Genomic DNA, 67025 nt, shown 5'->3' with positions numbered 1-67025 from the left:
TTCCACTCAAGGCACCGTCAGATCTGCTCTACGACTCTGGGGTGGTTGGGGAAAGAAGGTGAAGAGTGAATGAAAATTTAGTTAGGGTCGTATAGAGGAAGTCCTTAAAAGTAGGGAGCAGACAAATTTGCCTTCAGAATAACAATATAAATTTCTTCTGACTTAAAGCCCAGGAGGCAGAAATGTGGGGAGGTCAGAAAATGAAATGCTTTTCTTGCTCAGGAAACAGTGTGACATAATCATAGCTGATGTTCACATAGTGCTTTAGGGTTTGCAGAGCCTGTTACATATGTTATTTCGTTAGATCCTCACAATAACTGTAAGAGGTAGGTGTTATCATTATCCTCCTGTTCCAGCTGAGGAAAATGAAGTTAAACAACCTGTCCTGGATCCAACAGACACTGAGAGTCACTGATAGGATTTGAATTAAGGTTTTCCTAACTCCACGTTGTTGTTCAGTCATTATTCAATCATGTCTGACTTTTGGTGACCCCACTGGGGGTTTTCTTGCAAAGTTGCTTGCCATTTCCTTCTCCAGCTCACTTTACAGATGAGGAAACTGAGGCAAACAGGGTTAAGTGACTCGCCCAGGGTCATACAGCTACTAAGTGTCTGAGGCTGGATTTGAACTCAGGTTTTCCTGACTCCAGGCCCAGTGCTCTATCCACTGAGCCACCTACTCTTGCCATAGGAATAAGTTTTTGTCACTTTAACATAATTGATGTTGTAGTGAGAATAAATTTTATTGCCTTCATATGATAATTTGTCAATAGTGTAACTGATTCCATTTTGTTTTGAGCCTCCATTTTGTGATTAAGCTGTTCTGAGTTGTTGTTGTTTGTCCTTCATTCTCGAAGAGGACCATGACATCAGGAAGGTGATGCCATGACTTGCAGTGAATTGGATTTAAGTGAGGGAGGGCTATGCAAAGTCACCAGCCCCACTTTCTCCTCCAGAGCCATCTGGGTCCAGTGGCCAGATATCAATCAGGCATTGATTGGAGATGCCCCCCCTCCCACCATGGAATACCCAAGTTTATGATGGAAGTTGAAGATCCTACAAAGGGTAATAGAGAGGTGCATGATGGGTATAAGCAGGCCACAACACATTACAAATGAGGAATTATGCAGAGGTGGTTTGAAAGATGACAGAGAAATGTATGAGTAAAAAAAGAAGATAGTCTGGCTGTTTGAGTAAGTTATTTCTCAATAATAAGATAACTACCTACATGGCATAATGTAGTAACAACTTATGTGTATTCTTAAACAACTGATAAACATATGTGGGCCTGCTGATAAGACAAACCACCAAGGAAAAAGAATATTGTAAACGACTTTATCAATAATTTGGAAGTAAACTCTAAATCAAATTGTGTGTTGAACAACTTAGGAACACACGCATAGCTAAAAGTATAAAAAACCCACATAGAGCCTGAGCCATGAGCCTATTCCTAGGACAGGCCTAGGCCTGACTCCCGTGTCCCTTGACCCTGAGGTTTTCTGGTTTCTTTTAAGATCAGTGCTGATTGATCAACATAGATTTGTTAGGTGACCGAGGGGCACAACGGGCCTCTGACTAGGCAGGGAGTGAACCTTGTCAGAGACTGGTATGGAAGAAACTCGTCAGAACCTTTGAAGTGCATGTTTGTTCTTAGAGGAGGAGATCGTTTGTGGCCTTTGACTAATAAAGTTTGATTTTATGCACTGAGAAGTATCAGTCTAATTTGTAAGTCACACTCATTAGCATATAAATTGATAAACTGACTTCTGAATGATAAATCTAGTGCTATAGGAGGAGCTGTGGACCTGTAGGAGCACATGGATATACTACATTGAAACCAACCTGGGGAGTGGCAAGTTCCATATGGCTAGACAGAATATCTTTGGAGGCTCAGCTGATCATTGCAGAGAGCTGAGCAGGAAAGCTCCCAACAAGGCCTTAAAATAACACACATTTTTCCTTGACTTTCAAAACAACAGAAAATAAATTAATTTCAAAATATTCAAAACTGTCAGTTATTTGTTATTGTTGAGTCATTTCAGTCATGTCTGACTCTTCATGGGTCCATTTGGCAGCTGATATACATTTTGTTATTTATCTGAGCAAAGGCAGGTACTCTCTAATAACAATACCAACAACACTAATAGCTAGCATTTACATAGCACCTACTATGTGCCAGGCATTTTACAAATATTATCTCATTTGCTCCTTGCAACAATCCTGTGAGTATGTGCTGTTATTATCCCCATGTTACAGTTGAGGAAACTGGAGTAGACAGAGATTAAATGACTTCCTCTGGTCACATAGCTAAGAGGTGACTGAACCCAGATTTAAACTCACAATCTGTAGAACATAGCTCATATTCATGGGGCGCAGGGTAGTCTGGTTTAAATGGAAACTCAGGTCAATAATTCTAAGTATAACAAAAACTACTTGAGGCGTGCATGAAGAATTATGAAGGTATATAGAATAAGGAATCATGGAATTTCAGAGCTATACACTAGCTGTACAGTGTTATCTGCCATAATTAAAAAGAGTCTTGGAGATAAGGAATCCAACCTCTGATTTGTAGAAAAAGAAATGAGGATCAGAGGTAAAGCAGCATTCCCAAGGACTCATCTAGTTCATTTGGTTCCCAGTTCATGCTTCCTACTTTGGCAGAGGTTGGCTGCTAGTGGAAGTCACTTGATTTGCTGGGCCACAGTAGGTCTCTTAAGAAGCCTAGCTTCCCCTTAAGAAATTTGTTACTTCCTTTATCATCTGCCATCCATTCAGATACCCAGGCTCCCTTTTGACATGTTGTTTCTCTTGAGAGCCAGTCAACTAGTCTTTTCTCTGGGATGCCCCAGGTATCTTTTGCTTTCCCATTCCCATCCATTAATTCTTAACAATTAAGTTTAGTGGTTAACATCTGTATAACAACTTCCATCAGTCAATCAGCCCATCAGTAAATAATCATTTATTAAGTGCTTACTTCAGCATAAGTACAAAAATTAAGGGCAAGCTCCCTGCATCCTCCCTCTTTGAAAGTTCGGGGAAAGGAGCACTATTGAAATTCTCTCTTCTGCAACAAAGGTCATACAATACTAGGGTTTAGAATGTAAAATATTGACTAGTCCAGGGGTTTTTAACCTTTTTGTGTGTGCCATGGACCCCCTTCTTTAGAAGTCTGGTGAAGCCTATGAAATCCTTCTCAGAATAATGTTTTTAAGTGCATAAAATAACACACACACACACACACACACACTTGTTTATTTATGTTTGTCTTAAAGTCCACGGACCCACAGTTAAGAATCACTGATCTTGTCTACCCCCCTAATTTTATAGGTGATGAAAATTAGGCCCAGAAAGATGAATCAACTTGGCTCAATGTCACACAGCTCTGGGTGGGTATAAATGATACCATGAATATTTAAGACAGATTCTCTAATTTGAAATTCTGTTATCTAAATTCTTCCTATACCCCTCTCTTAGATTCTCCCATATAATTAGCAAACCCCTCATTTCTTGAAGCTGCATTTCAAATGATACGGACTTCAGGGAGCTGCCCAGGAAATGGCCACAGGTCCCTGGAAAAAGGAACAAAAAGTATCCTTGGTTAGGTAAAGGCACGGAATGCTACAAGTGAGTGGAAACTATACTACCTATATTTATACTGGGGTGGTGGTGCTAAGAATGACTTTTTACATTTTAAAATAATTATATTTAAATTTATTTAAATAAATGTATTTTTAATATGTAAAAGTCAATCTTAGCTCTCCGGCCATAAAAAACACAGGTCAAGGACAAGATTTGGTCCTAGGCTCTAGTGTAGGTCCTCAGGCTATAATTTTCAAACCCTTGTGCAAGAGGATCATAAAATCATAGATTTAGAGATGGAAGGAAGTTTAGAACTCAACTAGTTCTCCCCCCAGCCACTTTCTGGATGAGAAAACTGAGGCCCAAAGAGGTTAGGTCACTTGCCCAAGGTCATACAGTTCATAAATTACAAAACCAGGATTCAAACATGGATTCTTTGACTCCAAATCCCAATCTCCTTTCCACTATATCACATCACTTCTCAAATAGGGTTAATACTTGCTGCCTTCTCATCTTGGGCCCCGTCTCTGTCCTCTGCCATAATCCTCATCTAGGACTACACTAGTCAATCACCAGGTTATTACAATAGAGGGTGGTCCTACACTAGAGCCTGGGGTAGGGGCATATTTTTCTTCCCTCTTCGGTCCCCCAGAGAGGAGTATTCTCCACCTCTACCTGTGGCTTATGAGGTTTAAAACACTGGAAATCAAGCTCATCAAAGTGGATTCAGAAATATTAAAAATGTTTTAAAAATGGAAAAGAAAGTGAACTACAATTAAAGAGTTTCCAAATTATAAAAGCCTGGAGAGTAGTGGGGAAGAGGGAGGAAGAAGCAAAAATCCCGAAATCACATATAGGGATTTATTTGATGTAAATTAGCATTGGGGAAGAGTTGAGATTCAGGCTTGCTTTATTGGCTTTTCAATTTAGCCCGAACCTGTGAGAGGTGGTGCTTTGCTGTTGCTACTGCTGCTTCTCAGATTTAAACAGGTAATAATTTCTGTTTGTTTTAGCAAGTTTGTCAGATGGAGGCCCCATACCAGCCTTTTCTCATGATTGGTTCCTTCCAGTGAAATGATCATTGTGCTAATGTGGTTTGGGTTGGGAGAGAGTTATGTGAATTCATCCTAGAATAGACACAGTGTCAATTTAACTGAAGCTCTTAATTTGGATTTGAAAGGTTTCAGTCAACCTGAAATGCAAACATCTCCTCCAGTTTTTTTTCTAAATTTCTTTCTTCCTCTCCCTTCCTCCCCACCCCCCCCATTAAAGAGTAGCGCTGTTTTGATCTCTGCCTGGGGAAGGGAGATGCCTTGGTGGTTCTGTGTTTCCAAGCAACGTCGCCAATCCAAAACTAGGCTCTGAGACCATATAAGTAAGGTCACTGACCAGGACTGTCAATGGTCAGGGAAGGGAAATGGAAGGAAACATCACAGAGTGTTAAAATAGGTGGTAAAATAAAAGATCAGAGGTTGATCAATACATTTACAATCTTGTTGGTTTAAATCAATGTATTTTTAAAATGTTAAATTTGGGGGTGGGGTGGAGTTATGGTTACATGGGTCCTTGAAGTGTGTTTTGTAAACAGCCTGACCCTGTGGCCTCAGTGCTGCCCACTCTCACTCATGTAGATTCTGTTCAATCTCTGTAAATGTGTCTGGCCCCAGATGGTCCCCACTCCCATGTATTGTGTCTAGAACAAAGGACTGTATAAAGAGAGAACTAATGGAATTTTTATACACACACACACACACCATTATGTTGGTTTCCCTCCCAAATGGTCATACAGATTATTTGTGCCCAACCTGTGGTAGAACCCTCTGAGCTCATATTGGTATGATCAGACACAGCCGGATGTACTATATGTTGACCTTGACACTGTGATATCATTTTGATCTGCTTTGAGCATGAAGGACAAACAACAAATTGTGATTCACACACGTTCATATTTTTATATACAAATTCCATCAGGTGTCTAAATTATTTGAATCTCATAATTGATATTTAATATAATGTTATAATAATATAAATGATAGTTAATTAAATACTTTAGAAAAAAACTCTTCCCTTCTTTACTCCCTTCTGCCTTTAAATTTACATTTGTTTTTTTTTAAACTCATCTTGAAATGTGACTAATTTGTCGATTGGAGAATTGAATTTTCCCTAGAAGTGAAGGACTTTCTCCCTGTCAATCCCAGTTGAGGTGTCCGGGTTTCCTGAAGACTCTGTGCATCTTACCCTTTCTCAGAATTTTTAGAACCTACCGTGTACGTAGTCACAGGACCATTCTACCTCTCACTCTCTCACCTTAAACAAACACTCAGCAAAAGCCAAACTAGGGTCCTTACTGTGTAACGCGGTGAGAGGCCTTAACCTGTCGTCAGAAAGACTAGGGTTTGTTTCCCACTTCAGATATTTACTGGTAATGTATCCTTGGACAAACTCCCTAACCTCTGTGAACCCACACCAGAGGCCTGGCATGGAGAGAGCTCCCTGATTCTGACAGCTCAGCTCCCGTAAGCAGCAGAAGTTGCCAGCACACTGGCAGAGATGAAAAAGGATGCCCGTTGAACAAAGACTGTGCAGTTTCTTGGTGCTCTTCTCCCTGAATACGTGTCTGACTTTTTCAAACTTGGCTTTCCTTGGCTTTTTGTGTTTATCTCGGCCTGTATTCTAGGTTGCCTGCTCTGACTCAGTCTGGACTGTCTAATCTTCACTACTATTTATTGACCTCCTTTGCCCCGATGACTAAATAGCCCTCCGATTTTCCTTATATGACCCAAGCTTAGTGCTTCTGATCACTGTTTCCTACTGCCTGCCTCTGATGCCCATATTTCCTTCCCCCTCAAGTGTCCCACAGGAGCCAAGCCTAATTTTTGCCTGGACAATCCCTAAAATCTTATATTTATATAGCACTTTAAGGTTTGAGGCCCTTTCTTTGCAGCAATCCTATTATGTAAAAGGATAATCCAGATGTTACATGGGGAAATTGAGCCTTAGCAGAATTAAGTGATTTGCCCAAGGTCATACAGCTAATAAATTTCTGGGCTGGGATCTGAACCTAGATTTCCTGATAGGGGAAAAGTAGAAAGAGCCCTGAATTTGGAGTCACAGTATCGGGGTTTGAATCCCAGCTTAGTCAACTAACTACCTATACAACTTTGCATAGATCACTTAACTTTTGGGGGTCTCATTTTCCTTATCTGTAAGACTAGAGGATCAGCCTATGTGATCTTGAATGGTTCTCCTTGAACTAAACCCCACCACTCCAAAAGTGGAGGGTTCTATCTACAATATCACACTTTTGTCAGGTAGTATAATGGGTGGCACACTGGCCCCAGAGTCAAGGAAAATCTGAGTCAAATATTTCCTCAATTTACTGACTGTGTGACCCTAGACAAGTTATTTTATCTCTCTTAATTTCCTCATCACAAAATAATAATAGATTATCATTAAATTATTTATAGAAAAAATAAATAAAATGTTATCAAAATAATATAATGAGTACTTATCTCACAGGGTTGTTGTGAAAATCAAATATATGTAAAATATATTTATACAAATAATACATGTAAAGTGCTTTGCAAGCCTTGAAGAACCATATAAATAGCTATCATTATTATTAATATTAGCATTCTGTACATGTATTGATGGTATGTAATAGTAAGGGGAATATAGGAGAGCTATCTTTAATATTTAGGTCCTCATTCTATCAATTCTACCCCCTTCAACCTACCTCAAAAAAATTCCACAATCAGAATGGCTTTGCTTCTCTGGGCCAGCAGGCCTGAAAAGAATAATTTCCTTTTGGGTTGATATTTGTACATTGATGTTAATATTATCTCTACTTAAATAGGGTTTTCTATCCTTTTTTCAGATTTTTCCTGGTGTGGAAAGGGTGCCAACATCTTTGTGCAAGTGTGATCTACTCTGCTTTGGAAATTTTCTGACCACACTTTGCAGTTTTTGAAAGGAAAAAGTTTGATTGGCCAATGCCTCACACACCTATGAAAAACCTTTATAGTACTGTTATTTGACATTTATTCCAGGGCAGGGCTAACAAAGCTAAGCCCTTGATAGTTTAGATTACAGAATGGAATGAAAGAAGATATATAGTACAGCTAGCAGTTAACAAAAAGATTTATTTAATCATAGCAAAGGAAATATATTCCATAAGGATATTAAGAGAAACAACCACATAGTTCCTACGTCTCTGTATTGCCTGTGGTGATCTCCTGGTCAAGCACCAGGAGTGAGCTGGAACTCTCAATGGCTTATTGGAATTGGGTGACCAGGAAGAAACATCTGTGGTTTGGTCAGCTAGTTTCCTGAGCTAATTAAGTCTCAAGTCTGATTTCATCATCTTTTAAGGAAAAGAACTAGCCCAGACTGCATGGTGGAGGATTCTGGTAAATATTCTTCCTACTATAATATTCTTTCTCCATCCATTACCCAGAGAGAGCTGACTCATAGCTTGACGATGACTGGTACTTCTGGTGGAAGTCCTACCAACTCTTGCAAACAGGGCTACTCCTATTTACATTGTCTCGCTGGTGATTTATTTAAATACCTATTCCTCTTTAAGAGCATGATGGCTGAGAAGGAAGCCCTCTCAGATTATGAAAACAACAGATAGCAAAGAAAAAAATGCTAGGGAATATTTAACAAATAAGCAAAAGGATCGTCATATAAATCCATAGATATGTGTGTACCTATGCTTTTTAAATATAAACAACCTATCCTTATTTGAAATCTACAGAACTTTCTCTCTCTCTCTCTCTCTCTCTCTCTCCTCTCTCTCTCTCTCGCTCTCTTTCTCTCTCTCTCTGTCTCTCCTCTGTCTCTCCCTCCCTCTCTCTCTTGGCCTGTCTCTGTCTCTGCATCTCTCCTTCTCAGTCTGGCCCTCCTTTCTTCCCTCTCTCATACATACAGACACAATTTATTTATTTGTGCATTTATTTAGGATCAGAACTCACAGATAACTTAACAACCACTCATCTGGGCAATGGTTTACTCTGCTCCCCCCCCCAATATATTAGAGCCTCATCATTTTTTTTCTACTCGACAAGTAAATCTAACACATCATTTAACACAAGGCAGATCTCCTTGGCTCTCTATTTAGCTGTTAGGCCTTTTCTTTCTTCTAACATGATGTAGCGCTGTGCATTGTTCTCTAAATGATGGCAGGCAGACAGAAGCCATGTAGAAAGAATTCCTTTTTGGCCATTACTACAGTAAATATTTTCCTCCTTTGGACAGCAGATTGCGGAGAACTTGCCATCACAAAGAAATAACTGGCTTGCTTTGTCCCTAGAACTCAACCAAGTACTGGGAACCAGATTTTTGGATTCCTTCCATTAAAATGGAAAGAAGAAAACAAGGGCACTGTGCTAAGCACTTTACAGATATCTCATCTGATCCTCACAACAACCCTGGGAGTTAGCTGCTATTATTATCCCCATTTTACAGTTGATGAAACTGAGGCAGACAAAGGTTAAGTGGCTTGCCCAGGGTCACACAGCTGGTAGGTGCTGAGACCAAATTTGAACTCGGGTCTTTAGGACCTCTGCTTTGTCTATTGCCTCACCAACTAGGTTTAGTTTCAAAAGGAGCCCCAAAAGAACAAGTGACTGAAATTCACACTTCAAAATGGCCCATTCCACTTCAGCCTTCAGTTTAGTCACACTAAATAAGACTAAATAACTCATACTAAAATAAGAATAAGAGGGTGAAATTTCAATTCAATCAAAACATAAAAAAACACAATCATTTTGAATCAGGAAAGAGAAGCTGAAAACTACACATGTCCATCCTATAGCATCTTATTTTACAGGGAAATATGAGCCAATAGCCAGAGATAATCCCAGACCAGTTGCAGTTCATTAATAGTATGTTCCTTTGACCACATTTTCTCTGGAGAATCATTCCTTCAAGCTACAGTCCACAAACACTAATGAACACCAGTCCTGCACCCGGGGGATGCTGTTGGTCCCAAAGCATTGCCAATCCTCTCCTCCCTTTTCTCTTGCAAAACACAGCCATGGAGCAAGTGATTTCTCCCCCTGCCTTCCTTCTCTTGCAAATCTATTTGATGTTCCTTGAAAACAGAAAAAAAGTTCATCAACTACGTGAACAGAAAGTTCCCCACTCAATACAATCTAAGACTGCTTGTTCAGTTCTGTAAAGGTTCTTTGTATGATTCTACCCAGAAGTCTCAGCACTCAGTGCAACAGTTTCTGTACTTTAGCTCACAGCTGTCCCTAAATCTAGATTAAAAAAATAAAGCTGATTAGGTGTATAATATAAAACCTAATCAGATTTGGCACTTATAATCATATAAAGTTAGAGCAAGAAAGTATATATTATATATACACATATGTATGTGTATGCATATGCACATGGACATCATTTTAGTTTATCTCCCTCCCTTATTTCATTGCTAAAGAAACTGAGGCCCAGAGTGATTGTCGCTTGCCTAAGCTCACCTAGGTAGTCACTTGTAGAATAAGGACTGTAGGCCAAAGATCTCAATACCCAGCCCAACATTCTTCATACTCTACCACACTGTCTCTGAATCATAGTTTTCAACTCTTGACAATTGCATTTTGTTCATCCATTGGATTCTGTTGTGTTCCATTTTGATCATTAGGACATTGATAAACTGGGATGTATCTGGAGGATGGCAAGTGGGGGTTTTGAGGGACCTCAAATTCATGTCTGATGTGAATTGGTTGAAGGAAATGGGGATGTTTAGCTTGGAAAAAAACATTTAGGGGAAACATGTTAACTATCTTCAAATATTTGATGGATTGTCATATGGAAGAAAATTGTACTTATTCTTCTTGGCCCCAGAGGGTTGAATCAGGACTAATGGGTGAAATTTCAATTCAATCAATCAATGAAAAATCAGGCACCAAGAGCTTATTAAGCACTTGTTGCTAGGCGCTAGACTAGACACTGGCAATCCAAAGATAGTAGTAAAACGGTTCCTGACCCCACAAACTGAGGGAGATAATTTCTGCATAGATAGGTACGCACTAAATAGCACAAGGTAATTTTGAGGGGAAGTCACATTTAGGCTTGAGCTAAGGAAAAACTTCCCAATAATCAAAACTGCCCAAAAGTAAAATGAGTTGTCTGGGGAGGTCACAGCTTACTTGGCACTGGAGGTCTTCAAGCAAAAGGCAGACCATCATTTGTTGGGTATCTTTTAGAGAAGGTTCTTGTTTAGGTATGGATTGGATTGGATGAACTCTGAGGTCTTTTTCCAACTTTGACGTTTATGAATCTAATTTATTAATTATATGGGCCTCTCACACGTTCTGAATTGGGCATGACTTAGGCCAACCATCTGGCAACTTATGTTTGACATTAGAATGAAATGAGACATTCTTGAATGGGTCATTCAAAAGTTAATGAAAGAAGATTTACTTAACTTTCATAGAAGATGGATATTCAACAAGGATATGCATTGAGGACACCCTTAGTTTATTCAGCTGATAGAAACTCTCTCGCTTCTACGTTGTCCATTGTGGTCTACCAGCCAAATATCAGAGGCCCCCTGGAACTCCTTGTACTCAGGCAATGAGGAATTGGTATCAACAGCCTGTAATTTTTAGTCCCCAAGTCAATTTTTGAGGATGGTTCCAACACCTTTTAAGGAAAACCTAGCCTAACTTTCGTGAGATCAGGGTTCAGATATTGCTCCTACCACACCTATCTTCTTCCTCCAATCTGCTGTTTATGCTGGACCAATCCAATGCTCATTAGCACCTCACCAAAGAATCTTGGAAAAACACAAGGGCAGGGTTCCCAGACTGCTGAGTCTGACTTCCTTTGTTTCAGTGAGAAGACGAAAACTAGGTTGTCCATATGCATGAGATAAGGCAGCCACGAATGGGATATGATTTGAGGGGAGACATTTGTGTTCTAAAACATCTCCCTCATTGGTTTCCTGTCAGGAAACAGCATGCTGAAGTGGAAAGAATGCTGGATTTGTAGTGAGCTCACATGGATTCAAAGCTGATGTCTGCTCCTCTTATGCAACCTTGGGCAAGTCATTTAACATCTGTGGGCTACAGCTTCCACAGCTGAAGAATTATGGCATCAAACTAGAAGATCTCTACATTTCCCTTTGGATTTAAATCCCATGGCCTACACATCTGAATTCTCCTCCACCACAGTCACCTGGCAATAGGAAGCTTGGGAAAGTGGAAAGAACACTAGATTTAGAGTCAGAGGGCTTGGGTTTGAATTGAGGCTCTGGTGCTTCTTAGCTCTGTGGCCTTGGACACACAGCTGGACTTGTTTAAAGGGCCTTACTTTCCTTATTTGTCAAATAAACTTTAAATCCTGTGGTCCTACAAGTCTGTCCTTTGGGTGTGACAACAAAGGTAGAGCATGGCATTGTTTCTGAAAGACTCCCATAGAAATGAATATACCCTCTTGACCTGGGTCAAGTCTGAGTCAGGATGGCTCCATGTTTTGGCCAGTCTGGTGATTCAGGCGCATGATTGAAATGAAATAAGACACTTAGAGATCAGCTAACATTTAACATTTACTTAGCAAGTAGGGAAAGGATTTCAACACTTCTGAGGCATATAGCCATTCTGAGGGCCAGAGTGCACCATCAGAAGGGTGTGTTGCCTAGCATGTTTCTTGGAGCTTAATAAATCCTTGCTGATTAATTGATAGAATCATTGATATCACATGTTCTTCACCACTTTACTCTGTAAGGTAAATGTGAATATTTTTAGCACAACTTTAAAGATGAGGAAAGTTAGGGTCAACGAGTTTAAATGACTTGCCCATTGTTACACAGGTAGCAAGTAATGGGACCTGCTCTGGAACCCAGGTTTTCTGTTTCCAAGTCTTTTCATTCTACCAGTCTAGTGGTGACTATTGTCTATATGTGGACTACAAAGAATATCATACTAATTAATACCCAATTGCTTGAAATTCCCACAAGAAAATTCTTTTATGCATTGAGCAACCATTTTTTCCTGCATCCTCATTGTCCTCATTATCACCATCTATTTATTAAGGACTCACTGTGTAGGAATTTATAATTGATGCTTAGATGCAGAATATGTTGTTTGTCCTACATTTTCAAGAAGGACCAATGGCATCATGGATGATGTGTTGGCTTGAACGTGAATTGGATTTAAGTGAGTCAGAGTTGCTCAAAGTTGTCAGCCTCACTTTCTCTTCCAGAGTCATTGAAATCTAGTGGCAAGAAAAAAGTCAATATGACTGATGATGGCCCAGGATGCAGTGAATGACCCTTGTGTCTTTGATGCCTGACCAAGCTCTAAGGTCTCCACAGTCCCTGCTTCAGCTGCCTTCATGGCCATTGGAACAAATTGTTCTATCTGCCCATTCCACCAAGGAAAGTCCTCACATGCTTGGGGTAGACATCCCCATAACTGACCTATGGATTTGAGGCCTGTGGGTTACCCTCAACCTGGGTTAGCCTGTCTGCTGGGATGGTTTTACTGGGATATGGCCACTGAGCATGCTACAGCTTCTTGGAACCACAGGTGAGAGTTGAGTGAAAGGTGAACACCCAAGGTGGATGAGCAGTTCTGGGAAGGGCTCAGCAAGCCCTCACACCACAGGTGCTAGTCTTTCTTGGACACTCATACATTTCATGATGTAGAAGATAGTCAAAGAATAAATGATTGCCTACCCTCAGTGAAGGGATTTGCTAGGATGGACAATAGGTTTAGGTATTTCTGGCTGGACAGCACTGATTTTGACAGCCTAGCCTTAAGAGTGACTTAAAATTCTGTATGTCCATTTGCAACAAACATCTGTTTCAAATGAGTACAGGGCTAAGCTTAACCCACTGCTAAACTGACTCTGGCAGGGGAAAAAATCAGAAGGTCCTTGGAGAGTCCTTGCTAAAGAAATTCAAAACTCTGTAGCCAACATTGTAGTTGCTCTTTGCATAGAAGAGCCTTTTAGAAGTCTATAGCCAATATGGCAGTCGAGCAAAGAGCTACTGGGGAGAGGTTAAAACAGTTTCCTTATCACAATGTCTCTCTCTCTCTCTGTCTGTCTGTGTCTCTGTCTGTGTCTCTGTGTCTCTGTGTCTCTGTCTCTGTCTCTTTAGGAAAAGAAGACTATGAAATTTATCTCAGATAAAAGGTATGATAAATCCTAAAATAGGGTTTTGACCATTATGGGTGACAGCTGAACTGAAAGATTCAGGAGAGGACAGAGTGGTGCAGTGGAAAGAATGACAGTTTTGGAGGCAGAGATCTTGGGTTTGAATTCTACCTTCTTCCCTGTGTGGCCTGGGGCAAGTAGCTCAACCTTTCTGGACTTAAGTTTCCTCATCTGTAAAATGAATGGGTTGAATTAGAATAGCCTTTAAAGGTTGCTTCTTGCCCTAAACTTATGATCCTAATACTGAGAAGAGTCAAGAGGCGCAGAGTTCTGAAAATGTGAGCTGCCATGCTGGCTACAGACTTTAGCAGTTGACAATGATTCTCAGAAAAGGGTCAAACTTACTAGCTACTTGCTCCCTACTTTGCTTCAATTTGACTAAGAAAAATTGATCTTCCTAGCCTTTAACTGAAAGATGACAGAAAGCTTCACTACTATTGGCTGAGAAGACTAATATTAATAAAAGTTAACATTTATATAAAGCCCTAAGGTTTACAAAGTGTTATATATACATCACTTCCTTTGATCCTCACCAACCTTGTGAATCATTGAGATCACTGAGACACTCATAAACCAGTGCCGTTATAATCACCATTTTACAGATGGGGAAACTGAGGCTGAGAGGTGATGTGACTTTCCCAAGGTCACATAGCTTGTGTGAGGCAGGATTTGAACTCATTTCTTCCTAAAGATTAAAACAAGCTTCATAGCTTATTTGGCTAAGAATGCTGACTGAGGAGGGAGAGAGGTTCCATCTAGTCTGGAAAAAAAGGATGATTCACTGGGAGCTAGAGAATTGAGCTGCACATGGCTCTGAAGATAGCATCAGCAAGACAAGTATAGCTTAAGCACAGAAAGATAATGAAGGAGAAGGCTGAAAGTGTTCTAACAACTTCTTTTCTGAAGAGAAAAAGTTTATTAAGCACCACACCCTCCTCTCCCCAAAGAGCTGTAGAATTGGCTAGAATAATTATAAGTACAGCATAGCACCCCAAATGGACTTGTTTCAAGGCATCTGCATTCAATCAACCAGTTAACATTTATTAAGTGTCTACTATGTGCTAGGCACAGTGCTAAGTACTAGTGATGCAAAAAGAGACAAAAGATAGTCCTGTCCTCAAAGAGCTTACAATCTAATGTAAGAAGAGAAAACATGCAAAATATATTCAAAACAAGCCATATTCAGGATAAGTAGGGAATAATTAACAGAGGGGAGGTAGGTTTCTAGTAGGAAAAGATGAATTTTAGTCCTTAAGGAAACCAGGAAAAGTCCGTGGGTAGAGCTGAAGTGGGAGAGCATTCCAGCCATGAGAGACAGCCAGAGAAAATGCCCAGAACTGAGAGAATGAAGTGTCTTGCTCATGAATAACATGGGGGTCAGTGTCTCTGGATCAATGACTATATGGCAGGGAGTAAGGTTTAAGAAGACTGGAAAGGGAGGAGGGGGCTTAGGTAATAGGTAGCCACTAGAGTTTGTTGAGTAGGGGGCTGACATGATCACACTTTAGCTTTAAAATCACTTTAGTGGCTGAATGGAGGATGGATTGGAGAGAGAATAGACTTAAGGCAGGCAGAGCCCCACCCCAGCTCCCAGTAGGCTATTACAATAGTCCAGGTATGAGGTGATGAGGTCTTGCACTGGAATGATGGCAGTATCAGAAGAGAGAAGGACATGTATTTGAGAGCTATGGCAAAGGGGAAATCAACAGGTCTTGTTAATGTTTTGGATATGGAGGATGAGAGAGAGAGAGAGAGAGTGGGGGAATTCAGGATGATTCCCAGGTTGTGTTGCACTTGACAATAATAGGGCAAATAAGAGTCAAAGTGAACTACCTCTTGGAACAATGCCTGGTGAGAAGAAGCAGAGGATGGTGCCTAGCGGAGAACACCTGGAAGAAATCAGGTCCAGCAGAGAATAGAGTGAAGACATCAGAAGAAGACAACATAGGTAGCTTTGCCATATTAGAGTTGTGTGACCCGTCCAAGCCCACCTTGATTGCACAGATTCATACCTTTGCATAGGTGCTCTGACCACATGCTCTTCATATGTGGATGTCCTTCATATGATTCTCATGAATGCCCACTCTTCCCACCTCATGTGTGAGTATTTGGGGAGAGTAAATTCCAGATTTAGGGAGGGAGTACTCTATTATGACTTTACTAATACTGCTCATTATTTAATTAAAATGCCTTTCTTATAAATTGTACATGTCATCTGGCTAACTTGGTTTTCTGTATTTCAGTGTTTCCCTTGGTTCCTGGCTTTTGTCGTTTGCATTTAAAATAAAATGTTGGTTAAATTTTAAAATAAAATGTTTTTGTTTAAAAAAACTAATTAGTGGGGACTTAGAAATACTCTAGGCTAGCTATTTGGGGGCCCGGAGTGAAGTCTACGGGCTAAAAATCAGTATTTTCTGCTGCAGAGGTATCCACAAGAACAGAACTTCAGAAATTGTGATAAATCATGTCAGTCTTGGAGTGTCAGGAAAGCAATGGCTTCTTTCCCTAATCTCCCATGAGATTTCAAAAGTTTTTTTATTATTAATAATCAAAAGTTTTTTTATTATTAATATTTTTTTTTAATCTACAACAGAATGATTGGAATGTGTTGTGGAGACCAGAGACAACTCATGGGTGTGGTGCTCCAGAACAGAATCACTGACCTTGAGATCACTTATTTCAATCCTACACGTTGTCACTGACTAATCGCAGCTACTGGCAACAAAGATCTATTTGGTCTGAGCAGAAATCTTTCATGGCTGAAGGAATGGTAATTGGTGCCATGGTGAATTAGAGAGTCAGTAACAGAATCTTTTTGTAAAAATTGACCCCATAGAACAATTAGAGATTGCACAAAGATATTCTATGTGTTCCATAACAAGTCATTCCATGTTGTGTCAGTGAACCAGTTTCCTGAACAGTTGGGATATAAAAATGAATAAAATTCTACATCTGCCGGAAAATTTCAGATCATTACAGATAAATAGTTATCATTTTACATTCCCCACCCTTCTTGAAAAACCTTCCTTGAACCTTACCATCACCTCAAGCTATTGTCTTATATCTCTCTTCATTTTCTCAAACTCCTAGAAATAGAAATATCTATACTCAGTGCCTCCACTTCTTTTCTCACTCACTCCTCACCATGTGCAATTTGGCTTCATAACTTATCATTCAACTGAAATTGTACTCTTCAAGGGCAGCTTAGTGGCACAGTGGATATAGCACCAGCCCTGGATTTAGGAGGACCTGAGTTCAAATCCAGCCTCAGACACATAACACTTCCTAGCTGTGTGAGCCTGGGCAAGTCACTTAACCCCATTGCCTGGCCAAAAAAACCCCCAAAAACAAACAAAAAAAAAAAAAGGAAAGAAATTGTACTCTTCAAACTTACCAACATGTGAAAAAACCTGAGTTCAAATCTCATCTCAGACACTTACTGGCTATGTGACCTATTGACTTCTCTAAGGCTCAGTTTTCTCCTCTGTAAAATGAGGTTGGATTTTATAACCTCTAAGGTCCCTTCCAGTTCTAAATCTATGCTCCTATGATACCTTAATTGCCAAATGTAATGGTCTTTTCTCAATCTTCATCCTTCTTGACTTATCTGCTACATTTGACACTGTTAATCTTTCTTTCACTATTGATTTTTGTGACACTACTGTCTCCTGAATCTTATTCTACTTGTCTGATCCTTTGCTGGCTATCATAGATATCACAGCCCCTAATTGGGTGGCTAGGCAGCACAGTGGATAGAATGCCGGGCCTAAAATTAGGAAGACTCATCTTTGTGAGTTTATAGCTGGCCTCAGACACTTTCTAGCTGTGTGACCCTGGGCAAGTTGCTTACCTCAGTTTCCTCATCTGTAAAATGAGCTGGAGAAGAAAATGGCAAACTACTTCAGTATATTTGCCAAGAAAACCTGAAACTATTGAACAATTTCTCTCTCTCTCTCTCTCTCTCTCTCCTTTTCTTTCCTCCTTCCTGCATTCAGCAATCCAGCCAAAATGGCTTTCTGTCTGTTCCTCAATATAACATTCCATCACCAGGAAGCTTAGCCTGAAGAAAAGAAGACTTAATGGGATATGATACATGTCCTTAAGCATTGGAAGGACTGCCATTTGCAATAATTATTACATTTGTTCGGCTTGGCCCCAGAGGGCAAAAAGAGAACTAGTGGAAAAGAATTGCAAAGAGGCAAATTTACTTTTGATCAAAGGAAAAATTTCCTAACAATTGCAGTGATCCCAAAGTGGAATTAGGCAACTTCTGTAGGTAGTGGGCTCCCCCTCCCACTACCAAATAACAGGTAAAAGCTAGATGACTCAGACTTGGTCGGGAAAGTCAGAGAGAGGATTTTTTTTTTCTAGTTATGGGCTGCCTATATGGCCTCTTGCCTATCTCTAAGACTCTGTGATTGTATTGAAGAAAACAGTGATCAAGATGAGTTTGATGAATCTCCTAGCTACTGAATGGATCTAGAACAGAGGCTGAATCATTTTTCCTTCAATTTAAAAGTGAACTTTCTATGAGTTTAACAGAAAGTCTCATGAGCTCTTGGAAAACAGCAGATAATTAGACTGATAATCTTACCCACTGGAGCTATTTCTTCTACGAGATATCAATGAATTTACTAAAGCCATAGTTATTATTTCATGACCCTGATAGTTATAACTAACAAAATGATTTGTAATACTCTTTCCTTTTCCATAGAGTATTGCAGGTGAAAGTAAAGAGTCACCTGACCCAAAAAACTCTGCATTTTGCTGATGGCTTCCAGTAGGAAGATTTCGGGTACGTACAGAATTTTGGGCTTTTTGAACTTCCTTGAATCTTTTGATTTTCAAGTGCCCATAGTCCAAGTTGTTTGAGGGTTCTGGTTTCCAGGTACTTAACCTGGGATGATATTATATTTGATAATGAAGAATGATGTTAAAAGACAGCTTATTCTAAATGCACAAACACCTAATGATGCTGTGTCTTCCTAGACTGTACTCCATGGAAGGATGGAGATGAGGCCTTCCAGGATGCCACAGCTGGCAATCCTGTTTGGTGATTACACACAAGACTCTCGTACAGAACCTGGCACATGAAGGTGCTTGATACATGTTTGCTGATTGACTGATTTTTTGATGGACTGATTGATTCACCCTCTTTGCTCTTTACATCTGCCCTATGTATTCTGACTTTAGAACTTGAAAGACACTTCAAAAATATGTTATACAAACCTCTACTGATTGCTTACCAGCTCAGGGATGGGAGGGATAGAATTTGGAACTCAAACCTTTTAAAAAAGGTTAAAAATTGTTTTAACATGTGATTGGAGGGGGGAAATAAAATATACTAAATTTTAAAATGTTACACAATAGCAATGGCCTTATGCAACGTTCTTGCTCTCTGATTGGGGGTGAGGCTGAAGGTGGGGGAGAAATGTGGAGGGGAAAAAGGAAGGAAGCATTTGGATCACATAGACAGAAAAAGGTGACTCCCATCTATGTCCCTTCCCATGTTCCTTGCACAGGAAGCACAGCTGTGGGCAAGGGTTGGAGGCTGAAGACAAACCCATCAAGACTACAGAGCAATTGGAGAGGAGGCCAAACCTCCCAGGCCAGCTGTGAACCTGTCTGCTGTGGAAAGGAATGCTGAACCTCCTGAATGAAAGACACTAACAGATATACTTTTAAAGAAACGAACAAAACACCTATAGGAAAACAAACATAACTCTCATTCTAAAATTTATGACAACGAATATTTGGGTGAGACACTAGATAAAAGAGAAAGCCAAAAGTAAATTCTCTATGAGCTCTCATAGGGTGTCTTGGTTAACCAAAATATCAAGTAGGGTCTGGGTTTCTCTCTCTCTTTATCATGATGAGCTCCAGAGTAAGAGACACTGTCTAGGTATGTCACATAGAGACATTCACATTGCTTATCCTTGAAGCTGGGTGATTCTAAGAGAAAAACTTGGGACTAGATCTCCTTCTCTCCAAAGTAAGGAGAACTAGTTAAGTAGGAGCATGATGGGTAGCTGAAGATTTTGTTCTATTACCTCATATGAAATCTATCATATTAAATAAACACATCTGGCATGCATTTACCAACAGAGAAAAATGACACTAAGCCATCCAAATAAGCTTTTAAAAATTAAAAGCCAAGGAATCGAAATTCTGCTCACCCAAAGAAGTAACCAGGCTCTAGGGTTGGCCAGCCATCCAGGACACAAAGATTATATAACAGAGAGATAGGGGCAGCCAGAGGTCAATTCTTTTCTTCTCCTACTTGTTAGGAAATATAATAGGAAGCCACATGGTGAGACAGAAGACATGGGACACAGTCCTCAGAAAATTTCCCCTTGTCCCTAAGGGTCATTTTGGTTCTGACTGAGCCCTTGAGGCTATAAATCTAGACAGGGCTGGCATAGGTCTAGGAAGGAACCTGGTGGAGCTGATTTGATTCTGCAGTTGACTGTGAAATTATAGTCTACCTAAATGGTTTAGCTTTATCTGAAATCAGTTTTCCAGCCTCACCTCTAAGGATAGCTCACTTGAATTGCTTTGACTCAGTGGGGGGGGGGGAAGGTGTCTTCTGGAATAGAGATGGCAGGGGACCAAGAGAGACCCTGAACTATTCCTGGGTAGGTAGGTATATAGGTGAATAGTTGGAAGGTAAGTAACATTCTAAACTGGAAGAAGGACTAAATCAGCTTCTTATGGGATAGAAGATGAAGAAATTAGGATATTATTTCCTTGGGGAAACAGCAAGACTTACGGAAAAAAGCACTGAACTTGGAGACAGGAGACCATTCAAATTCCAAATCTAGCACTTACTAGTTGCGTTACCACGGGCAGGTCACTTAACCTTTCTTAACCTCAGTTTCTTTGCTATAAAATGGGGTTAATTATGCTTACTTACTGACCTCACAGGGTTGTTAAGAGGAATGTGATTTGTAAGAATTAGATACATGTTAAAGTGAGTTATTATTACTAGATGTTTCTTAAGGGACCATTGATACTTTTGTGGTACTGCTAGAGTAATTGTCTTGTGACAAGGTAGCATCATGGGACACTGGCTCTTAGGTGGTAGTTCTGACCAGGGTCCAAGGTATTAGGGTAGGAAATAGCTAATAAACATTTAAATTATTATTAAACATTAAAATGTATTATTAAACATAAACAATAGCTAATAAACCTGTGGCCTCAAGGCCACAGGTGGCCCTCTAGGTCCTCAAGTGTGGCCCTTTGATTGAATCCAGACCTCACAGAACAAATCTCTTTAATAAAAGGATTTGTTCTGTAAAACTTGGACTCAGTCAAAAGACCACACACAAGGACCTAGAAGGCCTCGAGGCCACAGGTTCCCCACACCTGCTAGCCCTTATCTCCCCTACCTGTGTGCCTTTATGGAGACAGCTAGGCATAGAGAGTCATCTCTGTGTAGTTTTAGGTACAATCTCTGTTTGAATTCATAAACTTCCCAAGGAAAAGAGCACTCACTTTAACTTCCTTTGTCCTCTCCTTCCAACCCAGGGCCAAGCACATTCAGAGTTAATAGAATAAATGGTATTACATGAACCAGTTAAAGAGAGTTTGAAGGCTTAGTATAAGGCTGTTTTTTCCTCTATGGTCCTATGCCTGAAATTCATTTAGCTTAATTAGCCTTAAGATGAATGGTGGTAACTGGTCTGTGACCATGTAGTCCAAACATCCATTCTTTGGTTAATTGAGAGCATATATTAGCATATCATTTCAGGCAGTTATGTCTTTTCCATAAAGATAAACCCCCCAAAATATGAACTAATTCCTAATTGCCCATATTAATAACATAGTGGAAAGAGTTAGGTTTGGCACCAGTGGAGTAGGATTTGAGGCCCAGTTCTGCTACCAACTAGCTGTATGACTTTGAGTTACTTAACCTGAGGCAAAGGTTCCTCATTTGTAAAATGAAGTTAATAATATTTGCACTATCTCTTCTATAGGTTTGTCAAGAACATCAGATGATGTAATGTGTTTAGGGAGTTTTGTAACTTATAAAGCTCAACATTGAGTGTGAGTTGTTCATAATATTATGTGTAGAAGAATAATAAAGTTGAGAGTAAATAAAGACATTTTAAAAACTAAGTACAACCAGGTGCCTTCTCAATGGTCTTTTACTATTATCAATCACTCTTTACTTAGTAGTTTTCCTCATAGAACTGAGTAGAAAGCAACCTTCAACTGAACCTTTCCTTAGGATGAAAAGCTTATGGGTAAATTAATTTGAACAACTCATTACTAAGCAAATTTAGTTGGTTGTATTATGTTCACTATCAAGTTTTTAATAAAACACTTAATTACTTAAAAACCTTAAGTGGACATGTGGATAGCTTCACATGTCCTGGCTTCAGGACAATTTAGTGTAAAAATTCCTGGTGAGTACTTTCCTTCTGCCTTAGCCTTCTTGCTCTTTTTAAAATTTTTTTTTCTTTTATTTTAGGCAATTGGGGTTAAGTGACTTGCCCAGGGTCACACAGCTAATAAGTTACAAAGTGTTTGATCTAAAGCCAGATTTGAACTCAAGTCCTCCTGACTTTAGGGCCAGTGTGCTATCCACTGCACCACCTACCTGCCCCCCTAGCCTTCTTACTCTTAAGATCTACCTCTCTCATGCTCCTCCATTTCTTTGTATTAGGGAGAAACCAGTCTTCTGGTTCAGAAGGTTTGGCTTAGCCCAGAAGAAAGAGATGATTCCTATCTTTTGTGTGTGGTGGCCCTTTTCTAAGCAAAAACTTTTTTTTCCTACTTGATTCCCTTCTTCTGCCTTCGAAGACAGGACTTGACGTTAACTTTCAATTTGTTAAGTTGACTCAGTAGCACTATATTGATTGATTTCTGAAGATTTCCTTGAAGTCTTTCAGCAGGGCTTTGGTCCCGTAGTACTTGTCTAAACGATTTCATTTGTCTTAAGCCTTATCCCCCCAACTATATTAACAGCTCTGGGACTCAGAAAACATTGCCCGTGTTTCTTTTGTACCCTCTCCACCCCACCAACTCTAGCATTAATTAATTAATTAATTAGTCCATTCATCAATTCAGCTCATGTATTGGGCACTTCTCCAGTGCAAGGTTTTCTGCTAGGGAAGACAAAGAAGGCACACAGTGCCTTTTTCTGTTGAGTTTATAGTAAAGGACGAAGTGTGGCTTAGTGAAAAGAGCATTAGATTTGAAGTCAAGAATCTGAAAGTTAAATGCTGGCTCTGACTTACAAGTTGTATGACCATGGTCAAGTCACCTAACCTCTCTGAAACTCAGTTTCCTCATGGGTAAAATGTTTTTTGAGAGGTAGTTGTTAAACACCAGTACACTCTTGCCTCTACATAACAATCTGGTTTATAACAGGTTATTAGTCTAAATTTCATCCCTAGGTTGGCAGGTCTTTTCCTAAAGCCCCATCTGTCCCTAGTCTCTGTTTTATCCCGGCCCTCCTCAGTTTATGCACTCCTAGCAGCTCACTACATTCCCTCCAACATTAATCATCCCAATTTCTTCTTTCTTGCCTTCCTGACTTCCCCTTCCCCAAGTCACAAAGTTGCAGGATGCCACCTGTAAATTACTCACTAAATTGGCATTCCCAAAGCCAACTTTGCCTTACTGTGAAGGGCTATCACCAGGAAGAGGGAGAAGACTTATCCTACTTGGCACCAGAGGCTGACCTGGGAGCAATGTGCTGGAAGGGGCAAAGAAACAAATGTAGGTTTGATGAAATAAAATGTTTTCAGCCAATTAGAGCTCTCCAAAAGTGGAACAGATTACCTTAAGAGATAGTCTGGCCTTTTTCCCTAAAAGCCTGTAAACAGAACTAGATGACCACTTGTTGGGTCTGATGTAGAGGGGATTCTCATTCTGTTATGGGATGCACTAAATGCCCTCTTACGTCCCTTCCAATTCAGTGGCGCAGTGGATAAAGCACCAGATCTAGAGTCAGGAAGATCTGAGTTCAAATGTGGTTTCAGCCACTAGCTCTGTGACTCTGAGCAACTCACTTAACCTATGTCTGCCTCAGTTTACTCATCTGTAAAGTGAAGATAATAATAGCATCTACCTTGCAGGGTTGTTGTCAGGACCAAATGAAATAATGATTGTGAAGTGCCTGGCACAGTGTAAGTGAAATATAAATTTATTATATTATTATTTTTGTATTTATTTTATTAATATTTATTACTAATCAATTATTTTAAATGCAAATGAGTAATTATTAAGTTGTTAATATCAATATTAATAAATATTATATATTTATAATATTATACATTGTATTATAGTAGCAATTAGACACTGTTACTACCTTTTACTTATAGAGAAGTAAGGAAAACAAAACAGTGAACAGTAAAAATAAAGGAAGAAGGTATTTCTTCACAAGAATACTATTAAAAAAGTTCCCTTGGGGCTTAAACTGAGGACTTCCCATTTACCAAGGACGATCTGTCTGCCTCCCTGGCATGAGTCCCTTTCAGTGCAAACATTCTTTGTTTCTGAAAGAGAAAGACCACTAGTTTCTCTTGAGGTGAGATACTACTGGGAGTGACAACATATTGGGACAGTATGAAAATTAATTTCTGAAGGATTCCGTCACTGTCTTCTTAAAAACCTACTGCACCCTTACTATCTTTGCCTACTTGAGGCTATTTGCACTCCCTAGCATATGTAACCAGGTTGCCATCTAGTGATTAAAGCTCATAGGTGGGGATGAAGTCTGAGGTCCTCGTAGTCAGCATCCTGTGCGTCTCTATTGCACTCCCTCTGGGACTCCCAGGACCAGAGCTTTCTCAAAACATAGAAGCTGTTCTTAGGCATTTCAGGAATGCCTGTATAGCCCACAGGGGCATATCTGGTAAATCTAGTGCTTTTGATTGGGAAGTAGGGATTTCTCCAAGATGGAAATAGAGGGGTTACAGTGAGGAAATCCATCTTGGGACAAGTGAATGGATCCAGAAGGAAGGTGAGCCAGTCAGAAGAGTAAGACAGAATCACCCATTAAATTCTTTTGGAAAGCAGAAATATAGGTTGTGGTTTAACAACTCTCACTTTCAATGAGCCAGTGGAGGAAAAAGGAGGAAGGAGAGACAGAATGAGGCATAGAAAAAAAAATGAAGAGTAAGAAAAAAAAAAAAAGGAAAGAGCAGAGGAGGGTAGAAGGGAAAAAAAGAAGGAATCGGGATCCAATACAATAAATAACAAAATATGTTGGCAAAGGACTGTGTAGAGCACATAGAATCAAAAGATATAACAAATCAAAATCCATTTCTTCCCTACCTAACATAAGACAGGTGATCCATTCATCTCTTGCTAATCCTCCTGTTTTGAAAGACCGTGTACTGTCATCATCTTTGTATTCCCAATCCCTAGAAAGTACCTTCTTCATAGTAGGGATTTAAATGTTTGTTGAATGAACAAATGAAATTAGAGGATAAATGTCTGATTATCATTGACTTGATATCTCCTGAATGTCTTCATCAGCTCAGTTACAAGTGCTTCTTCTCTTACACAAATCTTTGATCTCATGACCTGGATCTTTGTGGGCCTTCCTTCCTAGAAACCAGTTTTCTTTAACTGTCCCTTGGGAGCCTCACGCTCATATCCCACAGGACCAATTCAAAGCAACAACTTGGAGAGGTAGCGAAAGAGCAACGTATTTGGGACCCAGGGAAACTTAGAATCTTCATTCTTCCACTACCTGTGTGATCTTGGGCAAGCTAGTTAACTTGTGTAGGACTCAGTTTCCTCATCTGAAAAAATCAGGGAGTTGTATGAGGTAATCTCCAAGGTGCCTTCCAGTTTTAAAAATTAGGACTTTTGAGCATCAGAGCCCAAAATGTAATAGTAGGGCAAAAATGAACGGGAGGGTAGAAGGATATTGGTACACCCAGTGACAATAACCATGTAAGTGGTCTGCAAGAGAGACAGTCACAGTGTCAATTAACATTGATTAAGCATGCACCCATAGAATGTTTGGCACTACACTAACTGGTAGTCTGGTAGGGGAAATTCATCCCTAATCACCTGAAACACTTCCCCTCTACCCTTAAATCCCAACAGAAGCTCCAAGAAGACAAGCAGAGATGACAAAGGACTTCCCCTTTGGAAACTGTCAGCACTAGTCTGAAGCCATTTCTTCCATTCCTCTTTCTCTACCCAGATCCCTTTCAACCCCTGGAGAGCAAAACCCAGTGAGCACCCCACCCCCTACCCCAATACATGTTGAGTTGAAGTTAATTCTGTCTCTTCCCTGGGCTCTGACGCAAGGCAGAACTTACCACAGGCTCAAGGGACCAGTCTCCATTGTCTGCATCTCTAACCCCTTTACCAGCTTCCTTTCATGCCAAGGAGAAACAGGGAACCAAAATGTGGTAATATGATCCCCAATTAACATAAAATGAAAACAGCTCAGTCATGTTTTCCGTGGCCCTTTTCAATCGTAAATGAAAAGTGAGAAATGGGACGAAAAGATATAAATATACTCATAGAACTAAAAATAAGGCTATAGCACATGCATATACATGCATTTATCACAACCTCAGAATTTGTCTCTTAAAAAAAAAAGTTAGCTGGAGGGAGTATTCCAAGCTATTCTTTCCCCTAAAAAACACAAGCAGAGGAAGAGACTTCCTCTTTCATCTGTGGTGCTGAAAGGGTTAAGTTCTCAGCCATCCTTCTCTAAAGTGATTTATGATGATGAGTAGCGTTTCAAAACTCTCACTCCCAAAGAAGTCCCCCCCCCCCCCCGCCTTTCCCTATGGAGTCCTCCGTTAACGTGTTGAAGTGGGAAGGAGGCGGTGTTTTGCTGATCTGTTAAATTCTTAGTAAAGTTTCTGAGATTTCCAGTGGCTGCTGTTGTTTGACTTTGGTTTGGAGCAGAGCTGAGGTTATCCTGACATTTCTGGGACTGGATCCAGCCAAAGGAAAGAAGAAGGGGGAAAGGGAAAACGAGAAGAAGGAGAAGAGGAAAGGTAGGGAGGAATACACGGAGACATGAAGAACTGAATAAGGAAAAAAAACCCCACCCCTTTTTCCCTATCACATTGCTGTGTTTTTCTTCAGTCTGGAAAACGTATTGATCCTGGTACCTTGGCTCTCGGGAAACAAAGGGACTTAGCCAGATTGGGGGGGAAAGCATGATAAGAAGGACCATGGAACTTTAAAGAGAGACAGAAAGAAATTCTCCAAACATCTGGGACTCCACTCTTGCGGGATGTGATGTGTGCTGGAGTTTATGTGTGACTGCTACAAAAACCAAGCCAGAACTTAAAGGTAAATGGAGATACAAGGATTTAAAAGGACGGTTCCCTTCACTTCATTCTATTTGTCAAGAAGGTAAAAAAACAGAAAGAGAGAAAAAAAGAAAGTCAACTCAACTGGAAATAAGACAGTCTCTGGAGTCTGTGGTATTTTAAGTTCAAAACTGGAGCTGCTGCAAACCCGTTGGTGCTGTTCATCCGCTGAAAGGGAAAAGAGCTGGGAGGAGACTGATTTCTTCTAGGGAACTGTCCTGCGACTAAACTTCAGGGCTCCCCCCTCCCCGTCAAACCCTCTGCATTCCATCTCTATGAGCTAGAATGTAAGTGTGTAGTCTTTTTCACCCCTTAAAAATGTCTTTGTTGCTTATTCAAATAAATGAAACGTGCATGTTGTCACACTTCATGTGCTCAGCTTGCCGTCCAGAAAGCCAACTGAAAAGTCATTGCAAACATGATGACTGAGGACATGAGCTAGTTTTTTGTTTTGTTTTTGTTTTTATTTTTGTTTTTTTTTTTTTTTTGGTTTGCTGTGTTTCTGGAAGGCTCCTTATCCTACCCGAGTCACTGAACTGCAAAGACTTAAAAGCAAACATGTCCCATTCCCTTATCCCTTCCCCTCTCACTGCTTCCCACCCCCACTTAAAGGATAAAATGTATAGATCTGCCTGCAATTAAATTATTTTCTTGTTTTTCTTCTCTTTCTGTTTTATGTTCCTACCCCGTTGCTCCTCAAAGTGGATGACACAATGAACTGGATGATGGAACGGGGCTTCACCATGCTACTAGCAATGTGGCTAGTGTGCCCATCAGAACCCCACCCTCAAACAGTGGACAGAGGGAGCCATGGAGCTGGGAAAGTGCTGCTAGCTTCCCAGGTTAATGGTAGACCATTTCGATTCCTGAGGCACACAGGCAGGGCCCAGGGGAGAGTGAGATCCACACCGGATAATCCTGACCATCCCATCCTAGACAGGAGGAGAGTCGTGCCAGTATTGAGACTAGCCCGCCCAACTCCCCTGCCAACGCAGACGAGAGTGGGTAGCAGCCGAATGAGGCAGGAACAGAGACCGACAACCAAGAGCTCCCCAAGGGAGATGGTGAAAGACGAGGGATCCTCTGCTCGGGCAAAAATGGTGCGATTCCCACCGGGGTCCAGCTCTCCCAACATCTTGGCCAGCTTTGCAGGGAAAAACAGGGTATGGGTCATCTCTTCCCCTCATGCATCTGAGGGCTACTACCGCCTTATGATGAGTCTCCTAAAAGATGATGTGTACTGTGAGCTAGCAGAAAGACACATCCAGCAGATTGTGCTATTCCATGAGGCAGGGGAGGAAGGTGGCAAGGTGAGGAGAATCACCAATGAGGGCCAGATCTTGGAGCAGTCCCTCGACCCTACTCTCATCCCCAAATTGATGAGCTTCTTGAAACTGGAGAAGGGAAAGTTTGGCATGGTGCTGCTGAAGAAAACCCTGCAGGTGGAGGAACGCTACCCATACCCGGTGAGGCTAGAAGCAATGTATGAGATCATTGATCAGGGCCCCGTCCGAAGGATAGAGAAGATCCGGCAGAAGGGCTTCGTTCAGAAGTGTAAGGCAGCTGGTGTGGAGGGACAGGTGGTTGACGAAGGGAATAATGGTGGTGGTGGAGGGAGCAGACCAAAGGTGGGCAGTGAAAAGAAGAAAGAAGACCCACGGAGAGGACAAATCCAACCCACAAGGGAGAGCCGAGTGAAAACAGTAAAGAAATTAGTCACCACAACAGTAGCTCCTCCTCCGACTGCAAGGGCCACCATGCTTCCTCCATCTCCTCCAAGGACAGCAGCCTGGACCACCCCTCGAGTGGTGACAGTGGCAACCCGGCCTACCACCACGACTACCGCCTTTCCAACCACTCAGAGAACAGGGACTACCAGAGTTCATACCACCTCCTCTTCCCACAGGCAGCCTTCAGCAGCTGAGGTGACAACTCCCAAGGGGACCTGGGAATCAGAAGATTTGTACCCCACCTCAAGGAAGGAGCAGCACAAAGAGAGGCAACAGCCTACCAGGAGACCAAGCAAGACCACTGGCTACGAGAGCCACACAGCAGCAACCCCCACAACCCCAGACCACTATACAAGGGCCGGCATAAGCCGTTTCCGTGACAACCGTACAGACAGGAAGGAGTATGGCCCTCGGGATCCAAATGTGGTGCCAGGCCAGCACAAACCAGGGAAGGCAAAGCCACCTAAAAAAAAAGCGCAGGAAAAGATTCTAAGCAATGAATATGAGGACAAGTATGACCCCAGCCGGCCTACTGTCTCTCAGCTAGAAGTGGAGCTGGAGGCGGGGAACATCCCCCCGAAGAAAGGGAAGGAGACAAAAAAGCACGAGCGGCCGGACAAGCCTGAGAAGAAGAAAAAGGTGAAGAATGAGAAACCAGACAAGCCGCCGAAGAGCGAAAAGCAGACCAAGAAGGACAAGACAGAAAAAAAGAGTAAGCAGGAGAAAGAACGGAGTAAAAAGAAGAAGGGGAGCAAAACAGAGCACGATGGGCACCAGAAACCCACTTCAAAGCTTTTCACACAGAGTTCCAAGAAATCGTTGACTGACCTGCTGGAATTTTTGGAAGGGAAAAGGCGGCTCATTGTAAGTAAACTCCTCAACCTACTATTTAGAGGGGTTTTGGTTTGTTGTTTTTATGAAACAAAAATGTGAGGTAATAGATGGATGGATGGATTGGTGGGTGGATGGGTAGATGGGTGAATGGATGGAATGAAGAAATAAATGAAAAGGCATTTTTTTTTTTACAAAGACTTTTTATTTTTGGCTTTTTGGTGAGGCAATTGGGGTGAAGTGATTTGCCCAGGGTCACACAGCTAGTAAGTTTCAAGTGTTTGAGGCCAGATTTTGAAAAAGCATTTCTTAAGCACTTAGCATGTGCCAAGCGCTGTGCTAAGTGCTGGGTGTTCAAATACAAAGAAAAGACAGTCCTTGACCTCAAGAAGCTTATATTCTAGTAGGGAGAGACAATACATATAAGGAAATAGTATTTTGGCTTGGAAAGTTACAGGGATGGTGAGTGGAGCCCCAGAGAGGCTCCTTGTTAGGGTACAGCTGCTGGTAGGAAGTCTGGGGAGTGTAGTAAAACTATAGCAAGAAAATTTAGGCATTCAAAGTCTTTTTTTATTCTTTTTCTTTTTCTTTTTTTTGCTAAAACAGTTGTTTGGGTCAACAGAGTTGATCCTATAGCCCTATAGATGGAGTGTCCAAAAGTCTAGTGTCTTCTGTTCAGTTGTCCAATAACTCTCCCTTTCCTGCTTGACAGCCTTGTAATTCATATATATATCTCCCTCCCTATGATCTATCACACTGAAGTAGTAGGAGAGGAGGGGCTAAGGGCATTAGAAGGTGAGGGCAGGGGAAAGTGAATCTCAGGCAGTTGTGTTGACCAACAAACTTCAACTATTACATGAAAACCACTTTCTTTGTGATTGAGCAAGCATAGATAAATCTATCCTTCTAGTGGAGTGGCAGGAATAAAGAATATGGAATTTTTTTTAAAATCAGTTTAAAATGAATATCAAGACCAGTCTTGAAGGGGAAAAGAAATCACAAAAGAGAAGGGTATTTTTTTGGAGAGAGGTGGTAGGTGATGAAATTGAAGGGCAAGATTATGTGTGTATGAGCCTTAGTCCTTTTTTGGCATCAGATGGCAAAACTACCATCTATTCTTCCTCATGACTAACTCCCTGGGTCACTGGCCAGCTAGCAATGGGAACAGAGCAATGTAGGATAGAGAACAATGTGAGTTCCAGGATTTATAGTGGGATAATGAGCAATAACTGAGTTTAAGGACCAGATTCCAATTAATTCTGGCTTTACTGTTGAGACTAAAAAGAGGAGGGTCAGTGTGTATGGAATTTGATCTCTTAAGTCCATTTCCACACTTAAAGTCTGTCACCATTTAGATTCAGAATGGTATCTGTGTTGGTAGAGAGAAAAGCAGTGTTTGTGGTAGGGTGAAGATGCAAATTTGGAGGAATGTTCAGTTAGAACCTTAGCTCTTCCTCTGAATCACTGGGTGGTTCTGACCATTTCATTTTCCGGAGCTGTGAGCATTCCTCAGGCCCACATGGGTCATTCCTTTACAACCACAAGAGAATATGGTAGAAACTAGTTAAAAATGAACTATGTTTTGGAAAATCCCTAGTTCCATAAAAAACATAAGGCTAGTTCTTATAAATAATAATATTCCTCAGTATTCCTTCTCTCCCTTTTCATTACCCCCTTATCTCTACCTCAACTGCAAAGTCTCATGCTAATCTAGGTCAACCCTACTTAGGGAAACAAGTAATATATCTTGATAAGGGCACTTCTCTTCTCTGGGCCTCTGTTTACTCATCTGTAAAATGACTAGATAACTAGAGTTAGACTAGATTATTACCTCCTTTCTAGCTCTAGCATTCTAGGATATTAAGGTCATAAGATTTGGAGATGGAAGCAACTTTAGAGAACATCAAATCTAATCTCTTAACTTTACAAATGAGGAAACCAATTTTAGTTCAGGGAACTAAAATTACTGGCTCAAGGTCACATAGACAGTGAGTGGCATAGTTGCCCTTTAAATTCAGATCCCCTGACTCCAAATGCAATTCTTGTTTCACTACAAACACTGTCTGTTCACTACACAACACAGATAATACAGTGTCCTTCAGTAACAACAAACATCCCCCCAAATTTTAATACCCTTCTCAGGAACAATTGAATTTTAGAAGACTTATAGACTGTTAGAACTGGAGGGAAGGAACCCTAAGTGGTTTTATTCAGGCCCCAAGAAGTCAGGTCATGAAACTAGGGCAATCTTCATGAATTTCTAATCATGGGAATTCCATGTGTCTTCCACATTCCCCTAAAATTACACTGTTCTTTATGCATGACTTTTCATACCTATGGATTAAGTAGGAGACTGACTGACACCTCCTTCCCACCAGTTCATTTCTCTGGTCCCTTGGTAACCGTTATGTAAACTCTCCATATCTCTCAATCTGAGCTGGATTTGTACCAATGACCTGAATTTAGAGGCTCTGTCTCCCATTAGTCTTTGGCTGTTTTACCAATTAAGTTCAAATAGTGATTTGGAGCTTTAAACAAAGCAGAAATCGTGGTGATATTCATCTTAGGTGGGACAGTTCCCAAAATTCTCTTCCATCTTTCAGCTGTTTCACAGGACTCATGTCAGAATCCTAGAACCAAATCCAGAACTTTGGAAAATTTAGGTGGATAAGAGGGATAGGTCTTTTTTTTTTCCTTGCAAGTTCAGTTGTGTGTGTGTATGTATGTATGTATGTGTGTGTGTATACATACATACATATATATATATAGAGAGAGAGAGACAGAGAGAGAGAGAAAAGAAAGGGGGGAGGAGGGAAGGAGGAGAAAGAGAGAGGGGGGGGGGAGAGAGGGGGGGGGGGGGAGAGAGAGGGAGGGGAAGGGAGAGAGAGAGAGAGAGGGAGAGAGATTTAGTTTTCAGCCATAAGAAATTAATCATAGACTAAGGGACAGCCATCAGTAGAGGACAGGATATCACTGTCATTGTAGTATCATTTAGAAATTATAAGGTATGTTTTATTTGGAATGAAGATTATCTGGGGGAAGATTAATCTGGAAATCTTCCACTTCAGGTCCCCAAATCTAACTCACTTTTTGGATTGAACAATTCCCAAAGGGTAACTGAACATTTATTTTGGGACCTCTGAGACAACTCGAACTCTTAGGAGGTAGGCACAAAGAAGCAGATATTACCTTCTCTTCCACCCCTGGGAACTAACCTCGAGGCATCATGGGGGTTTGTTTGCCTGACCCTGCTTTGTGGAAGTCATCCAGTCCTGGACGGTTTAACCGAGCTGACAGGGCAGGCAGAGTTCACCTTTCGGCCAGGTTATAGTTAGAGAATGTGTCAAGGCTGCAATTGTGTACTCTCCTGGCAAATGCCTCTCCTGCAAAATGCTGTGAGCTAAGTGAGTTAAAATACAAAGGAGGTTTTAAGTGCCCTCCCCTAGACATCACTCTTTTCTTCTCTCCCTCCCTCCTTTCCTTCTTCACCCAATGATCTGAAAGTTCAGCTGTGCCCTTTCTGCTTTTCATATCATCACCAGCAATAAATCTTCAGCGCTTGAAACTCAGTTGACAGTTTTTGCTGATGTCACATGAGGCAAAGCAGAATCCAACTTGGCTTGCTGGTGACTGTATGAGCTCACCAGGGTTCACAAGGGTATAAAGTTTGTTATTAGAAATAAAATAGGAACAAGATATATTACATTTCCCCACTGGTGCACCCTTTCAGAACATGATTCCACCTGAAATTTGTTTTCTGAATAATGGGGCAACTAGTTGGCTCAGTGGAAAGAATGCTCGACCTGGTGTCAGGAAAACCTGAATTCAAATCCAGACTCAAATACTTATTAGCTGTGTGACCCTGGGCAAGTCTTTTAACCTTTGTTTGCCTCAGTTTCCTCATCTATAATGTAGGGATGATAATAGAACTCACCTTCCAGGATTGTTAGGAAGATTGAGTGAGATAGTAAGTACTGTATGAATGTTAGTTATTATTGTTGACAGAAATAAGAATCAGGTGAGAAAAGATGACTAGCTTTATGTCTCAAACAGAGTATTTGTTGTTCAGTCGTTTCAGTTGTGTTTGACTCTTCATGACTCCATTTGGGGTTTTCTTGGCAAAGATACTGGAGTGGTTTGCCATTTCCTTCTCCAGGGCACTTTACAGATGAGGAAACTGAGGCAAACAGGGTTAAGTGATTTGCTCAAGTCACACAGCTAGTAAGTGTCTGAGGCTAGATTTGAACTCAGGTCTTCCTGACTCCAGGCCCAGTGCTCTATCCATTGTGCCACCTACTAGTGCCTGAACACAGTATGGGCACTTATAAATGTTTATTGAATTGAAAAAAAATCAAGGCTTAATAAAGATCAAAGATTGGTACAAAGTAAAGGGGCATAGTAGACTTATGGGTACAGAGGCAAACAGGAATGAGATTCTGGGTAAATGATTCCATGCATCCTGCTTACCTTCTCTGTGTTGTACAAAGATACCTTTCCTTTAAAACTTAGATAAGGTATTTTTTTTTACCTCCCTAGGAATACAATGGTTCAGTTAATATTCACAAAGGGATAGAGACCTAAAAGTAGATACTGCAGAAGTTCAAGTGTGGCAGCTAAAGTTTTCTTCCTAGTGGCCCCAACTTAACCTGATATCTTGGAAATGAAACAAGGTCTAGGAACCAAAGCACGAGCACAGTATTTGCAGCCCAGCCAATCTGATATGCCTCACGTAACCTGAGTGTTTTACATTCATGCAATTTCATTCTTTTGAGGAATGAAAAAATTTCACAATAATGAGCCCTGAATTTGGAGCAGGAGATTCCAATTGGAACTCAAATCCAGGCTCCATTATTTACCACCTGTCTGATCAAGTCACTTTACTTTCAATGCCTCAATTATCTCATAAATTGTCTATAAAGTGAGTGAGGTGAGGATAATCCCAGCTCAAAATCTACAATTCTGTGAATAGCTCACCAAGCCTTTGTCAGAATTGTAGCAGCTACTGTTTTCAGTTTGCAGGTGGGCAAACTGAGACACAGAGGTTTTACAGGACAACCCATCCATTAACCTGAAATATTTTGATTCTCAGGCCAGCGTTCAACCTTGCATACATACTGCCTTCCAACAAGTCAATATAGGATAACATTTTTTGCATATTGGAGTCTTGAATACTCTCATTGGAGGTGTGCTGGAGTAAAATCGTACAAGCTTATGAAAGCTGATTGTTAAATTTTCAATGTGAATATTTACACCTTGGAAATTAAAAAAACCAAATTATATATAGATCAGGGTTTGACTTACTGTTTTATTGTTTGTCTAGACTTAAGAAAGTAAGGGAGAAAAATGTTAAGAATGCAAATTAAATTTAAAAGTGAGTTTCATATACAGTTCCCTCCCTCCCAAGAGTTGGTTGTTAAACATTTACCAGCAAAACTCTGACTGTAATTCTAAATTTTTAATTGCCTCCATCATGCGAATCATAGAGTAATAGGAAGTAGAAGATGTAAAAGACCTTAGAGATTGGTTAGTCCAACAATAAACATTTATTAAGCACTTACAGTATTCAGGGAATGATGTCAGGCAATGGACATATAGACAAAAAATGAAATAGTGCTTGCTCTTAAAGAGGGGATACAATATGTAGTCACATAAGTTAATATTGTCCACTTGTTATTATGTAAATAAAGAAAATGAGGATCGCAGAAATCAAAAGACTTTTCCAAGTATTCTATACAGATAGTGGAAGAGCAAGCATTAGGATTCAAGTTTCTGGATTCGCAGTCCAATCTCCGGATAAGAAAATGGAACAAAATGAATTTACCTTCATCTTGAGGTTATCGCCTGTACTGTGCCAGTACTGAAAGTAGATAAGGTTATATTGCATAAAATGAAGGCAATATCAAGAAATTACTTCATTGCTTTAATAAATGTTGAAGTCTACATGGTACAGTGGGGGGAAAAACCACTGGCTATTTCTGAAACCAAGGAATCTGGGTTCATATCCCCCCACTGATGCTTCCTCTCTGTTTGTCAGTCACCTGATCTTTCTGGTTCTCAGTTTCCTCAGCTATAAAATGAAGGAACCGAACTATATGGCTTCTGAGTTCTCTTCTAGGCTTAGCTGATCCAAACTAAGAATTAAACATTTAAACAAACTATGCAGGCCCTGACTTACACAAATACGTTAATCAAATCATGACATAAACTCTACTTCCTGTCATGATTTTAAAGCAAAGGTTTTGCCTGAATTATCCAGATGTTTGTCTCCAGCCCTCATCTTTGCTCTGCCTATAGAGACATAGACAGGTCTATATGACTTCCCAGATCAACCATTTATTTGCCAAGCAATTGATTAATCAGTTCAATACTGACTGAATCAGATAGGCAACTGAGTGACTTATTAAATTGATTAGTGTTTGATCATGGTGATAGCTGAAACAAACTAACCCTCAAACCTTTTGAAATCATGTTACATAGACATAGCCACAGTCCATGTAGAATTTTCTAGACTTTTCATAGAAGGCAAAACCTTGTTTTAAACCTGTTGTGTTGTACCCAAAGACCAATCCATTGGTCAATCTACTGGTGTTGAATTTCAGGGATCTGATCACAAGTTCACATGAAACAAATGGCTCCTATTCAATCAATCCATTGGGAGGTTGTATGTATGTAATTGAGCTGCAAGGGCCAATAACGTCAACTTGATTTCAGCAATCTGAGTATTTGTGCAGTAATCTGATTATTTGATCCATTTGGGAAATCACTTTAATGTAGAAATAGTTTGAAACCTTTGAACTAGCAGATTACTTCTCCATTTTTAAAAATTATACCATGGCAATCCAGAATCATTTCAGGACTGAACACAGTACTTTAAAAGAATCTGGAATTTAGATAGCATCTTCATGTTTAGGTATAGCCAGACTTCCCATTCTAATCTGTTCGCTTTCCTTACGCAAACAAGCTTCATAATCCAGTGAGCCTGGGCTGAGCCAATGTTGCATCTGGGAAAGAAACATGGAAAAAGAACAGCCCAACTCTATTGAAGCCACAATACAAGTCCCACTTTACACCCACCACGTTGGACGGGTGCCCAGTGTAATTGCTAGACAACAGTGTTTACTGAGACTAGCACCCCTCCTTCCTTAGAGACCACTGGGATGCTTTTCTAAGAAAGAGGGAACTGGAAACCTTGGCTGAATCTGTTTCAAAAGCTGTTTTAGTTGTTGCCAGAAAGAAAACGAATGTTGTGTAGATGTCATTGCACAGGAAAAAAGTCACCAAAAATTTGAAATGGATACATTGTCCTCTTTACACATTGAATCAAACACAAGGAACAGAGAAGATGCTAAGGTGGACTTCTCGATTCAGCCGAACTGTAAATACATATTCACAGACCGATGGTGGGATTGTAATCTTGAGCTCCCTTACTCACCACCTTATGGCAAAGTCCATTCACGTTTGCCAATAACTTGACACAGCCAGTTAAGATTGTCAGAGGCACGAGTCTTCATCATGGGTAAAGGGAAAAGGTGCCTTTTAACTTCTTTCCTGGTTACTTTCTTAAAAGTACTGTCATCAAATCATAAGATCATAAATTTAGAACTGGAAGGAGACCGGAAAGTTCATTTAATCCAACCCCTCGTTTTGGAGATAAGGGAATTGAGGCCCAGAGAGATTAAAAGACTTTCCTGAGATCTATCTAGCATAGTCCCTGGTACATCTAGGGTAGGTCTGTGTCTTTTGGCAACTGGGCCATATCCATTTAAAAGAGACTCCAGTCTCTCTGGACTAGGCCCCTATACATCAAGGATAAATTCACAAGTCTGTCTATGATAGACCCCAGACTAGAATAAGCCTTCTCTGCCTGAAATCAGCGTTTGCATTTTTAGGTTGGGGCCTTGACTATCTAGGATACCTGCTTGCTTAGGAGAGGCCCCTGACATATAGGATAGACTCATGCCTGTATGTTATAGTTCTAAAGTTCTATTTCCCCAACTAGCCTGCAACTGTGTCATGCACCTCCTGGTATCCCCAGAACTTACTGCAGTGTTCTGCACAAAATAGACGTCCAATAAATGTTTACTAGTGTTCATATTTGTGATGATGACTTTGTGGTTCAGTCATCCTTCAGTCGTGTCTGACTCTTTGTGACCCCGTGGGGTTTTCTTGGCAAAGACACTGGAGTGGTTTGCCATTTCCTTCTCCAGCTCATTTTATAGATGAGGAAGCTGAGGCAAACAGTGTTAAATGAGATGCCCAGAGTCACACAGCTAGTATCTGAGGCCTGATTTGAACTCAGATCCTCCTGACTCCATGGCTGGCACTCTATCCACTGTGCTACCTAGCTGTCCCATGTGATGATGATGCTATAGCATAATTAAATTGCTTAATTCTTCCTCTTGGGCTCAGAAATTTTTAACCATGCATTCTTCAAGGATTGGATGAGTAGAAAAAAACTTTATTATCTTTTCCCTCATCCCCCTCTCCCTAAGGCCAGTAGACCCAGTGGCCAAGTGAGGACTGTTGAAGTATGATTGATACCTCCCTGCCCTACACCTTGATATGCCTCCTCTCAGGTTTACAAGGGGGCAAGGAAAGACCTTATGTCCAACTGTGGAAGAGGAAAGAAACTTTCTCCTTGTCCTTGTAGAGATCCAGCTCTGCTCTTTGGACAGAGGAAATAATTAAGTTCAGTATTAACAGGACAAAACAGTAATAATTATGAAAGTGAACAGGATATTATCCTTCTAAATCAACTTATATATGTTTATTGAGCATTTACAATGTTCTGGGCACAGTCCCAGGCACTGGGGATATGAAGGAGTATAATGCTGACTTCGAGGTTTTCTTGTTCTTTTTAAAAATGAATGCGTTCTAACAGCCATGCATATTAGCAGAGGTTCACATACCTCAGAACCAAAAGAATATGGCATGCCTTGCTCTTGAAGAACTTATGGTATAACTGAGGAAACAGGTAATGCACATAAAACAACAAACAATTCAAGGTAATATATGCCAATTGCCAAATGTGTGGTCCAGACAATGAATATTACAGAAATCAAAGTTGTGAGAGATTGGTTTGAGTAAGAGTGGACAGGGAAACTTCATGGAAGACAGAGGACTTGACCTGGACCTCAGTGATGGACAGGTCAGATTCAGGAAAGTGGAGTAGGGACGAGAGCTAGAAGAAGTCTGGGGAGGAAGAATACATGAGCATAAGTTGAGGTAAAAACGCCCTTTATATGTTTCTGCAGGATTGGATGCCTCTGGCTGGAGCACAGTGTTTGTAGAGGAGAGTAATGAATAATGAAGCTAGAGAGGATTAGGGTTAAGTTGTGGAAAGACTTGGACTTCAGGGTAAAGCTCCACAGTATCTCCTGAGATGAGATGGCATCTCATCAGCTCCTATGGATTTAATTTAATTACCATCTCTACATTGATGATTCTAAAATCTACCTATCCTGTCCTAACCTGACCTCCAATCTTCCATCTCCTTTTCAAACACCTAGAACTGGATGTCCAGTAGACATCTTAAACTAAACATGTCCAAAACAGAACTCATTTTCTTCCTCCCTAACCCTTTCCTCCAATCCCCTCATCCCGAAAAAAAACTTCCTTATTACTATAGAGGGCAATACCATCCTCCCAGTCCCTTAGGCTTACAACCTAGGATTCTTCACTATCTCTCACCCCCCAGATCTAAGCTGTTACGAAGGCCTGTCAATTTTACCTCTGCATCATCTCTCAAACATACCTTCTTCTCTCCTCTGTCATTTACACCACCCTAGTGAATGAAGACCCTCATCACCTCCAGCCTGGACTATTGTAATAACCTGCTGATGGGTCTGCCTGCCTCAAATCTCCACACCCCATCCTTCACTCCAGTCTACCCTCCATTCAGCCACTAAAGTGAATTTCCGAAAGTGCAGGTTTAATTATCTCACTCCTGTATTCGGTAAACTCTAGTGGCTTCCTGTTGCCTCCAGAATCAAATACAAAATGCTGTATTTGGCATTCAATACCTAGCCTTCATAAGTCAATACCTTTATACCCTAGCCTCTTCCTACCTTTCCAGTCTTCTTATACCTTACTTTCTACCATGTTTTCTTTCATCCAGTGACACTGGCCTTCTGGCTGTTCCACAAACAAAACCCTTCATCTCTTGGCCTTGGACATTTTCTCTGGATATCCCCCATGCCTGAAATGTTCTGCTTCCTCAAATCCACCTACTGATTTCCCTGTATTCCTTTAAGTCCCAACTAAAAGCTCATCTTTTGCAGGAAGCCTTTCTCACTCCCTCCTAATTTCTAGTGCCCTCCCTCTCTTAATTATTTCCTATTCATCCTATATATAACTTGTTTGTATGTATTTGTTTGTTGTATCTTCCAATAGATTGTGAGTTCCTTAAGGGAACGAATTTGTCTTTTGCCTCTTTTTGTACCACCAGCACTAAGCACATAGTAAGCCTGGCACACAGTAAGCACTTAATAAAGGTTTGTTGATTGATTAAGATAAATCAGTGTAGGGAGTGTGCTGTAGCCACTTCAAATTCAATGACCTGAAGGCCATTGTTAAATTTTCAGGATGAACATTTACACTTTGGAAATCAGCAAAAAATAAAAATAAAAAAAAAATCTACAAATCAGTGCTTGATTTACCATTTTGTTGATTGTCTAGATTTATGAAAGTGATAGCAAAAATAGCAATGATAATGATAGCTAACACTGATATAGTGCTTGCTATGTGCCAGGCACTGTGTTAAACATTTTATAATTATTATTCCATTTGACCTACTGATAATGAAGATTAACTTAATATATCTTGCATACATTTTTCTCTTTTCACTTTCTTCTTCCTTCCACTCATCTTTCTACTGTACACGATTAATATCTCAGACTTGTTCATAATAGCATTGAGAGTTAGAAGATAACTTGGAAATTATCTAATGCAACCCTCTTATTTTATAGGTGAGGAAACTAAGGTTCTAAGGTTCAGGAAAATTGTTCCTTTCCAAAAGTTCATTTCATGAACCTGTGTGAGTGAATAGAAAAGTGACAGTCAAGTGTAAGTTATGTAAATACATTTAGGGAAAAGTTGTCCAAACTCTATTGATAAGTTTATAGATGAGTTCAGTTGTGAACCAGAAAAGAATCATTGCTATCTCCCCCATGAATGTATACTCCTTGAAAGCATGGACAACTTTTGTCTTTCTGTGTATCCCATAGCATGTTACATGTGGTAAGCTGTTAACAGATGCTCATTGATTGACTGATTGCCTTATTAGACCCTGAAGATGCTGGCCCAATGTGCTTTGTTTAGAAAAGGAGACTCTTGCTGGATACCACCAAAAAAAGTTTAGAGAAAAAGAAAAAGGAAACATTATCCTATTAATAAAACCAAGACATATCTACTCCAAGCTTGTCCGCTCAAGGACTACAACGTGTCAAATTGGAATACCTCATGAAAGATGTAAGAATTTGGAGAAGATTCAGAGAAGGGCACTTAAAATGGTCAAGTGGGTGGAAGAGGCCTTGAAGGAAGGCTTTGACATGTGATATTCATGTAAGTTGATTTCTAAAGGTTCCCTAGAGGAAAGTGATCCCTTCAAGCTTACCTAATTAAGATGGAGAGGAAGGAGGTGATAGGGAAGGAATGGTCATGAAAGTAAGAAACTGACCTACTTTTTATCCTACTGTAAGAGGCAAGCACATCATTACTCTTCTTCTTTTTTTCCCCCTTCCTCTCCTTCTGCCAGAAGGGCTGGTGGGGTCCTGGGTGGGAACCTAGACTGGAAGAGATGTAAGTGAACCTGAGCAGAGAACCTAGCATTTAGAGTCAGAATACTTGGCTGAATGGACCTGGGTGCTCTTTTTTTTTTTTAATGTTTGCACAAGAGAAAATGTGTGGGCTCAGAGTTTTCTTTAAAGCTGTTTGTAGTGTTGTTTTATAAAGATACCTAATAGAGTCAATGGAAATTTAATTCTGTGTTCTGCATAAGGCCAAAAGTGTTTGGTCAGCAAAACTATCTAATCAGGCAAAATGAAGCATTATTAATATCATCTGGTGAATTTTTGACTAGTTTAATAGCCAGCAGAAAACATAAAAGTTAGAGTGGCCTTATTTAGATCTGAATCATTCAGTTATGGTAACTGAACAAGCTTGGTTTACCCTCACCCAATGGGGTGCTGTTAAATGTTTAACAACCAGCTCTCCAGTGAAAATGAAACTATACATAAAGCACTTTTAAGTTTAATCTGCACTACTAACATTTTCTCCATCACTTTCTTTTTTTAAATTTATTTATTTTAGTTTTCAATATTCACTTCCATAAGCTTTTCAGTTTTAAATTTTCTCCTTCCTCTTTCCCCTCCCCGAGATGGCATGCAATGTGATATAGGGTCTACATATACATTCATATTAAATATATTTTTACATTAGTCATGTTGTAAGGAAGAATTAGAACCAAGAGGAGGAACCACGAGAAAGAAGAAAAAAAACAAAACAACAAAAAAAGAGAGCAAATAGTATGTTTCAATCTGTATTCAGACTTCACAGTTCTTTCTCTGGATGTGGACAACATTTTCCATCATGAGTCTTTTGGAGTTGTCTTAGATCCTTGCATTGCTGAGAGGAGCCAAGGATATGAAAGTTAGTTATCACACGATGTGGCTGTTACTCTATACAATGTTCTCCTGGTTCTGCTCACTTCACTCAGGATCAGTTCATATAAGTCTTTCCAGGTTTTTCTGAAGTACACCTGCTCATCATTTCTTATAGCACAATAGTATTCCATTACATTCATATACCACAGTTTGTTCAGCCATTCCCCAATTGTTGGGCATTCCCTCAATTTCCAATTCTTGGCCACCACAAAAAGAGATGCTGTAAATATTTTTGTACATGTGAGTCCTTTTCCCTTTTTTATGATTTCTTTAGGGTACAGCCCAAGAAGTGGTATTGCTGTGTCAAAGAATCTTCATCACTTTCTTAAGCTTGAAACATCATCAAAACAATAAATCAAGCCCTGATTTGCAGTGCTTGCCAATTTCCAAAGTACAAATGCTCACACCAAAAGTTTAACAATCATCCCTCAGGAGCCAATTTGAGATGACTCCAGCACATCTGTGCATCACCCCACTCCTTCAGATTGCCACAGTAGAGGCTTCCTAAATGTTATACCCAGATTAACACTTTCTTGTTTCTATATCCCTCTAGCTCATCACTGCTCCCAAGGCTGAGAACAACATGTATGTGCAGCAGCGAGATGAATACCTGGAGAGCTTCTGCAAAATGGCAACCAGAAAGATATCTGTGATCACTATCTTTGGCCCTGTCAACAACAGCACCATGAAAATTGACCATTTCCAGCTAGGTGGTTTTAAAAAAAAATCATTACATTCTTTTTTCATGTCCTAAAAGGGGAGTGGGGCCAATCCTAGGGGAAAGAGAATATGAGAAATATAGTATCACTGCTGCTTCTTTTGTGTGGGATCACGGCTCTATTTCTTCCCCTCTCTGCTCCTTTTTTCCACAGATGTCCTGGCATTTTCCCATGTTTAGGCTGTAAAATGAAATTTATGGCATTTCTTGATGCTAGTTTAGAAGTCAGAGAAATTATGAGAAAGAGAGAAGGACCCCAAGGGTCTAGGGAGGACGCAGGGATGGGATGAAGGGAATCAAGGCATTTGCCAGAAATCTAACACTTTTATGTGGGTCCAGCTCCTCCTAGAGTGAAACCATTTGATAGATGTGTGCGCGGCATAGATATGTTTTGTGGACTGGACATAGCAGGTGGTTTACTCACTCACTCACAGACTCAGGGACCTTCCAGACTTCTTGGAACTCTTCAGTTCTTGGCAAGGCAGGAAGGGGAATTAACTAGAATTGAAAGAAAGTTGTTAGGGCTAAAGGAAAAAATCAACTGAAAAGATAGAGTGGACTGAGCTTGATGCTTTGAAAAAAGGAAAGGCCTTGACTGAGTTAGGTTCTTTGCAATTTTTTTTGTATTAATAATCCCTGTGAGACTGACGAATAATAAGTTCAGTGTTAAGGCTGTAGGCTATTATGACCTCATGATACTTTTCAGATATGGACTCAACATTACACTCCAAAATTTTTTTTAATACAGTTCTAAAGCACTTAAAAAAGAAAAAAAAAACTTTTGGCAAAATTCTTTCATTGTTATCATTTACCTCCTACTGCCACAGTCTGAACTTTTTTTTTTTGCCCAGAACTGTGATTTCATGGGTATCTATAGGGAATTCTCAGTGAGGAAACTGTCCCTGCCCATGCAGATCAATGCCTTGCAAATTAGAAGTTTAGCGAGCTGCCTGATGGCACTAAGAAGTAAGCACCTGGCCCATAGTCACACAACCAGGATGCATCAAAGTCTGGACTTGAACCCAGATCTTTACAGCCAGATTTCAATGTGCTATGCCATACTTCTCCTTGGACAAAGGAATAATACTTTACAAATCAACATTCTGTATTATTGGTCCAGTCAAAAACATTATTGATGCTAAATATATAGAAAAATAGGCTAAGAAGAAGATGGGACATTTATCTATGACGCAACCTATACATTCCTCTTCCCCTTTTGGGAGGAGTGGTTGGAAAACATAACAGGGGCTTGCCATTCATGGGATCTGGCTGCCTCTTTAGGCCTCTCTGTGCTTATTGTCCAGCCTTGATCAGGAAATGCATACTCTGGGGCTGGATTAAATTATAGCTGTTAAGTACTTGGAAGTCTTTAAAGAAAGGTGTACTTGTAGTGTGGGCTATTTCTATTTTCAAAGTTCTTTGCAATTGGTGGGATTTCTTACCTCGGCTTTTGTTCTGTGAGGGAAGGTGCATTATTATTTCTTTTTTAAAAGGTAGGAAATCAGGTGTTGGCTAAACTGATGTAAAAAAACAAATAGACAAAAACAAAACTTCTTGCCCCCTAACTTTTAGACTGTTATTTAGGCAGTGAGGTACACAATAAAATCTAATTAGATAAGAAGGAGAAGAATACTCTAGTGTAGAGAATTGTGCTAGGTAATTATGGAAATTGTCTAAGCACAGGGGATCCAGAATGTCAAATCTGTTATCCACCAATCCCATAATGTATTTTTTAAAAGTCTGTTATCTAAAGATGGCCTTTAGAAAGTCATTCTCTTTTCCCATCTAGATATCTATCTCTTTCCAAATGTTATAAGTATTTTGTGTTGCCTGGCAATTATGCAACATAATTCTATTGCCTTCTGGACATCTGGATCTAATGTGAATTGTATAGATGCCTGTGTTTTATTTCTCCTACATAGGGAGCCAGGCACTGTAATTTGGTTGTTTGCTTCCCTTGGATGACAGACTAGGCCTGCTTTTTTCGGGGACCTTTTTTTCTTTTCCTTTCTGAAGTCCTATATGCCTTTCTTTCTCCTCATTTCTCAACAGATTTGAAAGGAAAACCTACCACGTGCACACTAGTAAGCCAGAACTGACAGAACAGCTATGGGAAAATAAGAACCAGCTTGCACCATCATCCAAAATCTCAAAACTTTGGCCCTGACCAAAACTCAGTTGGAAATTGATCAGATGGCTTTAATTTTCCATTTAAGAATTTTTTTCAAGCATTTTTTCAGAACTTTCCAAATTTTAAGTGGGCCCAGAAGTAAAGGCCCTTATCCAATCCCAGTGCCATCTGTGCTCATGAGGCACCACACCCTAGCATGTGCATTCAAGACACTGCCAGAATCTAGGTAACATGTGAGTAAGCACCTAGGTTCTAGGGTATTCATCTTTCTTAAGTTGTGCAGGGTCAGAGAAAGAGAGGGAGTCAGAGAGACACAGAGACAGAGAAAGACAGGGAGAGAGACAGAGAGAGAGAGAATGAGAGAGAAAGAGAGAGAGAGATGGAGAGACAGGCAGAGACAGAGAGAGAGAGATGGGGGAGGAAGAGAGAGAGACAGAAACAAAAAGAGACAGAGAGACAGAGACAGAGACAGAGAGAGGAGAGAGAGACAGAGAGACAGAAAGAGACAGGGAGAGAGACAGAGGGACACACACAGAGAAACAGAGAAAGAGAGGGAGAGACAGAGAAAAAGAAAGAGAGAGAGAAGTGAAGAGAAAGGGGAGAGAGAGAGAGGGAGAGACAGACAGAGACAGAGAGAGATGGGGGAGGAAGAGAGAGAGACAGACAAAAAGAGACAGAGAGACAGAGACAGAGAGAGAGGAGAGAGACAGAGATAGAAAGAGACAGAGAGAGACAGAAAGACACACACAGAGACACAGAGAAAGAGAGAGAGAAGGAGAGAGGGAGAGAGAGAAAAAGAAAGAGAGAGAAATGGAGAGAAAGTGGAGAGAGAGAGAAAGAGAGAGGGACAGAGAGAGAGAGAGAGAGAGAGAGAGAGAGAGTTATTTTGCTTGAGCAAGTTCCAACCCATCAGGTGCATATCAGCTAGGGTGGTACAGGAAAGCCTGGAAATTGTTCCTTTAAGGCATGAGACTGGGGTTAAAAGAGTCCAATCTTTGAAAGAATTTCTTCACTGCCAATGCTATTTAAAAGATGCTAATCTTGGAGGAGAATAGTGAATACAGTGTGTCAGGACAATAGAATTAAAGGGAAAGTCTCCTCAAGAGAAAAGTAGCTGGCTGCAAACTCGTTTGTTCAGTAGAAGGAAAAGATAGCCTTGTTCTTTTTTGTCAATATAAAGGTATTTGTTTTGTTTGTTTCCAAACTCTCATTGTTTGTTGAGTTTGGAGATGAAAAGTGTGGGATAATCACATCTAACAGGTCAGTTTTTGAGAACAAGAACATAGTGGACCTTTTAAGGAAAGAAGGTCTTTGGCAGTTTATAGGAGGGAGATAGGGAGAGTTTCAGTAGAATACAGAAAGGGAGGTAGAGGATGTGGTTTAAGTGGGGGGTGAAATGAAAGTATGAAGAGGAATGCTACAGGTACCTAAACCAGGTGTGGGCAAAAAAAAGCCACAGGCAGTGTCTTTTCTTATAAGTAACAAAGGGGAGAATGACAGGCTACATCGCTCTCACAGGTAACAGCTGGAACTGCCTTCTTCTTTACCTCAATATTTTCTGTCCTGGATGACTTCTTTATGTCAGAGTTCTATAAAGTTGAATCTATCAGGGACCTGAGATAGATAAGAACACACAGATCCTTGTTACTTTTCCTCAAAAGCAGCCTTAGCAGGTTGACCACATACTAATTATTCTTTTCTTGTTGAGTCGTTTTTCAGTCATGTCTGACTCTTTGTGGCACCATTTGGGGTTTTCTTGGCAAAGATACTGGAGTGGTTTGCCATTTCCTTCTCCATCTCATTTTACAGATGAAGAAACTGAACCAAACAAGGTTAAATGACTTGCCCAGGGTCACACAGCTAGTAAGTGTCTGATGCCAGATTTGAATTCAAGGAGATGAGTCTTTCTCATTCCAAACCCAGCACTCTAACCACTGTTTGAGCCCTTCTTAGTTGACAATGAGTTATAGATGCTGCCTCTTGTCCCTGCCATTCCAAGGTGGCTCAAATCAGGAGTATATGCTGACCAGATGCTTTGTTTTCTGGAGTTTAATCATTGCACTCCTCTTTATTATTCAGCTTCTGATTTTAATAGTTTTCAGTTTGAGAGATTAGAAAACTACAGAGTTTAAAGCTGGAAGGAATGTTTGAGATCATTATTATTCTTGCTCTTGTTTAATGTTGTTATAAATGTATGTATATAGTATTACAATGGTTAGGGATGAAATGTCTCAGGGCAGGGGCTGTGTCTGTGTCATTAGATAGTGGCAATTTGTAGCAGCTATGCAGTGCAGTGGATGGCATGCTGGGCCTGGAGTCAGGAGGAGCTGAATTCAAATTCAGCCTCAGATACTTGCTAGTTTTGTGACCTTAGGTAAGTCACTTAACCCTGTTTACCTCAGTTTCCTCATCTGTAAAATGATCTGGAGAAGGAAAAGACAACCCACTCCAGTATCCTTGCCAAGAAAACTTCAAATGAGGTTACAAAGAGTTGGACAGGACTAAATCGACTAAACAACAACAATTTGTACAAATGCCCCTCGCTTCCACCTCACCCTTGTCTATGTTGCCTCCACTGACTCATCTGCTTCTTTTGTTCTCTGCCCCATATAACCACATAGCCATTATATCTAATATAATAAGAGAAATTGGGAGCAGGAAGAATTTTCTTTTGTAAAGAAAACAGATAGAAACTGTACTCTTCAGGTGGGAACAGAACCAGTTCACTGATGATGAAAGTATCATTCAGAAAACATCCACAGGATGTACATTGTTCTTTCCACATGCAAAGATGAAGAAGAGGGAGGGGGATTGTCTCCGCCTTCAAAGAGCTTACAACCTAGTGAATACTTTCCTATACAGTTAAAATTCTACAAGGGAAGTCAATCAAGGAAAGATGGGAATTTCTCAAAAACAAGAATGTTTAAGGTGCAAAAAGAACCAATTTAAATGTTAAGGAAAAAGTTAAACCAGGAAAGAAGATGGCTATGTCTACAAGGGGGAAAATCATTGACCAACTTAGGTTTTTTTTTTTTTTTTGTTGTTTTGTTTTGTTTGGAAAAAGATATATACAAGGGTTAATGGATATAATACAATGCACTAGTGTGGCCTGGTCCTCCCAGAATAACATTCAGGAGTACAAAAACTCTGAATGAACTAAGGCTAGCAAGGATGGCTAAGAGCAACAAAAAGTTAGTTTTTTGTTTTGTTTTGTTTTTTGTATTTCCAATTCTGTCGCAGAAAAGAGGAAGATCAAAGATGTGATAGGCTGTTGGGGTGGCAGGAATAATGTAATAGATGATGGAGGGAATGTCTAATTACTCAATTCTTCGTATTTCTTTTCTTAACTAAGAAAAGTGACCTTTGGGTTACAAAGGACAAAACAAAAAGTGCTAATAAGAAACTAAAATCCAAGATAAGTAGGAAAATAGTAAGGAAATACTTAGTTGGCTTCAAGTCACCAGGCCAAGATCAACTACTACCTAGGATGTCAAAGGCCCTGGCTAATGTGATTGCTGAACTGTGTCTTTGAAAGATTGCAGAGAATTGTATCAAATAGATGATTTAGGATTGGAGAAGGACAAACATTGTTCTGATTTTTAAAAATGAAGAGAGTGGAGTCTGGAAATTAGAAGACATTGACCTTTACTTTAACTGGAAAAATTTGATATTTTATTATTAAAGGGATCTTTAATATATACCTTTAAAAGGAAGAATGACTAGTTTTTATCTCTCTCTCTCTCTCTCTCTCTCTCTCCCTCCCTTCCTCCCTCTACCTAATTCCCTCTCCCCCTATCCCCCTCAGTTGCTAGACTGTTAAATCAGGGAAATGGTATAGACCTGGTTTACCTGGATTTTAGCAAAGAGTCAAACAAAGTTTCTTATGACCTTCTTGGGGTCAAGGTGAGAAATACAAGTTAAATAATGGCATAATTTTGTGGATCTGGAAATGGTTGAATAGTTATACCTGAGAAGTTATCATTAAGTGGTCAATGTTTTCATGGAAAGAGGTCTCTCATGGAGTGCTTTAGGGACCTATCTGCTCAATAGTTTTATTAATGACTTGTATAAAGGCATAGATACATGGTTACCACATTTGCAGATGATACAAAGCAAGCAGGGTGGAAGGAGGATTGCTAATCCTTTGGATGACAGTAGGCTAAATCTAATCAATAGGCTAAATCTAATAAGATGGAATTTAATAGGGATAAAATAGAGTTTTAAATTTGGGTTAAAAAATTTACTTCCCAAGCACAAGATAGTAGAGCCAGAAATTCACTTGAAAATATTCTGGGAGTTTTAGTAGACTTCCCCTCAGTGGGAGTTCAAGGGTGTCATAAGACAGCAAAGAAAACTAACTTTTCTTAGATTGTGTTAAGAGAGGCATGGAAAGCCGGGGGTTGATAGTTCTGCTGTGTCTACAATTCACATCTGTATATTGTGAGCAGCTCTGAGCACCACATTTAGGCAGGACATGGAGAACCCCCAGAGGCTGGGGATCATGATGGTAAAGAACCTTGAAATCATTCCATTTAAAGGTTGACTGAAGGAACTGAGAGAGTTGAGGCTGAAGAAGAGGAGAGAGAGGAAAGGAACAACAACTGTCTTCATATGTATGAAGGATTGTCCTGTAGAAGAGATGTGAAATTTGGTTTACATTATCTCGTAATGTCAAATTAGAAGAGATGGTGGAAGTTGCAAAAAAGCTAGTTTTGATTTGCTCTAAGGAAGAACTTTCTAACAAATTAAAACTGTTCAAAAGTGACATTTAAATACATGCATGTGTGCATCTACACAGGCACACGCATGTGCATACACATGCGTGTATGTATGTGAACGTGTACATATACACACGTGTATATGTATGCATGCATGTTTATGCATCGTGCACTTATATGTTTTATATATACATGTGTACTATACATTTTATATACATGTATGTGCATACATACACACATACATATATATGTATACACATATACATATTTATGTGTGTACATGTGTATTTATAGTTTTGGGTGACAGTGAGGAGGCACTCACAAGGGGTTTTCAAGCAACTTTGCATAATCATTTATCTCTCACTTACCCTTTTTCTAAGCTACCCTTCCAAAATGGTAATTCTACCCCCACCCCCAATCTATCCCTATCACCAAGGGGTCTGTGAATAAATTTCAGCAGGCCCATGTACTTGGATGGAAAAAAAAATTCGATCTTTATTTCAATATTTTCATTGTAATTCTATGTGTTTTAATTTATGCATTTAAAACATTATGAGAAGAGATCCCTACCCTTCAATAGATTTCTAAAGGGGAATATGACAAGAAAAGAGTTCAGAATGTCTGCCTTCCAGGATGGGACCTGGGGCAAAAAAAACCCTACTTGCCACTCCTATATACAAGCCTGCCCAGAATATAATGGATTTTCTCCATCCTAGTCTCCCAGACAGACCATAGAATAGCTAAAACACCACAAAATGGGCTAATATGTGGTCAGTATCAAACTGAACAGGATAAAAGTTGGAGGGTTGTACAGGAAGATACACACACCCACATACATGCGTGTGTATATCTGTATGTATATGTGTATGTATGTATGCATGTATATTCAAGATATATAATCCATGCTTAGAGATGGGAGAGTTATGGATGCTCTTGGATAAAATTTCAAATATATGGCCCAAACTTGTGGGTGTGTTTTCAGATTGAAGCAGTCCTCTCTTTCACCTGGCATTGATTTAAATAAAATCAAAGAGAGGACCAATTTCTTTGGCAGGAGTTGTCCCAAGATAGACACGAGAATAACCTAACACTGAACTTGGTTGAGTTCTCAGCTTGTCTATCATGATTGTAGTGCTATCCTGTAACCCAGTTATAGTATTGGTCAATATTTCCATTGTTTTTCTTTGACAGTTTTTGCTACTTAATCACAAATATTCATTTTGGCCTATGACTCTCTCCAGAGCCTGGGAGAGAAGAATTTATCATGACTTTGGTTTGGTCAAAATCTCTTAGCTAAGTTTTTGGCTAGAAGGAAAGACCAAATCATGGAACTGAGCTTCTTGTCTCTCACTCTAATGGACCACATTTGTAATTATAGAGGTAATATAAACAGGTAGGGCCTTTAAAAAGTTGATTCTGGGAAATCTTTATACTTGGAAGGAGTGGTGTTATATGGAGCCAGGTCTTGGCTCTGGCTTTAATTCAAAATTTGGCTAACTAGATGGTCAACATGTGGTGAACATGGGAACTGAGAACAGTATTCTCACTAAGCAGGACTCAAGGCAAGATTTGTTAAGTTTTGCCATCAGTGTACAAAGTAACTTAGAAACATTATTTTTATTTAGTGCTTTGCAGTTTACAAACATGTTTTTTCATTTGTTCCTCAGAACAACACTAAAAAGTAGGCAATGTTCTATTTTTTCCAATGTTTTAGACATTTTTATTTAAAGTTTTGAGTTCCAAATTCTATCCCTCCCTCCCATCCTCCTCTCCCCTCTCTCTGAGATGACAAGCAATCAGATATAGGTTATACATGTGTACTTATGTAAAAATTTCCGCATTAGTCATTTTGTCCAAGAAGACTTGAACTAGAAAAAATTAAAGAAACAAAGTGAATAATAGCATGCTTCAATCAGTATCATTTCTTTATCTGAAGGTGGATAGCATGCTTCATCATGAGTCCTTTGGGATTGTCTTGGATCATTGTATTGCTGGGTTTTCTCTATTTTAACAGATGAAGAACTGAGGCTCAGAGAGGTTCAGTTACTTGCCCAAGGTCACCTCAATAGTGAATGAGTGATGGGAAGGAGGAAGGCAAAGAAATAAGCTTTTTTATAGTACCTAATAGGTGCCAGGCTGTTCTAAGCACCTTACAAATATTTTCTCATTTCATTCTCACAACAACCCTTGATGATAGGTGCTATTATTACCTACATTTTAGAGTTGGGGAAACTGATGCAAACAGAAGTTTAAGTGACCTGCCCAAGGTCATGTAGCTAGTAAGTGTCTGAGGTCAGATTTGTACTCAGGTATTCTTGACTCCAGGAGCAGTTCTCTACCCACCGTCTCTGTTCCTGGACAACAAATACTTTAAAAATGTAAGGTGTTAACTTTTGTTTTACTCTATTTCATGAAACGTAGTGGGGGGGGTGTTACAATGGATGTTCATTATGTTTTAAACCTCCATAATGGGAGTATGTATGTGGTTGTGAGTGACCGTTTTTTCTTTTCTACCTGTAGCAACAACAAAATAACAGTAATAGTAATACCTCACATTCATATACTGCCATAAGATTTACAAAATGCTTTCCTCACAGCAACCTTGTGAGGTAGGTAAAGGGTTCTAAATATTATGAAAGCATATAAATACTAAATATTACATTGCATAGAATAATCTACCATGAGATCATACCAACAGTTCTGTTTCACCCAGACCATTTGTATTATTCAGTTATGCAGTTGTGTCCTACTCTCTTGGGGTTTTCTTGGCAGATACTGGAGTGGTTTGCCATATCTTTCTCCAGTGGATTAAAGCAAGCAGAGGTTAAATGACTTGCCCAGGGTCACACAGCTAGTAGTGTCTGAGGCTCTACTTGAACTCAGTCCCATTTTCTATTTACTGAGCCATCTACGTGCCACCTACCCCATACTCATTCATATTTTATCTCCTTTAAGATAATGAGAAACCCATGAAGGTGCTAGATGATGAAGACTTAGTAGATCAGCATCTCATCAGTGAACTGAGGAAGGAGTATGGAATGACCTACAATGATTTCTTCATGGTGCTAACTGATGTCGACATGAGAGTCAAGGTAGGGATTTTGTGACCTAAGTTGCCATTCCCTAGTATGATGATTCAGATTTTCCTACAAATGGTTTCCTTTGACTGAAATGTATATATCTTATTCTCCACTTGATGTCCTATACATTTGCTGTTTCTGTTTTAGTGATCTAATGTTCTGTTCTAATGTTCTGATTCTTGCCATTTTTTTGACTTTCAAAAGTCAAAAAATTCTGACTATTCTCATTTGTGTCAAAGGTATGTGGGACTAGATTACCTTTTAGAAAACTAATGGTTGAAAATGCAAATTTGCCTATAAAACACTGTGGAGGAAGAAGAGGAGGAGGACAAATAATTATGAGTAGGATCACTTAACAAAGTGTTGAAGGGAAACAGTTGAGTTGACTTCAATTTTAAGGTGCAACAGAGAAATGTATTGTCAACACCATGGAAACCAGGAATCACTAATGGAGTCAGCTCTTTGGCTCTGGATAGAGAGGCATCCTCTACAGCTGGTGCCTTATTGGTATGCAGAGGCAGTAGGGGCTGAAATAATAAAGGAGGCAGCAGGAAAGTTGTAAGCTTCCGGAAGGTAATTAGGCTGTTTAATTTTGACCCAAATTCAGGCAGCTTTGCTTGTTCATAGAACAAGAATCAGCCTCAGGTATGCTCATTAGATGACATAAAGTGGCAGACTTTATTTAGCTTTATTTTGCTTACTGAAGAAAAATTTCCCTGACGTTGGCAAGAATTGGATTGTTCCGCATTCCCACTGGCTGTCACTCTTCAGTTTTTATAGCTCTGCCTTAGCCATATGCCAAGGCATAGTAGGGACAAGATGACATAGGTCACTATCATAATGATAATTGCTTCTTTTCAGCTAGCTTTTAGGGTTCTGACCCTGGAGTAAGTTTCCAAGAGCTAGCTCATTCTTTTTTATCCATACATGACTGCACACATTCAGTAAACATCATTTCTTATGTTAAAACCACTAGCCTAAGATCCTTTCTAGTTCCAAACTCTTATGATTCTATGAACTGTTAAATGCACAGCACCATACTACCTTTTGACCACTCTCTACACCAGTATTCCCCAGCCCCAAACTTCTAAGCATTTCATCCAGGTAAAATGCTTAAATTCATTCCTGTTGACTGCTCTATGGCTCTAAGTGTCTTAGGAAATGGGGCCTAGGAACTCAGGAGGAATAGCTATATAAGAAGAAGTAAATGAAGTCCCATCTGCGTTCCCCAGACATGATTGTGTCATATCTCTTCCTATTAAATACATGCATAGATAATTCTCATAAATATTTTTTAGGGATGAGGGAACAGGCATATAGCTTGATGGTTGTTCACATTTTCCCAGTTGCCTTTTGGTAATAAAAGCACTGTGATGATATTTTTCAAAGAAAAAAAAAACTTCATCTGAGATACTCTCAGTATTTTTAACATTATTTTGCCTCTCACAGTTTCTTCTGTAGGCATTTGGTCAGGATCACCCTCTCTCTTGGACTGAATTTTATAAAGTGTTGTTGCTACCAGATAAGCATCGTCTATCAGGTATTAAGGTATAGAGTCCAAGTGGAGTGATTTCACTACTATTACTGACAAAATAAATCACTCTCAAAATACCAGTAGATTTGTTCTATGTCATATCTGTTTGTTGACCTCTCGTTTAGGGGGATCTCACACTAAACTCTTGGTAGGTTCTTTTTTCCCACAACTATTTTTCATGATTTCTTAATCTTCTGCTGTCTTCCTCCATGGTGTTTTATAAACAAGTTTTCACTCCAATTGTTGTTGTTGCTGTTCAGTAGTTTTCAGTTGTGTCCAACTTTGTGACTCTATTTGTGTTTTTGTTTTTGTTTGTTGGCAAAGACACCGGGTGGTTTGCCATTTCATTCTCCAGTTTATTTTACAAATGAGGAAACAGGCAAACAGGGTTAAGTGACTTGCCCCGGGTCATATAGCTAGTAAGTGTCTGAAGCCAGATTTGAACTCAGGGAGATGAGTCTTCCTGACTTCAGGCCTGGCACTCTGTCCACTGCATCACCTCGCTGCCCATTTCACTCTAAAGCAATGTTATATCTGCTTATTCTTTCTTTTTATTAATTTAGCAAAGAGATTGACAGTTTGCTGGATAACATGGTTTCTGGGCTATTTTGGTCTCTTTGATTAAAGTTCTGTAGGAAATAATGATAGTATCATCATTTTTATTCATTTCCTCATTTTCAGTCATTAGTTTATCCATATAAAGTCAATAAAGAACTCCTGAATCACACACAATCCCTTTTTCCTCACTTTTATTCTTTCTTCCAATCTGGGGTTTATTTTGACTTCTGCCATGACCAACTGATGATCTGAGTATCCACAGACAGATGATTCTAGTATGTCAACTATGTCTGTAATCAGTTTCTTTTTGTCTGTTAAATATATCTGATTTCATGTTTCCTTATATCATTTGTTATTTGCCATGCCTAGTGCTTTCTGACTTTCCTCTTGAAGAATGTATTCTAAAGCATAAGACTTTGACCTAAGTCGTAAACCTTTGGCTTATTTCTTTCATTGATCCTGAGTCATATTTTCCAGCAGATTTAGCTTTTCCTGTGTTACAAGAACAGTTTCTCTGTCCCTCTTCTTCCAGTGCCTATTTCTTTCCCTTCCTCATCACCCTTCTGATAGGCTGAGAAGTTTCTTTACACAGGTTTATTACTGTAGGTAGGCTCAATTGAGTAATTTCATTCACTTTCCTGTATTAAATATGGTGCTCCTCACTTCTTTTTCTGTTGTAAAGTGTATGAGAACCAGCTCAGCATCAAAGGCAGGGGAAGTGAAACTGGGATATATTCATAGTGAAGCACTTTGGAGGTAGGTGGGTGACTTCACAGTGAAAGGAGTTCTGTAAACCCGAAAGACCCTTGAAAGTGTAAGTCATGGTGTTTCATACATTCAGGACCTCAAAAAGAAAGAAAGCAGTACTGTGTAGGGGAATTAGTCAAATGGATGAGCCCCAGTAGTTCAGTTTCCATGACTGTATTCAGAAATTGTGCTGCCCTAGGCAGATTGGGGGTTTCAGCTCCAATCCCCAATTGGAGAAAAGCTGTCCTAATGAATAGCTGGATGTTTGGGTCTGTAATTGTCTTTTTGTTTTTCTTTCTTAAACAGCAATACTACGAGGTTCCCATAGCAATGAAGTCTATTTTTGATTTGATTGACACTTTCCAATCTCGAATCAAAGATATGGAAAGGCAGAAGAAGGAGGGCATTGTCTGCAAGGAAGACAAGAAGCAGTCATTGGAGAACTTCCTATCTAGGTACATGTCTTTTTGGCCCTCAGGAGTGGCTGGGTTTGATTTGACTTTAAATCACCTTACATGATTACACCAAAGTACTGAAATAAAAAACAACAAATAGATGTTCATAGATTTGTATGGTCTTTATCTTTTCCAAGAGAGCAATTCAATTTCTAAGAATTATACAGCAAACTGTCAACTGAGAATGTTATTTTTAGCCTCTTGTTAATTGGAAAAGGCACTGATAATGAGGATTATTGGGTTGAACTTGTGGCTATGCTGCTGACTTTGTGATCTTGAATCAGTGATTTTTCTCCTTCCTGGTCCTTACAGAGTACATGTGACTGACTTTCCTTGAACATGAGATGACTCAAAAGATCTCAGAATAGTAGAGTTGGAAGGTAATTCAGAGATCATCTAGTAGTCTAACCCCCACATTTGACAGAGAAGAAAATTGAGGCCTAATGATGAGAAACAACTTATCTAAGGTCATATTGCTAGTAAAGGATAGAGCTGGGACTTAAACCCAGGTCTTCTGAATCCCAGTCCAACATTCTTTCCACTACATCATTCCACTTCTACTTGGATACCCAAGTCAAAGGAAATACAAATTTGGGAAAACTTGAGATGTCTGCAAATGTCTGAGTGTAGTTTTAAGCTTTGAGGAAATATCTAGTTCAATGCAAATGTACAAATCTATCCAAATGACTTCTATAAATTGAGAATATGTTTTTAAAAAATGAATAGCTGTAAAGATACAGAGGAACATTAGAAGATGACATTAGACTAAAAACTGATGTGACTTCCAAGATGCCACTTAACCTAAAGTTTCGCTGGTGGCCAGAGAAAGAGAAAATGTTACTTTCTCTATTTAATGTCCTGAAAAATAAGGCAATATTAAAAGAAAAAAAAAAGGAAAATGGATCTTGGCCTCTCAGGAGTCTAGAGAGAAGAGGAAACAGTTACGACTATACTGATTCTCTACCTACCAGAAAGGAAAGAGAGTAAAGTCCTGTATTCACTATAGCCTTCCCATTATTTTCAGTCTAATCAAGGAGTTTCCCTTCTGCTAGAGCATCTCCATAGTCTGCTCCTTACTTCCCCTTAAGACTGCAGACAAAATTACACTTTCTGTCTTGAAAGTTTTGTGCCAAATCTGAAGGATTTGGAGGTGCTGCTCCTTTTGAAGGAACAAGACAGTTCTGAGTCCAGAAGGTTCTAACCTACCTTCTCAATCCAGGCATTCCTCTCTCTTATTGTCTCATTTTCTGAGGCCTGTTGTTCTTGAAAGCTGATGTGAGAGTGGGCACATTATTATTATTATTATCCCCCTTCCTTCCATTCTCATTACCAATAAAGGTGAGGAGGTGTTGAGTCATCTGTATTGCAATAGGCATCTTTTTAACAACCTAGAAGGAGCTCTGAAGCCAAATACTATGATTGTTATATTTTACAGTTGAGAAAATTGAAATTCAGAGAGAGAGAGAAATTTATTTACTCAAGTCCATGTCACTAGTAAGGGGCAAAATCAGGGACAGACCAAGATCTCCTGCCTCTGAATGTAATACTTTCCCCATGACCTTATGCTGCTTCCCAATGCAATACCATTAAATGAGACTGTCAATTTAACCTATTGTCTTAGGCTAACCTCTTTGCAGAGAGGGACACTCAGGCCCCCATGGAGAGATCTCTTAAGCTAAAGAAATTATCACCCTTTCTAGCAATAGAAGCTCATTTGAGCAAACGTCACCTTAATCTAATACACCAACCCAAACTGCTCATCAGTTTGCCCACTTCTTCTCTGTGTCTGTCACCCTAGAGGATAATGACTGGTAAACTCACAGGGTTTCTCTTATCTAGGTCCTATATTGAAGGACTCTAGCTTCAAGGGAGGAATAAAAGGGAGGAGTGTGTGAGGCAAAGCCTCTAAAGTTGTAAGTTCAGGAAAGAGGGATGTAGAAAATGACAGAATAAACTTGGTTTGTTTTCCAAATGGAATTTTTCCTCCAAATTTGCTGAGGTATTGGTGAGATTCTATATTCTCATTTGAGATTAGCAGACATCGGAGCTAGTCTAGTCTTCAGCAACATTCATTTTGTTCTGCCTATAATTATCTCTCTGTGAGAATGAAACCACAGAGGATGGTGTCAAATTTCTACTGATTTGGGAATACCAGTAAGATATGTAAATACGTGCACGACTTGGAGTTTTTCATTTGCAGAGTAGCCAAACTGACAGGGAAACCACTCATTTGAAAATAAGGCAGTGGGGTGAGATTCACAACCTATGCCATATCCTGGAGCATCAGCCCCGTGGTGGGCACCAGGCAGAGCTCTTGGTGGACCCCTTGTGGACAAAGAGGCATTACTTAACAAGCAAACAACCCGCTGTTCACTATGGTTGAGACAGTAGGTCTTGAATCACATACTGCAGAAGTCAGAACTTTATTCAATGGCATAGTTAGGTAAACACGGCAAAATATACATCACCCAAAATAACTCCTTTAGGAGAAGACTTCATAGCTCTGTGTGAGGCCTGGGAGCCTGGATTAGGTTGAGTCTGGGTTAGATGGGTCAGTACTGGTCTGGCAAAACTCCTAGAAAAGCAGAAGAATGTAGAGAACAGAGGGGTGTGACCCTGACGACAGTCACCAAGCTGTCTTCCAGAAATCCCTGACAGTCCTGACATCCCATCCTCCTGCCCTGCTCCAGCTGAGCACATACTCCGTCCTCCCCCAGCCCCCACTAACCTAAACATTGATTTTATGTTTTCTTTTCCTTTTAAGAAAAACAAGTAATAGAAATCACTATAATTTAATGATCATGGTTCTCAGGGAGGCTCATTAGAGGCCTTCCATTTAAAACTAATATTTCATCAGGTTATTACTGTGTTCTTCCCAGTCATTCAAACCTTTGCAACACTCCTCCTCACACCACATCCCCACCTATTCTTGAGGCCATTTTTTTTTCTGGACTGTATATTCCTGTTTTTGCTCTCAAGACAGTGAGACTTAATGGCAGAGAAAGAAACAAGTGTGAAATCCACTCTTTTCTTTTTTAAACACTTAGATAAATTTGTCCCCTACAGTTCTCCCATAACTTTAGGTACAAGGCAAAGCATATTTTCCCCAATAAATATGTCCCAAACACCCTAAAAATGTCCCTTGGTTCTACTTCTCCTTTGTATACATTATCATCATTTAAAGCCTAAATAATGCCCTTTTGACTTGTGAGACTGTAATGGACGAGATACAAACTGTGTTCAGCGGACATGATCCCAGCTTCCCAGATAGCAGGTTTATAGAAATGCACTAGTCTGTGATAAAGGTGGCAGCAGTACAAATAGAAATGAAGAGATAGGGGCAGCTAGGTGGCATGGTAAATAGAGCACTGGCCCTGGAGTCAGGAGGACTTGAGTTCAAATGTGACCTCAGACACTTATTAGTTGTGTGACCTTGGGCAAATCATTTAACTCTGCCTCAAAAAAAGAAAGAAAGAAATGAAGAGATGGATGCAAGACAAATTGTAAAGGTAGAGTCAACAGGATTTAGTAATTGATTGGAATGAGTGGTAAAGAAGAGAGAAGAGTCAAAGATAATATCATTATTCTTTTTTTTAATAATTGGAAGATGGGGTGCCATAGTGAGAAACAGTACAGTCAAATGGAAAAGAAAGGTTAGGGAGAAAAGACACATTGCATCTTTGTACATGTTGGGTTTGAGGTACTGATGGTATGCCATAGTAGAGATACCAAGTAGGCAGTTGGAGGCACAAGCATGGAGCTTAGAAGAGAGGAGAGAGATGAAGAGATGTCTATATATAAATATATATAGGTGGTGACTGAGGCCAGGAGAGTAAATGAGATCATCAAGGGAGAGAATATATACAATGAAGAGAAGGTCAATTTGGGGAAAATGTGAGGAAGAGAGAAAAAGAACATTTGAAGGTGGGAGACAGTATGGAGGATATGGAAACTTGAAAGAGTAATGAACAGTGTCAAAAGCTGAAGAGAGGTCAAGGAATATGAGAACTGGATCAAAGTCATTGGGTTTGTTGGTTGGGAAGTCCATGGTAATCTTTAAGAAAGCAGCATTGGTAGAGTTTAGGTGGGGCAGTAAGTGCCAGACTGAAAAGTAAGGAAGTGGAGGCATCAGGTATAAATAACTTTTTCAAGAAGGTTATCAATGAAAGGAAGAAAATAGAACAATAATTGGATAGGTTAGAACAGTCCAGGGAAGATTTATTATTGAGTTGGGGAAACCTGGGCATATTTTAGGCAAATGGGAAATGAATTAATGGTGAAGGAGAGATTGAAGATATATTAAAGAAAGTTGATCACAGGAACATTTTCCTGAAGACAGAAAAGAATGAGATCAAAGGTACAGGTAGATTCATTAGCCTTAATGAAGAGTTAATTAGTCAATATGCATTTATTGAGCAATCAATAAAAACTTATTAAACACCTACTATGTGCCAGGTACTGTGTTAAGTACTGGAGATACAAAGACAAAAGATAGTCCCTGCTTTCAAGGAGCTCACAGTCTAATGGGCGAAACAACACATAAACAACTACATATAAACAAGGGATATGCAGAATAAATTAGAGATAATCAACAGAAGGAAAGTAGTAGCTTTTAAGGAGGATGGGGAAAGGGTTCTCATGGATATTTCTTCTATTACTCAGGGGAAAGAGGATAGCCATTGACATTGCTGGAGATTTGGAGGAACAGAATAAAGTACAGTTTTCTTGGTGAAGCAGGAGACAAAGTCACATATTTTTAAAAGTGGAAAATAAGAGTACAGTTGGGAGTGAGAGGAGAAAAGAAAAGGTTTGGAACAGTCATTCTGGAAAATTTCAGGTAGCTGATGAGGATGAAGAGTTGTCAGACAACACAGAACCATAGAGTTAGAGCTGGAACATCATTGGATTCTACTCTCTCATTCTATAGAAGAAAAACCTGAGGCATAGAGAGAATAAGAGTCTTGGTCAGGATCACGTATCTAGTAAAAAATCTGAGGGAGGATTTGGACAGAGGTCTTCTTGACTAAAAGTCTTGCACTCTGTCCACACCACACTGCCCCCAGGTCAATGGTCTAGCCGAATTTGTGTATGATAAAATTCTAATGTGTGAAATCAACTTAATTTTGTCACTTTCTCTAGCAGCACATGAGTCTTGAATCAATATTAAAGGAACCAGATAGTGGGGGTTTCCAGGCATGAAAATACAAAAGTTAAGAATGTTAGTTGATTGAGATGTAGGGAATTCTAGGGTTGTAAGATACTGAAGCATTAAAATGTTATTGAGTACAAGGGCAAATCAAGTACAAGTGGAATAGATGATCAACCTAAGAGATTAGGGACAAGAAAAGAGACCAGAGGATGAAGAGTAGGCTTGATTTGAGCAAAAGACTGGGAGAAATATGAAATGATATGGTTGTCTTGTCAAATATTACAGTTCTAGATCATGGAAATGGTGTCACGTACCAAAGTGATAAGGTAGTTAGTATATCTGTGCTAATTTGTGGCTGAAACCACATTACTAAGGTCAACAGAGAGGAGGAATTGTGTGGTCATGTTGTTAGAGAGGCTGTCGACATGAATATTGAAATTCCTACAGGTTAGGGCTTCTTAACCTTTAGTGTATCACCCTCCTTTAGTTTTCTAGTAAAACTATTGGAATCCTTCTCAGAATAATGATTTTTAAATGCACAAAGTAAAATACATAAATTTACCAAGGAAACCAATTATATCAAAGTTCAATTACCAATTTTTTAAAACTGTCCATGGACCTCAGTTTAAGAACACCTGCATACAGATGGTGACAAAGGAAGACTATGAAGAGGGAATAAAATCCCTGAGAAAGAAGAAAGTAGGAGAGCAAACTGAACTATAGTAGATAATGGAAACAGGGTTGAGGGAAAGAGTGGTATAAATGGATTATACAGATGTCAAAAAGGAAATGATCTTGACAGGTGGCAATAGAAGAAAGACCAATGAGAAGAATATGTCCTCTCTTCCTTCTGGTCTTGTGAATTGCAGGAGCAGTAGGAGAAGCTTCCACTGGAGAAAATTGCAAGGGGTATGTGTCCTTGGGGGAGAGTCAGGTTTCAGTTAAAATGGAGAGGCTAACTTAAAAAGTTCAAGGATATAGGTGAGTTTGTTGAGAAGAGAGCTGGTAGTTCCAAAATGTACATTGGATCTGGGCTAGGAGATGGGGGAATTGGAATGGAAAGGACCTAGGGAGGAGTGGAGCTGATTAGAATAGTGATGAATCTTTGGGAAGAGGTAGCATGGTCATGGTACTTTTAATTTAGGTAGTGAAACTGGATGACTAGGTTTGGGGAGCCAGTATAACAAAAAGTAGATTGATGAGACACGCTCTGTTGTCAAAGTTTAAATGATAGAGAGCTTGCAGAATTCTTCTACCCCTTGGTTTGAACTAGGATGTGGAATGTCATTGTTTCAGCATGAACCTTTGTGGAATCTCAGTCCCAAGTGGCTTCCTGTGCAATGGTGAGAGGTGTCCTTTGGAGCTTGGAATGGGGAGGGCAGCAGCTTCTGGCCACTGCAAAGCCTAATTCTCCATTGCTTATTTCCCAGATTCCGTTGGAGGAGGCGTTTACTTGTGATTTCTGCTCCTAATGATGAAGACTGGGCATATTCACAGCAGCTCTCTGCTCTCAGTGGACAGGCTTGCAATTTTGGTAAGAAGTCATGCCATTGCTACTCCTGTAGACCCTTCTCTTCTCTGCTTCTTTTTCTAAAATAACAAAAATAGAATGCTTTAAAGATTTCAAAGTGCTTTTTAATATATTGTCTCATTTGAACCTAATTGAAACCTTGTGAAGTGGGTACTACAAATATTATATATAAATATGTACACATACGTATACATACACATACATACGTGTATATACATATACATATATTATAATATTTCCTTATTACAGCTGAAGAAACTGAAGCTCAGAAAGGTTAAGTTACTTGACTATAGTTATACAGCTTTTAAGTGTCAGAGGCATGATTTGAACCCATCCTCCTGATCCCAAGTCCAGCATCTACTATGCCAAGTGAAGGCATAAACCCAGATCATTGAAAAATCACCTTTATTCAGATAATCAGTTCCTGGGCACTGATTAGTTTTCAGCTGTGACATATACACAAATGTTTACCCTGTGGATCAAAATCATTTCCATAAATGTAAAGAAGAAGAAAAAAAAGGCTAGCCTGGTTTATATTTATTTTGTTGATTTCACAGGCCTGCATTTGAAAATGTGATTCACATGACGAATATACCTGGTATTTGGGTAGGAAGCAACCTTGCCTATTAGAACTATGTGCATTGAATGTACCAAAACAAACTGGAAAAGTGTATATGCATTTTCCCCCAAAAGCTACATCTGCCTTGGGTTTTGGCTTCTCTTCAAAACAAGTCCATTTTAAGTCTTCCAACCCCCATCCTCCATCCCCAGGCTAAAGAACTGATTCTATTATTAGGTGATTAACTCCAGATTACTGCCTGATTTGAGACTGTCAAAATCTTCATGACATCTGGGTACCATGACACGACAGGCCCCTTGTCCTTTCAGCTTTCTGTCCATTGTACCCCTGCATCATCTTTATCTTTAAAACGATCCCAGTAAGTTGCCAAGGCATGGCATCTTCCCCCTCTTTCTGGAAATTCAGCTGGATATTTGAAATAAAGTTGTGGATTTCCCAAGTGTTTCCCTTTGGAATTCTTTAAACAATCTCCTAAGCCCGGAGGGCATCCTCTGACTTGTGCTAATGGCTCTCTGGTGGATTCTTAGGATGGGCTCTCCATCAAATGAATCAAATTAGGTCTCTGACCTCCCAGTCCTCCCTCTGGAAGGAAGTTAATGAGAAAAGCTACCAAGGGAAGCCATTGCAATTTCTGGCTCAGCTTCCTTCCAAGCACCAGCCAGCCCAAAGAATCTCAGATATTTTAATGAGCTAACTGCTTCATGTCTTGTTTCATCATTCCAGAGAATGCAAACCAGTTTGAGACAAGTTCTTCTCTTTCAATCTACCAAAACATTTGAACATTCCTCAAACACTGATATTAATTCTCAGAGCCACAGGATATAGCTTTTAGCACTTTTCCCATTTTGGCATTTAAAAAAAAATTCTGAAGCCTAATGTGTGAATGAATTATTCACCTCATTTTCTTTTGTAATATATGTGTTAGCTCCGGAAAGATATCTTGTATACTCAGCTGCAAAATTCTGGGAAGTAGTAGATGGTTCCTATTTGAAATGGATTGCTGTAAATTAACTATGACTCTCATTTCTCCCCCAGGTCTGCGTCACATAACCATTTTGAAGTTGTTAGGCCTTGGTGAAGACATTGGGGGAGTTTTGGAATTGTTCCCAATCAATGGTAATATGTTTTTAAGTAATTGACTATTAGCAAAGTTAGTGCGCTCATATATACATACATGCATAAAGCATTTTTTTGAGACCAAGACAAAAATTAATACTGTCTATTCAAAATATCACTTAGAAAATTAGTTAATAAAATCTATTTCCCATGTTAATTCAATTTGGTTTCACTAGATCTATTTTTGGGCAGTCTTTGCCCCCACCCTCCCCACACACACATTTGCTGATGAAAAACTCCTCTTGGCTATAAAGGCATCAGTTGAAAGGATGACTTTAGTTGCCAAGAAATGAGTTGCTACTCTGACAGGAAACAAGTTCAGAAACATGGACAATATAGTCTTTGTTAATGACCAGCTTAAAAGAAATGAATCTGACTGGAGTTAAATTAAGAGTCTGATTCTACCTTTTCTAACATTCCTATGAAAGAGACATGATGTGTACCAAAGTTCATTACTAACGGTATTATAGAATAGAAGGAAAGATGAGCTATTAGAAGCAAGAAGTAAATTTCTTTTAGGACTTAGGCAAAGGTGATAACTACACTGAGGTATTTAGGGGTATTGTACTCTTTGAGGACACATGACCCCAACTGTAACTCATGCCATCCTCTCCTCCTGACATTTTGTTACATTTTTATATGATCTATAACTCTTTCTGATGACTCCTTATGGCACAATTCCTGTATCACAGTCTTGGCTTGCGCTGAAAGAAAGGAGAGTTGGGCTCTCTACTTGGTCCTGCCGCATTCGTTTTTTCCTGAACTACAAAACCACAGTTCATTGATGAATTCTATTTCAATCCCATTCTAGGAAGCTCTGTGGTTGAACGAGAAGATTTGCCTGCTCATTTGGTGAAAGATATACGGAACTATTTTCAAGTCAGTCCCGAGTACTTCTCCATGCTTCTGGTTGGGAAAGATGGAAATGTCAAGTCCTGGTATCCTTCTCCAATGTGGTCCATGGTGATCGTATATGACTTAATTGATTCCATGCAACTCAGGAGACAAGAAATGGCTATTCAGCAGTCATTGGGCATGAGATGCCCTGAAGATGAGTATGCTGGCTATGGTTACCATAGCTATCACCAAGGCTACCAGGATGGCTACCAGGATGATTATCGTCATCATGAGGGTTACCACCATGGATACCCTTACTGAGCAGAACTATGTAACCTTTGCCTCCCTTCCATTTCCCAACCAATAACCCCTGCAGCTGTTAAAGCCACATATAGCCAGCTATGTAAAGAAATTACTTCAAACAGCTTAAACTGCCCTGCATTTTTCTTACAGTGTTCATCCAGACTAAATAAATAGCAGACTTTTGCCTTCCCCAAAGTGCATGAGTCTTTAAAAGTGAAATAGTTCTGAAATAGTAACCCCAGAGTTTTAAAGTAACAAAGACTTCTTTTTGTGTTTTCTTTAGCTGGAGGGCATCTGTTGCTCAGTAATTGTACTAAAAACCAAGATGATTTTCTTTTATTTCCTTCAAAGATGGACATTGTATGGTAGAGAGAAGACTGTAAAATAAGCATTCTGATGCTTTTTATTTTTTCAAAAGTATTTATTGGAAAGTGAGAATTTTGTATAATGTCAAAGAAGATGAGTAAAAGGTCATGACCCAGATTCTTTTAAGAAAGGTGAATGAATGAGATTACAGTTTGATTATTAACACCTTTTTAAATGTCTGTCAAAAAGAAACTTTGCTTAAATTAACCAAGCTTCATATTTTGAATTTCATTCATAAAATGTGACAATGAAAGAGGAATTACAACAATTTGATGAAAAATCTTTAACGAAAGGGAATGGTGACGCCATGTGACCTTGGCCACATAATGGCTCTGACGGTCTGTGAGGCTGACTCCCTCATGAGCTTGGGTTTTACCTCCTTTCAGTCTCCATCCCCTGTTCAGTACTCATGACCACTGCCTCCTAGGCCTCCCTGCTTCCTGCTGTCCATTCAGAGTTGCATCAGAGGGCTTTGGGGAGCACAAGACTTGGGCAGAGGAGAAAGGAGATAAAGAGTTCCAAAACTTGCTTTTGGACTTAACAAAGGGCATACTGCCAGCTATTTAGCCAAGGTGGAATAGCTTTAAGTGGGGCAAGGCTAGACCTCTCCTATCACAGACAATGTCTATGTTTATTTACTTCGTTGGACTCACCATTAATATAGTGTGCTATATTAGAAGAATACAGAAGCATAGTTTCCATGGATGCCCTTGTTTCTGCTGTGTGGCAGATGTGACCTATTTATATCAATACTGGAATAAAAATGTGGGAGGGAAGTGAAATTGTTTCTTCGAAGATGGAGTTTTTTTTCCACTTTACAATGGAATGAAATATGCATTCATCATTCATTCATTCATTCAACAGATGTTTATTGAATGTCCACTGTGTGCTTCATTAGACTCTCTGAACAGTCTTACCCAGTTCTACTG

At 39.8% G+C, this 67025-nt stretch overlaps 1 protein-coding gene across 1 annotated transcript; it reads left to right on the top strand.

The window, feature by feature from the left end:
* Positions 1-26529: 26529 nt before the first annotated feature.
* Positions 26530-65919, top strand: CCDC80 (coiled-coil domain containing 80). The gene is made up of 8 exons (XM_027868394.1): positions 26530-27337; positions 27753-29644; positions 42827-42983; positions 52796-52932; positions 56066-56214; positions 62794-62897; positions 64510-64590; positions 65402-65919. The coding sequence occupies exons 2-8, from the start codon at positions 27764-27766 to the stop codon at positions 65746-65748; spliced, it is 2856 nt and encodes a 951-aa protein (XP_027724195.1). The 5' UTR covers positions 26530-27337; positions 27753-27763; the 3' UTR covers positions 65749-65919.
* Positions 65920-67025: the final 1106 nt, after the last annotated feature.

The sequence above is a fragment of the Vombatus ursinus genome, unplaced genomic scaffold (genome assembly GCF_900497805.2).
Source record: "Vombatus ursinus unplaced genomic scaffold, bare-nosed wombat genome assembly UNPS02001419.1, whole genome shotgun sequence".
NCBI lineage: Eukaryota > Metazoa > Chordata > Mammalia > Diprotodontia > Vombatidae > Vombatus > Vombatus ursinus.
Note: the sequence above shows the minus strand (reverse complement) of the source record. Positions and strands in the feature narration are given on the sequence as shown.

Coding starts and splice junctions, on each gene's coding strand:
- CCDC80 (XM_027868394.1), top strand. CDS start 27,764: ATGAACTGGATGATGGAACGGGGCTTCACCATGCTACTAGCAATGTGG. Junction 52,933..56,065: donor ATGTCGACATGAGAGTCAAG/GTAGGGATTTTG, acceptor TTTCTTAAACAG/CAATACTACGAGGTTCCCAT. Junction 64,591..65,401: donor GGAATTGTTCCCAATCAATG/GTAATATGTTTT, acceptor ATCCCATTCTAG/GAAGCTCTGTGGTTGAACGA.